The sequence below is a fragment of the Pseudophryne corroboree genome, assembly GCF_028390025.1.
Source record: "Pseudophryne corroboree isolate aPseCor3 chromosome 3 unlocalized genomic scaffold, aPseCor3.hap2 SUPER_3_unloc_9, whole genome shotgun sequence".
Taxonomy (NCBI): domain Eukaryota; kingdom Metazoa; phylum Chordata; class Amphibia; order Anura; family Myobatrachidae; genus Pseudophryne; species Pseudophryne corroboree.
This window is the reverse complement of record NW_026967585.1, coordinates 2,176,560-2,248,648: the sequence shown is the minus strand read 5'-3', so window position 1 is coordinate 2,248,648 and position 72,089 is coordinate 2,176,560. Positions and strand designations below refer to the sequence as shown.

Genomic DNA, 72,089 nt, shown 5'->3' with positions numbered 1-72,089 from the left:
TAAAAGGACACCACAGGCTGCTTCGCCTGTATAATAATAAAAATAACAGGACACCACAGGCTGCTCCCCCTGTATAATAATAAAAATAACAGGACACCACAGGCTACTTCCCCTGTATAATAATAACAGGACACCACAGGCTGCTCCCCATGTATAATAATAGGACACCACAGGCTGCTACTCCTGTATAATAAAAATAATAACAGGACACCACAGGCTGCTCCCCCTGTATAATAATAATAATAATAACAGGCTGCTCCCCCTGTATAATAATAATAATAATAACAAGACACCACAGGCTGCTCTTCCTGTATAATAATAATAGGGCACCACAGGCTGCTCTTCCTGTATAATAATAACAGTACACCACAGGCTGCTCCTCCTGTGTAATAATAATAACAGGACACCACAGGCTGCTCCCCCTGTATAGTAAGACGCCATTACCTGATCTGCACGGACACTGGGACGCTGTAGCAGTCGATGAAAACTCACTTCCTGTATGTGGAACGCACAGTACGGAAGTAAGTTGGAACGCACAGGCAGGAAGTAGGGCATGATTGGCAAAGGCGGCTTCCTAGATACTGGCCCCTCCCCTATTACACCCCGCCCACACTCCCGCCCTTTGTACTGACTTTTACAATACATGTCCTCAGTGCAGGAGGCCGGCGGCCATTTTCTTGTAGACCAGTCCGGCGGCAGCAATAGGTTCCCTGGCCGTGTAGTGACGTCAGGAGCGGCGGCCATTTTCCCCTGGTCTGAGCTCCGCCTTCCTTCTATCATTCCCACAAGGCAGCAGGAGCAGAGAGCAGCCATTGCTGTGTCTGGCAGCAGGTAATGATATTATTATTATTATTCTATAGGCTGAGCAGCTCTTGTGTCAGGTTCTGTACTACAGGGGGAGCAGCCTCTGGTGCCTTGTTATAGTGCAGCTGGAGCAGCCTCTGGTGCTGCATTATCCCTGTACAGGTGACTGACACTCTAGTGTCCTATTACTGTAATACAGGTGGCGCAGACCCCGCCGTTACCGTAATCCAGGTGGAGCAAACCCCGCCGTTACCGTAATACAGGTGGAGCAAACCCCGCCGTTACAATCATACAGGTGGCGCAGACCCCGCCGTTACCGTAATACAGGTGGCGCAGACCCCGCCGTTACCGTAATACAGGTGGCGCAGACCCCGCCGTTACCGTAATACAAGGGGCGCAGACCCCGCCTTTACCGTAATACAGGTGGCGCAGACCCTGCCGTTACCGTAATACAGGTGGCGCAGACCCCGCCGTTACAGTAATACAGGTGGCGCAGACCCCGCCGTTACCGTGATACAGGTAGCGCAGACCCCGCCATTACCGTAACACAGGTGGCGCAGACCCTGCCGTTACCGTAATTCTATACACGTGACATTACAGGTGTTGTGTCCTTTGTCATTGTGCTGTACAGGGGGAGCGGCCTGTGTTGTCATAGTATACAGGAGGAGCAGCCTGTGTTGTCATAGTATACAGGGGTAGCATCCTGTGCTGTCATAGTATACAGGTGGAGCAGCCTGTGTTGTCATGATATACATGGGTAGCATCCTGTGCTGTCATAATAGACATGAGGATCAGCCTGTGGTATCCTGTTATTATTATTATACAGGAGGTGCAGCATGTGGTGTCCTGTTATTATTATACAGAGGGAGCAGCCTGTGGTGTCCTATTATTAATTATTATTTCTCTGACGTCCTAGTGGATGCTGGGAACTCCGTAAGGACCATGGGGAATAGCGGCTCCGCAGGAGACTGGGCACAACTAAAGAAAGCTTTAGGACTACCTGGTGTGCACTGGCTCCTCCCTCTATGACCCTCCTCCAGACCTCAGTTAGAATTTTGTGCCCGGCCGAGCTGGATGCACACTAGGGGCTCTCCTGAGCTCTTAGAAAAGAAAGTAATAGTTAGGTTTTTTATTTTCAGTGAGATCTGCTGGCAACAGACTCACTGCTGCGAGGGACTGAGGGGAGAGAAGCGAACCTACCTGCTTGCAGCTAGCTTGGGCTTCTTAGGCTACTGGACACCATTAGCTCCAGAGGGATCGAACACATGCCCAGCCTCGGTCGTCCGGTCCCGGAGCCGCGCCGCCGTCCCCCTTGCAGAGCCAGAAGCAAGAAGACGTTCCTGGAAATCGGCGGCAGAAGACTTCGGTCTTCATTAAGGTAACGCACAGCACTGCAGCTGTGCGCCATTGCTCCCCATGCACACCACATACTCCGGTCACTGATGGGTGCAGGGCGCTGGGGGGGCGCCCTGGGCTGCAATAAGAATACCTTACTTGGCAAATTACCACATAATATAGTCATTAAGAATATATGTGTGTAAAATCCCCTGCCATAACTGTATAAAAAAAGCAGGAGAAGTCAGCCGAAAAAGGGGCGGGGCTATCTCCCTCAGCACACTGGCGCCATTTTCCCTCACAGCTCCGCTGGAAGGATCGCTCCCCAGGCTCTCCCCTGCAGTTCCAGACTCCACAGGGTAAAAAAGAGAGGGGGGGCACTAAATTTAGGCGCAATCTGTATTATATAAGCAGCTATAGGGGAAAAATCACTGTGTAGTGTGTATCACTGTTGTATATAGCTCTCTGGTGTGTGCTGGCATACTCTCACTCTGTCTCCCCAAAGGGCTTTGTGGGGTCCTGTCCTCAGTCAGAGCATTCCCTGTGTGTGTGCGGTGTGTCGGTACGGCTGTGTCGACATGTTTGATGAGGAGGCTTATGTGGAGGTGGAGCAGGTGCCGATAAATGTGATGTCACCCCCTGCGGGGCCGACACCTGAATGGATGGTCATGTGGAAGGAATTACGTGATAGTGTCGACTCCTTACATAAAAGGTTTGACGACATAGCAGATGTGGGACAGCCGGCTTCTCAGCGTGTGCCTGCCCAGGCGTCTCAAAAGCCATCAGGGGCTCTAAAACGCCCGCTACCTCAGATGGCAGACACAGATGTCGACACGGATACTGACTCCAGTGTCGACGACGATGAGACTAGCGTACATTCTAATAGAGCCACCCGTTATATGATTGCGGCAATGAAAAATGTGTTGCACATTTCTGATATTACCCCAGGTACCACAAAAAAGGGTATTATGTTTGGGGAGAAAAAACTACCGGTGGTTTTTCCCACATCTGATGAATTAAATGAGGTGTGTGAAGAAGCGTGGGCTTCCCCTGATAAGAAACTGGTAATTTCTAAAAAGTTACTAATGGCGTACCCTTTCCCGCCAGAGGACAGGTTACGGTGGGAGACATCCCCTAGGGTGGATAAGGCGCTCACACGTCTATCAAAGAAGGTGGCACTGCCGTCTCCGGACACGGCCGCCCTCAAGGAACCTGCTGATAGGAAGCAGGAGGCTATCCTGAAGTCTGTATATACACACTCAGGCATTATACTGAGACTAGCTATTGCTTCAGCATGGATGTGCAGTGCTGCAGCTGCGTGGTCAGATTCCCTGTCAGAAAATATTGATACCTTAGACAGGGACACTATATTGCTAACTATAGAGTATATAAAAGACGCTGTCTTATACATGAGAGATGCACAGAGGTATATTTGCCGGCTGGCATCTAGAATTAGTGCAATGTCCATTTCTGCCAGGAGGGGTTTATGGACTCGGCAGTGGACAGGGGATGCAGATTCTAAAAGGCACATGGAAGTTTTGCCTTACAAGGGTGAGGAGTTGTTTGGGGATGGTCTCTCGGACCTAGTTTCCACAGCAACAGCTGGGAAATCAGCATTTTTACCCCATGTCCCTTCACAGCAAAAGAAAGCACCGTATTATCAGGTACAGTCCTTTCGGCCCCAGAAAGGCAAGCGGGTTAAAGGCGCGTCCTTTCTGCCCAGAGGTAGAGAGAAAAAGCTGCAAAATACTGCCAGTTCCCAGGAACAAAAGTCCTCCCCCGCTTCCTCCAAGTCCACAGCATGACGCTGGGGCTTCACTGGCGGAGCCAGGTGCGGTGGGGGCCCATCTCGACTACTTCAGCGATCAGTGGGCTTGCTCACGGGTGGATCCCTGGATACTGCAAGTGGTGTCTCAGGGATACAAGCTGAAATTCGAGACGTCTCCCCCTCGCCGTTTCCTAAAATCTGCCTTGCCAACAACTCCCTTGGACAGGGAGGCAATGATAGAGGCAATTCACAAGCTGTATTCGCAGCAGGTGATAGTCAAGGTACCCCTCCTTCAACAAGGAAGGGGTTACTATTCCACAATGTTTGTGGTACCGAAACCGGACGGTTCGGTGAGACCCATTTTAAATTTGAAATCCTTGAACATGTATATAAAGAAATTCAAGTTCAAGATGGAATCGCTCAGGGCGGTTATTTCATGCCTGGAGGAAAGGGATTACATGGTATCACTGGACATCAAGGATGCTTACCTGCATGTCCCCATTTACCCTCCTCACCAGGAGTACCTCAGATTTGTGGTACAGGACTGTCATTACCAATTCCAGACGTTGCCGTTTGGTCTGTCCACGGCACCAAGGGTATTTACCAAGGTAATGGCCGAAATGATGATACTCCTGCGAAAAAAGGGAGTTATAATTATCCCGTACTTGGACGATCTCCTTATAAAGGCGAGGTCCAGGGAGCAGTTGTTGATCGGAGTAGCACTAGCTCGGGAAGTGCTGCAACAGCACGGCTGGATCCTGAATATTCCAAAGTTGCAGCTGGTTCCTGCAACGCGTCTATTGTTCCTGGGGATGGTTCTGGACACAGAACAGAAAAAGGTGTTTCTCCCAGAGGAGAAGGCCAGGGAGTTGTCATCTCTAGTCAGAGACCTCCTAAAACCAAAACAGGTGTCGGTGCACCACTGCACGCGAGTCCTGGGAAAGATGGTAGCTTCTTACGAAGCAATTCCATTCGGAAGGTTCCATGCACGGATCTTTCAGTGGGATCTGCTGGACAAGTGGTCCGGATCGCATCTTCAGATGCATCGGATGATAACCCTGTCTGCAAGGACCAGGGTGTCTCTACTGTGGTGGCTGCAGAGTGCTAATCTTCTGGAGGGCTGCAGATTCGGCATACAGGACTGGGTCCTGGTAACCACGGACGCCAGCCTTCGAGGCTGGAGAGCAGTCACACAGGGAAGAAATTTCCAGGGACTATGGTCAAGCCAAGAGATGTCCCTACACATAAATATTCTGGAACTAAGGGCCATTTACAATGCCCTAAGTCAGGCAAGACCCCTGATTCAAAGTCAGCCGGTACTGATTCAGTCAGACAACATCACGGCGGTCGCCTATGTAAACCGACAGGGCGGCACGAGAAGCAGGATGGCGATGGCAGAAGCCACAAGGATTCTCCGATGGGCGGAAAATCACGTGTTAGCACTGTCAGCAGTGTTCATTCCAGGAGTGGACAACTGGGAAGCAGACTTCCTCAGCAGGCACGACCTCCACCCGGGAGAGTGGAGACTTCATCCATAAGTCTTCCGGCTAATTACAAACCGTTGGGAAAGGCCACAGGTGGACATGATGGCGTCCCGCCTCAACAAAAAGCTAGAAAACTATTGCGCCAGGTCAAGGGACCCTCAGGCGATAGCAGTGGACGCTCTAGTGACACCGTGGGTGTACCGATCGGTTTATGTGTTCCCTCCTCTTCCTCTCAATCCAAGGGTACTGAGGATAATAAGAAGGAGAAGAGTAAGAACTATACTCATTGTTCCGGATTGGCCAAGAAAAGCTTGGTAACCAAAACTTCAAGAAATGATCTCAGAGGACCCATGGCCTCTACCGCTCAGACAAGACCTGCTGCAGCAGGGACCCTGTCTGTTCCAAGACTTACCGCGGCTGCGTTTGACGGCATGGCGGTTGAACACCGGATCCTGAAGGAAAAGGGCATTCCGGACGAAGTCATTCCTACGCTGATCAAAGCCAGGAAGGATGTGACTGCAAAACATTATCACCGCATATGGCGGAAATATGTTGCTTGGTGTGAGGCCAGGAAGGCCCCAACGGAGGAATTTCAACTGGGTCGATTCCTGCACTTCCTACAGTCAGTGGTGACTATGGACCTCAAATTGTGGTCCATTAAGGTCCAGATTTCGGCTCTGTCGATTTTCTTCCAAAAAGAACTGGCTTCACTGCCTGAAGTTCAGACTTTTGTTAAGGCAGTGCTGCATATCCAGCCCCCTTTTGTGCCTCCAGTGGCACCTTGGGATCTCAACGTGGTGTTGGATTTCCTTAAGTCGCATTGGTTTGAGCCACTTAAAACGGTGGAGCTAAAATATCTCACGTGGAAGTGGTCATGCTGTTGGCCCTGGCTTCGGCCAGGCGGGTGTCAGAGTTGGCGGCTTTGTCATGTAAAAGCCCTTATCTGATTTTTCATATGGATAGGGCGGAATTGAGGACTCGTCCCCAATTTCTTCCTAAGGTGGTTTCAGCGTTTCATCTGAACCAACCTATTGTGGTGCCTGCGGGTACTCGGGACTTGGAGGACTCCACGTTGCTAGATGTAGTCAGGGCCCTGAAAATTTATGTTTCCAGGACGGCTGGAGTCAGGAAAACTGACTCGCTATTTATCCTGTACGCACCCAACAAGCTGGGTGCTCCTGCTTCTAAGCAGACTATTGCTCGCTGGATCTGTAGCACGATTCAGCTTGCACATTCTGCGGCTGGACTGCTGTATCCTAAATCAGTGAAAGCCCATTCCACGAGGAAGGTGGGCTCTTCTTGGGCGGCTGCCCGAGGGGTCTCGGCTTTGCAACTTTGCCGAGCAGCTACTTGGTCGGGGTCAAATACGTTTGCAAGATTCTACAAGTTTGACACCCTGGCTGAGGAGGACCTAGAGTTCGCTCATTCGGTGCTGCAGAGTCATCCGCACTCTCCCGCCCGTTTGGGAGCTTTGGTATAATCCCCATGGTCCTTACGGAAGTCCCAGCATCCACTTAGGACGTTAGAGAAAATAAGATTTTACTCACCGGTAAATCTATTTCTCGTAGTCCGTAGTGGATGCTGGGCGCCCATCCCAAGTGCGGATTGTCTGCAATACTTGTATATAGTTATTGTTAAACTAAAGGGTTATTGTTGAGAGCCATCTGTTGAGAGGATCCGTTGTATTTCATACTGTTAACTGGATATAGTATCACGAGTTGTATGGTGTGATTGGTGTGGCTGGTATGAGTCTTACCCGGGATTCAAAATCCTTCCTTATTGTGTCAACTCTTCCGGGCACAGTATCCTAACTGAGGTCTGGAGGAGGGTCGTAGTGGGAGGAGCCAGTGCACACCAGGTAGTCCTAAAGCTTTCTTAATTGTGCCCAGTCTCCTGCGGAGCCGCTATTCCCCATGGTCCTTACGGAAGTCCCAGCATCCACTACGGACTACGAGAAATAGATTTACCGGTGAGTAAAATCTTATTATTTTCACTGAGTTGTGCGGACGTTGTCTCACTGTATTATTGTCTGTCTGTCTGCATGACAATATGAGAAACAGCAGCTTGTCTGTGATAACTGTGAGAATGCCTGATTTGCAGTCAGAGTTGTCCGCTGCATGAAAAGACCATGAGGCGGCTAAGTCTGATTCACGGTTAATACCGTGTGAGCAGCCAATGTGGGCTCAGGATGTTTCTAGAATTTTGCTGGGTTACAAAGTCCATGTATAGTTCAATTTCTAAGAATGGTCATCGTTTGTCTCATAATCACATTCTGATGGTTCAATGCCACATCTGGTATCTCAGCATTGGGTCAGGAGTCAGATAGTGAGGTCACTAATAGCCCGAGCTATGATGATCTCATTAGAGCGGTACGCCAGCTGCTAGGTTGTACTGAAACATATGAGGTTTTATTGCTAGCAGACTATGGGCGACTGTGTGTTTTTCTTATTCATATCTCTTAATAAGCAGTTAATAGAAGCATGGCTAAATCCAGTTAAACACTTTTCTGGGACAACACAATTTCTGTCTAAATATCTTTTCCCACAGGATATGACAACTAAATCGCCATCGGTGGAGTCTTCAGTTTCTAAACATTCACTAAAATTGACTATTCCAGTCCCAGGTGCAGCTACGCTTAAAGACCCCTCGGAGAGTAAGCTGGAGGCCATGCTAAAGTCCATGTATACAGCAACAGGGGTGATGCTTACACCTGTTTGAGTTGGAGTTTGGGTTAACAAGGCTGTAGTTGCATGGGTGAAACAGCTCAGGTTAGGCCTACAACAGGGTTTTTCCTCAGACCAGCTTATGGCCCTCATTCCGAGTCGTTCGCTCGGTATTTTTAATCGCATCGCAGTGAAATTCCGCTTAGTGCGCATGCGCAATATTCGCACTGCGACTGTGCCAAGTATCTTTGCTATGAAGATAGTATTTTTACTCACGGCTTTTTCATCGCTCCGGCGATCGTAATGTGATTGACAGGAAATGGGTGTTACTGGGCGGAAACAGGCCATTTTATGGGAGTGTGGCTGAAAACGCTACCGTTTCCGGAAAAAACGCAGGAGTGGCCGGAGAAACGGGGGAGTGGTTGGGCGAACGCTGGGTGTGTTTGTGACGTCAAACCAGGAACGACAAGCACTGAACTGATCGCACAGGCAGAGTAAGTCTGGAGCTACTCAGAAACTGCTAAGTAGTTTGTGAGCGCAATATTGCGAATACATCGGTCGCAATTTTAAGATGCTAAGATACACTCCCAGTAGGCGGCGGCTTAGCGTGTGTAACTCTGCTAAATTCGCCTTGCGACCGATCAACTCGGAATGAGGGCCTATATTTCTTACCGATCACGTTTGTGAATTGGTTGAGTATTTAGGTACGGCTTTGTTGAATGTCGGACAAGTTTGTTCACTGCTTGCAGCCCGAGAGACGCTGTGGTTTCATTCTTGAGAGGCCGAAGCAGAGTCAAAATGAGGAATAGGGGCGTTGCCTTCTACTGATGTGATTTGGTCCTGAATTGGATGAATGGAATTCTCAGTCAACGGGGAAGGGAAGGGGGGGGGGGGGGGGCGAATCTGTTTTCCTGCCATTGCCTGCACCAGTTCCTAAAAGGAAATATGCTGGACCAGTGTTCAAATCTTTTAGACCTCAGTCCTTTCGAGGCTGGGCTAGAGGAACAACCATGCAGAGGGACGTGGTTTTCAACAAACCACTAACCGTTGTCAGGATACAAAGGCCGCTGACAAGCCAGTGGCATGACGGGCTTCCAGCCCATCTCGGCTCTTCAGTTGTGGGAGCACGCCTTCAGAAGTTTCACTTTGCGTGGTTTCAGACATCACAGATGGGTGGATCCGCAATTTTGTTTTCAAAGGTTTCAATGAGTTTGATTGTCTACCACCGCTGCGGTTTTTCAAGACGGGTCTGCCTGTTTCAGCAGACAAGTGAGCAGGTCTGCAGACCGCTATTCAGTCTCTCGTACATTCAGCAGTTTTAGTTCAGGTTCCAGTACACCAACAAGGTCAAGGGTTTTATTCCAATCTTTTCGTAGTACCAAAGCCGGATGGCTCGGTCACACAGATATGGAACCTAAAGGGTATCAATCGGTACGTCACTTATTACACATTCAAGATGGAATCCCTACGGCCAGTGATTGCAGGTTTAGACCCACAGCAATTCATGATTTTGCGGGATCTCAAGGATGCGTACTTACACATTCCAATTTGGCCACCACTTCAGGCGTACTTAAATTTGCAGCACAACAAGCGCCTCGGGTATTCACAAAGGTGATGTCTGTGATGATAGTTCATCTCAGATCCCTGGGAGTGATAATCGTTCCGTACTTAGATGACCTTCTCATTAAGGCTTCGTCTCAACAAATACTTCTTAAACATGCCTTACTGTTGTACAGTGTACTACTTCAGTACGGTTGGAGTGTCAACTTTAAAAAAAAAAAATCAAGTTGTGTCCCGTGTCAAAGAATTAAATTTTAGGAATTATTCTGATTACGGTGGATCAACGCATTTACCTGCCACAACAGAAAATACATGCTATTCATCATCTAGTACTGCTAGTGCTCAAACCACGGACAGTCTCGTGCATTTGTGCATTTGACTGTTAAGACAGATGGGGGCATCTTTCAAAACACTCCAGTTCGGAAGATTTCACTCAGGTCCCCGTCAGCTGGATCTTCTCGCATAGTGATCCGGCTCTCATCTACAAATACATCAGATGGTGCGCTTGTCTCCAGGGCCAGAGTATCAATACTCTTGTAGCTCCACATACACAATCTCACTGCGGGAAAAAGGTTCAGAGTCTGGAATTGGATAATTCTGATGACGGACGCAAGCCTCAGAGGTTGGGGAGCAGTGGTCCAACATTGTCAGTTTCAGGGTCTATGTTCAGACCGAGAAAGATTACTGTCAATGTCCTGGATCTCAGGGCAATTTACAACGCTCTGCGTCAGGCAGTTCACTTGCTCCTGTCTCAGACTGTTCAGGTTCAGTCGGACAACGCGACGGAAGTCGCATACATCAACAAACCAGGAGGGACTCAAAGTCGCATGGTCATGCAAGAAATTGCTCGAATCCTCAATTGGGCCAAACATCACCACGTGATATTGTTGGCGGTCTTCATTCCGGGAGTGCACAACTGGGAAGCAGATTATCTCAGTCATCAAGATTTTCCTCCAGGAGAATGGGCCTTACATCCAGAAATGTTCCAGATGTTAGTCCAGCGGTGGAGTTACCCAAAGATGTATCTAATGGCTTCTCGCCATAATCATCAGACACTTACGTGTCCCGAACAAGAGATCCAAAGACAGTGGCATTGGATGCTCTCACCATAGCGTGGCCGTACAGCCTCGTGTATCTTTCTCTATCGTCCTAGTGGATGCTGGGGTTCCTGAAAGGACCATGGGGAATAGCGGCTCCGCAGGAGACAGGGCACAAAAAGTAAAGCTTTTCCAGATCAGGTGGTGTGCACTGGCTCCTCCCCCTATGACCCTCCTCCAGACTCCAGTTAGATTTTTGTGCCCGGCCGAGAAGGGTGCAATTCTAGGTGGCTCTCATAAAGAGCTGCTTAGAGAAAGTTTAGCTTAGGTTTTTTATTTTACAGTGATTCCTGCTGGCAACAGGATCACTGCAACGAGGGACAGAGGGGAGAAGAAGTGAACTCACCTGCGTGCAGGATGGATTGGCTTCTTGGCTACTGGACATCAGCTCCAGAGGGACGATCACAGGTACAGCCTGGATGGTCACCGGAGCCGCGCCGCCGGCCCCCTTGCAGATGCTGAAGTAAGAAGAGGTCCAGAATCGGCGGCTGAAGACTCCTGCAGTCTTCTAAAGGTAGCGCACAGCACTGCAGCTGTGCGCCATTTTCCTCTCAGCACACTTCACACGCAGTCACTGAGGGTGCAGGGCGCTGGGGGGGGGCGCCCTGGGAGGCAAATGTAACCTATATAAAGGCTAAAAATACCTCACATATAGCCCCCAGAGGCTATATGGAGATATTTAACCCCTGCCTGGATTCACAAAATAGCGGGAGACGAGCCCGCCGAAAAAGGGGCGGGGCCTATCTCCTCAGCACACGGCGCCATTTCCTCTCACAGCTCCGCTGGTCAGGACGGCTCCCAGGTCTCTCCCCTGCACTGCACTACAGAAACAGGGTAAAACAGAGAGGGGGGGCAAATTTAATGGCAATATTTTGATATATATAAAGCAGCTATAAGGGAGCACTTATTATAAGGCTATCCCTGTCATATATAGCGCTTTTTTGGTGTGTGCTGGCAGACTCTCCCTCTGTCTCCCCAAAGGGCTAGTGGGTCCTGTCTTCGTGTAGAGCATTCCCTGTGTGTCTGCTGTGTGTCGGTACGTGTGTGTCGACATGTATGAGGACGATATTGGTGTGGAGGCGGAGCAATTGCCAAATATGGGGATGTCACCTCCTAGGGGGTCGACACCAGAATGGATGCCTTTATTTGTGGAATTACGGGATAGCGTCAACTCGCTTAAGCAGTCGTTTGACGACATGAGGCGGCCGGACAATCAATTAGTGCCTGTCCAGGCGCCTCAAACACCGTCAGGGGCTGTGAAACGCCCTTTGCCTCAGTCGGTCGACACAGACCCAGACACAGGCACTGATTCCAGTGGTGACGGTGACGAATCAACCGTATTTTCCAGTAGGGCCACACGTTATATGATTTTGGCAATGAAGGAGGCGTTACATTTAGCTGATACTACAGGTACCACTAAACAGGGTATTATGTGGGGTGTGAAAAAACTACCTATAGTTTTTCCTGAATCAGAAGAATTAAATGACGTGTGTGATGAAGCGTGGGTTGCCCCTGATAAAAAGCTGATAATTTCAAAGAAATTATTGGCATTATACCCTTTTCCGCCAGAGGTTAGGGAGCGCTGGGAAACACCTCCTAGGGTGGACAAGGCGCTAACACGCTTATCTAAACAAGTGGCGTTACCCTCTCCTGAGATGGCCGCACTTAAAGATCCATCAGATAGGAGGATGGAAAATATCCAAAAAAGTATATACACACATGCAGGTGTTATACTACGACCAGCTATAGCGACTGCCTGGATGTGCAGTGCTGGGGTAGTTTGGTCAGAGTCCCTGATTGAAAATATTGATACCCTGGACAGGGACAATATTTTACTGTCGTTAGAACAAATAAAGGATGCATTTCTTTATATGCGTGATGCACAGAGGGATATCTGCACACTGGCATCACGGGTAAGTGCTATGTCCATTTCGGCCAGAAGAGCTTTATGGACGCGACAGTGGACAGACGATGCGGATTCAAAACGGCATATGGAAGTTTTGCCGTATAAAGGGGAGGAGTTATTTGGAGTCGGTCTATCAGATTTGGTGGCCACGGCTACAGCCGGGAAATCCACCTTTCTACCTCAAGTCACTCCCCAACAGAAAAAGGCACCGACTTTTCAACCGCAGCCCTTTCGTTCCTTTAAAAATAAGAGAGCAAAGGGCTATTCATATCTGCCACGAGGCAGAGGTCGAGGGAAGAGACAGCAACAGGCAGCTCCTTCCCAGGAACAGAAGCCCTCCCCGGCTTCTACAAAAGCCTCAGCATGACGCTGGGGCTTCTCAAGCGGACTCGGGGACGGTGGGCGGTCGTCTCAAAAATTACAGCGCGCAGTGGGCTCACTCGCAGGTAGATCCCTGGATCCTGCAGATAATATCTCAGGGGTACAGGTTGGAATTAGAGACAGATCCACCTCGCCGTTTCCTGAAGTCTGCTTTACCAACGTCCCCCTCCGAAAGGGAGACGGTTTTGGAAGCCATTCACAAGCTGTACTCTCAGCAGGTGATAGTCAAGGTACCTCTTCTACAACAAGGGAAGGGGTATTATTCCACTCTATTTGTGGTACCGAAGCCGGATGGCTCGGTAAGGCCTATTCTAAATCTGAAGTCCTTGAACCTGTACATAAAGAAGTTCAAGTTCAAGATGGAGTCACTCAGAGCAGTGATAGCGAACCTGGAAGAAGGGGACTTTATGGTATCCTTGGACATCAAGGATGCGTATCTCCACGTTCCAATTTACCCCTCACACCAGGGGTACCTCAGGTTCGTTGTACAAAACTGTCACTATCAGTTTCAGACGCTGCCGTTTGGTTTGTCCACGGCACCTCGGGTCTTTACAAAGGTAATGGCCGAGATGATGATTCTTCTTCGAAGAAAAGGCGTATTAATTATCCCATACTTGGACGATCTCCTAATAAGGGCAAGGTCCAGAGAACAGCTAGAGATGGGATTAGCACTATCTCAAGAGGTGCTAAAGCAACACGGATGGATTCTGAATATTCCAAAATCCCAATTAATGCCGACAACTCGTCTGCTGTTCCTAGGGATGATTCTGGACACGGTTCAGAAAAAGGTTTTTCTTCCCGAGGAAAAAGCCAAGGAGTTATCCGACCTGGTCAGGAACCTCCTAAAACCAGGAAAGGTGTCTGTGCATCAATGCACAAGAGTCCTGGGAAAAATGGTGGCTTCTTACGAAGCAATTCCATTCGGCAGATTCCATGCAAGAATTTTCCAAAGGGATCTGTTGGACAAATGGTCAGGGTCGCATCTTCAGATGCACCTGCGGATAACCCTGTCTCCAAGGACAAGGGTATCTCTTCTGTGGTGGTTGCAGAGGGCTCATCTATTGGAGGGCCGCAGATTCGGCATACAGGATTGGATCCTGGTGACCACGGACGCCAGCCTGAGAGGCTGGGGAGCAGTCACACAAGGAAGAAACTTCCAGGGAGTGTGGTCGAGCCTGGAAAAGTCTCTTCACATAAACATTCTGGAACTAAGAGCAATCTACAATGCTCTAAGCCAGGCGGAACCTCTGCTTCAAGGAAGACCGGTGTTGATCCAGTCGGACAACATCACGGCAGTCGCCCATGTAAACAGACAGGGCGGCACAAGAAGCAGGAGTGCAATGGCAGAAGCTGCCAGGATCCTTCGCTGGGCGGAGAATCACGTGATAGCACTGTCAGCAGTGTTCATCCCGGGCGTGGACAACTGGGAAGCAGACTTCCTCAGCAGACACGATCTTCACCCGGGAGAGTGGGGACTTCATCCAGAAGTTTTCCACATGCTAATAAACCGTTGGGAAAGACCAATGGTGGACATGATGGCGTCTCGCCTCAACAAAAAACTGGACAGGTATTGCGCCAGGTCAAGAGATCCGCAGGCAATAGCTGTGGACGCGCTGGTAACACCTTGGGTGTACCAGTCGGTGTATGTGTTTCCTCCTCTGCCTCTCATACCAAAGGTATTGAGAATCATACGGCAAAGCGGAGTAAGAACGATACTAGTGGCTCCGGATTGGCCAAGAAGGTCTTGGTACCCGGAACTTCAAGAGATGGTCACGGACGATCCGTGGCCTCTACCTCTGAGAAGGGACCTGCTTCAACAGGGTCCCTGCCTCTTTCAAGACTTACCGCGGCTGCGTTTGACGGCATGGCGGTTGAACGCCAGATCCTAAAAGGAAAAGGCATTCCAGAAGAAGTCATTCCTACCTTGATTAAGGCAAGAAAGGAAGTCACCGCGAAGCATTATCACCGCATTTGGCGGAAATATGTTGCGTGGTGCGAGGATCGGAGTGCTCCGACGGAGGAATTTCAACTGGGTCGTTTCCTACATTTCCTGCAATCAGGATTGTCTATGGGTCTCAAATTGGGATCTATTAAGGTTCAAATTTCGGCCCTGTCAATATTCTTCCAAAAAGAATTGGCCTCAGTCCCTGAGGTCCAGACTTTTGTCAAAGGAGTACTGCATATACAGCCTCCTGTGGTGCCTCCGGTGGCACCGTGGGATCTAAATGTAGTTTTAGATTTCCTCAAATCCCATTGGTTTGAACCACTAAAAAATGTGGATTTGAAATATCTCACATGGAAAGTGACTATGTTACTGGCCCTGGCTTCCGCCAGGAGAGTATCTGAACTGGCGGCTTTATCTTATAAAAGCCCTTATTTAATTTTCCATTCGGATAGGGCAGAGCTGCGGACGCGTCCGCATTTTCTCCCTAAGGTGGTATCAGCGTTTCACCTGAACCAGCCTATTGTAGTGCCTGCGGCTACAAGCGACTTGGAGGACTCCAAGTTGTTGGACGTTGTCAGAGCTTTAAAAATATACATTTCAAGGACGGCTGGAGTCCGAAAATCTGACTCGCTGTTTATACTGTATGCACCCAACAAGTTGGGTGCGCCTGCTTCTAAGCAGTCGATTGCTCGTTGGATTTGTAACACAATTCAACTTGCACATTCTGTGGCAGGCCTGCCACAGCCTAAATCTGTTAAGGCCCATTCCACAAGGAAGGTGGGCTCATCTTGGGCGGCTGCCCGAGGGGTCTCGGCATTACAACTCTGCCGAGCAGCTACGTGGTCAGGGGAGAACATGTTTGTAAAATTCTACAAATTTGATACCCTGGCAAAAGAGGACCTGGAGTTCTCTCATTCGGTGCTGCAGAGTCATCCGCACTCTCCCGCCCGTTTGGGAGCTTTGGTATAATCCCCATGGTCCTTTCAGGAACCCCAGCATCCACTAGGACGATAGAGAAAATAAGAATTTACTTACCGATAATTCTATTTCTCGGAGTCCGTAGTGGATGCTGGGCGCCCATCCCAAGTGCGGATTATCTGCAATACTTGTACATAGTTATTGTTAACTAATTCGGGTTATTGTTTAGGGAGCCATCTTTCAGAGGCTCCTCTGTTATCATACTGTTAACTGGGTTTAGATCACAAGTTGTACGGTGTGATTGGTGTGGCTGGTATGAGTCTTACCCGGGATTCAAAATCCTCCCTTATTGTGTACGCTCGTCCGGGCACAGTACCTAACTGGAGTCTGGAGGAGGGTCATAGGGGGAGGAGCCAGTGCACACCACCTGATCTGGAAAAGCTTTACTTTTTGTGCCCTGTCTCCTGCGGAGCCGCTATTCCCCATGGTCCTTTCAGGAACCCCAGCATCCACTACGGACTCCGAGAAATAGAATTATCGGTAAGTAAATTCTTATTATTTCCGTTTCCGCTGCTTCCTCGGTTGCTAAAGCAGATCAAATGAGAGACCACGACTGTCATACTAGTGGCGCCTCGTTGGCCTCGGAGAGTGTGGTTCTCGGATCTTCATGGTCTACTCGCAGATGATCCCTGGCTGATTCCGCTACGTCCAGACCTACTACAGCAGGGGTCGTTCCTTTACCCCGATTTTAGCGTGGCTGTGTTTTACGGGGTGGCTGTTGAGACCACTCTCAAGACGAGAGGGCATTCCACAGTTTGTTATACCAACCATGTTACGTGCTTGGAAGGCAGTTTCAGCAGCTCATTATCACAGGATTTGGCGAGCGGTTGGTTTGAAGCTAGGATGTTTCCGACATATTCTTTCAAGTTATCCCGTCTTTTGCTCTTTTTACAGACGGGGTTAGATGGAGGTCTACGTTTAGCGACACTAACGGTGCAGGTCTCTGCCTTGTCAGTTTTCTTTCAAAGGCGTTTGGCTCTTTTGCCAACAGTTCACAATTTCCTGCAAGGTGTCCTCAGAGTACAACCTCCCCTCATACCACCTACGGCTCCATGGACGTAAATCTAATTTTGCATGTTTTTGCAGTCACGTTTTGAACCCTTGCAACACGTGGATGTTAAGTTTATAACTTGGAAAACCGTGTTTCTCCTAGCCTTAGCTTCGGCAAGGTGTGTTGCACAATTGGGTGCCTTGTCATACAAGCCACTGTATCTTGTATTTCATACTGAAAGAGCGGAACATTGGACAAATCCTGCTTTTCTACCGCTGGTAGTATCTTCTTTCACATCAATCAACCAATCGTAGTTCGTGTTTTTCAGACGATTCAGGTACTCTGGCTACTTTGGATGTGGTACGCGCACTCCGTGTTTATGTATCCTGAACATCAACAGTACACAAAATGGATACTTTGTTCTCTATGTTGAAGTCAAGATAGGTTGGCCAGCTTCCAAACAGACCTTGGCCAGATAGATTAACCTGACCATTCATCAGGTGTACTTTCATGCTAGTCTAACACCGACTGCATCTGTTTCAGCACATTCCATGTGTTCTGTGGGAACGTCATGGGCAGCAGGTCGTGGAGCTTCTACGACGCAACCTTGCCGTGCAGTTACATGGCCATCAGTGCACACGTTTGTGCGCTTTTACAAGTTTGATAATTCTATGGCATCAGCTTCTAGCTTTGACCATCTAGTGTTACGGTGCCTACCAGATCTCCCACCCAAGGGGGAAACTTTTGTACGTCCCAAGAGTACTCCAGTGACCCCTAGTGGATGAAAAAGAAAACAGGATTTTGGTACCAGATAAATCCTTTTCTTTGCACCCACAGGAGGTACTGGACGCCCACCCAGAGCAGTTTCTCCTGGCTGGTGGTAAGTTCGATAGTTCTTATGGTAACACAATTTCACTGACTTATTCAAATGTAAGGTGATTGTTATCTATTGTTGTGTCACCTTTGTCCGTTATGTTATAATGTTATATGTAATTCTCCGTTGTTCATCCTCTCTGTCGCTCCTATTCGGCTCAGCAAAAAAACACTAAGGCATCTTGGGAGTATGGTAGGGGAAGGAGGGTTACACATTTACATTTTTAAATGTACCTATCCCTGCTATCACACCGTCCATATCCCAAGAGTACTCCAGTGCTCCCTGTGGATTCAAAGAAAAGGATTTATCTGGTAAGTACCAAAATCCTATTATCTATAGTAATAATACAGGGACATGACTGTGGAGGTGAGGGGATCTGGGCGCATTTACAGTGATATTTATGTCTCCCCCATTTCACAGAGGTGTGAAGAAGACATCTGGTGAGTGTGAGACACCCAGCAGCCATCCTCGTGTGTCAGGAGGACCGAGCAGGTCCCAGAGCCCCATCACGGTGCCTCCACCTCACTCACTGATACATGAGACACAGTGACCAGAAGATCCAGGAACTCACCAACAAGATCATTCCACTGCTGACTGGAGAGGTGACTGCTGGGAATGGGACATTATACAGTAACACCAGGGGATGTGTCTGGGTGATGACTGGAGAGGTGACTGCTGGGAATGGGACATTATACAGTGACACCAGGAGATGTGTCTGGGTGATGACTGGAGAGGTGACTGCTGGGAATGGGACATTATACAGTGACACCAGGAGATGTGTCTGGGTGATGACTGGAGAGGTGACTGCTGGGAATGAGACATTATACAGTAACACCAGGGAAAATGTCTAGGTGATGACTGGAGAGGTGACTGCTGGGAATGGGACATTATACAGTAACACCAGGGGATGTGTCTGGTGATGACTGGAGAGGTGACTGCTGGGAATGGGACATTATAAAGTAACACCAGGGGATGTGTCCAGGTGATGACTGAAGCGGTGACTGCTGGGAATGAGACATTATAAAGTAACACCAGGGAATGTGTCTGGGTGATGACTGGAGAGGTGACTGCTGGGAATGGGACATTATACAGTAACACCAGAGGACATGCCTGGGGGTTGACTGGAGAGGTGACTGCTGGGAATGGGACATTATACAGTAACACCAGTGGACGTGTCTGGTTGATGACTGGAGAGGTGACTGCTGGGAATGGGGCATTATACAGTAACACCATGCGTGTCTGGATGATGACTGGAGTGGTGGCTGCTGGGAATGGGACATTATACATTAACACCAGGGGACATGTCCAGGTGATGACTGGAGAGGTAACTGCTGGGAATGAGACATTATACAGTAACGCCAGTGGACGTATCTGGGTTATGACTGGAGAAGTGACTGTTGGGAATGGGACATTATACAGTAACACCAGTGAACGTGTCTGGGTGATGACTGGAGAGGTGACTGCTGGGAATGGGACGTTACACAGTAACACCAGGGGAAGTGTCCAGGTTATGACTGTAGAGGTGACTGCTGGGAATGGGGCATTATACAGTAACACCAGGGGACGTGTCTGGGTAGTGACTGCTGGGAATGGGACATTATACAGTAACGCTAGGGGAAGTGTCTGGGTGATGACTGGAGAAGTGACTGTTGGGAATGTGACATTATACAGTAACACCAGGGGAAGTGTCTGTGTGATGACTGGAGAGGTGACTGCTGGGAATGGGACATTATACAGTAACACCAGGGGACGTGACTGGGTGATGACTGGAGAGGTGACTGCTGGGAATGGGAGATTATACAGTAACACCAGGGGACGTGTCTGGGTGATGACTGGAGAGGTGATTGCTGGGAATGGGACATTATACAGTAACGCCAGGGGACGTGTCTGGGTGATGACTGGAGAGGTGACTGCTGGGAATGGGGTATTATACAGTAACACCAGGGGACGTGTCTGGGTGATGACTGGAGAGGTGACTGCTGGGAATGGGCCATCATACAGTAACACCAGGGGATGTGTTTGGGTGATGACTGGATAGGTGACTGCTGGGAATGGGACATTATACAGTAACGCCAGGGGACGTGTCTGGGTGATGACTGGAGATGTGACTGCTGGGAATGGGACATTATACAGTAACACCAGGGGACGTGTCTGGGTGATGACTGGAGAGGTGACTGCTGGGAATGGGACATTATACAGTAACCCCAGGGGACGTGTCTGGGTGATGACTGGAGAGGTGACTGCTGGGAATGAGACATTATACAGTAACACCAGGGGATGTGTCTGGGTGATGACTGGAGAGGTGACTGCTGGGAATGGGGCATTATACAGTAACACCAGGGGACGGTTCTGGGTGATGACTGGAGAGGTGACTACTGGGAATGGGACATTATACAGTAACACCAGGGGATGTGTCTGGGTGATGACTGGAGAGGTGACTGCTGGGAATGGGACATTATACAGTAACACCAGGGGACGTGTCTTGGTGATGACTGGAGAGGTGACTGCTGGGAATGGGGCATTATACAGTAACACCGGGGGATGTGTCTGGGTGATGACTGGAGAGGTGACTGCTGGGAATGGGCCATCATACAGTAACACCAGGGGATGTGTTTGCGTGATGACTGGATAGGTGACTGCTGGGAATGGGACATTATACAGTAACGCCAGGGGACGTGTCTGGGTGATGACTGGAGATGTGACTGCTGGGAATGGGACATTATACAGTAACACCAGGGGACGTGTCTGGGTGATGACTGGAGAGGTGACTGCTGGGAATGGGGCATTATACAGTAACCCCAGGGTACTTGTCTGGGTGATGACTGGAGAGGTGACTGCTGGGAATGAGACATTATACAGTAACACCAGGGGATGTGTCTGGGTGATGACTGGAGAGGTGACTGCTGGGAATGGGGCATTATACAGTAACACCAGAGGACGGTTCTGGGTGATGACTGGAGAGGTGACTACTGGGAATGGGACATTATACAGTAACACCAGGGGACGTGTCTGGGTGATGACTGGAGAGGTGACTGCTGGGAATGGGGCATTATACAGTAACACCGGGGGATGTGTCTGGGTGATGACTGGAGAGGTGACTGCTGGTATTGGGACATTATACAGTAACACCAGGGGATGTGTTTGGGTGATGACTGGAGAGGTGACTGCTGGGAATGGGACATTATACAGTAACACCAGGGGATGTGTCTGGGTGATGACTGGAGAGGTGACTGCTGGGAATGGGACATTATACAGTAACACCAGGAGACGTGTCTGGGTGATGACTGGAGAGGTGACTGCTGGGAATGTGACATTATACAGTAACACCAGGGGATGTGTCTGGGTGATGACTGGAGAGGTGACTGCTGGGAATGGGGCATTATACAGAAACACCAGGGGATGTGTCTGGGTGATGACTGGAGAGATGACTGCTGGGAATGGGACATTATACAGTAACACCAGGGGGCGTGTCTGGGTGATGAATGGAGAGGTGACTGCTGGGTATGGGACGTTATACAGTAACACCAGGGGATGTGTCTGGGTGATGACTGTATCACTGTCTGTGTCAGATTCCTATAAGGTGTCAGGATGTCACTGTCTATGTCTCCATGCAGGAGTGGGAGTATATAGAGGAACACGGGGGTCTGTACAAGTACGTGATGATGGAGAATCACCGGCCCCTCACATCACTGGGTAAGAGGAGACTGTCATGTATTGTACAGGGGAGAGCAGGTATGGGGCCCCTATATACACACATCATCTGATAATCACATATATACACTGTACTCAGTTACTGTGTGTCTCCTACAGATGGACCCAGTAACAGAGATACCCCAGAGAGATGTCCCCGTCCTCTGTATTCCCAGGGTTGTACAGAGGAGAATCACAGGATCCCACAGGAGGATCGGGTAGGTGGGATTTAGGGTCTCCCCAATATACCAAAGTGACTGTCACTATATGATCTGTAGAGAAGCTGTGTGTCTTATACACTGATATTATACTGTTTCACCTCAGTCTAATCTGACTGTATGCAAATGTCATTATAGTGTTTCTTGTTTGTTTTTTAGTTACAACGTCTGTTTGATATTAAAACAGAAGATATAGAGGGAGAAGAAGAGACGTATGTGACTGATATGAAGGCAGAAGATATAGAGGGAGAAGAAGAGACGTATGTGACTGATATAAAGGCAGAAGATATAGAGGGAGAAGAAGAGACGTATGTGACTGATATAAAGGCAGAAGATATAGAAGGAGAAGAAGAGACGTATGTGACTGATATAAAGGCAGAAGATATAGAAGGAGAAGAAGAGACGTATGTGACTGATATAAAGGCAGAAGATATAGAAGGAGAAGAAGAGACGTATGTGACTGATATAAAGGCAGAAGATATAGAGGGAGAAGAAGAGACGTATGTGACTGATATAAAGGCAGAAGATATAGAGGGAGAAGAAGAGACGTATGTGACTGATATAAAGGCAGAAGATATAGAGGGAGAAGAAGAGACGTATGTGACTGATATAAAGGCAGAAGATATAGAGGGAGAAGAAGAGACGTATGTGACTGATATAAAGGCAGAAGATATAGAGGGAGAAGAAGAGACGTATGTGACTGATATGAAGGCAGAAGATATAGAAGAAGAAGAGACGTATGTGACTGATATAAAGGCAGAAGATATAGAGGGAGAAGAAGAGATGTATGTGACTGATATAAAGGCAGAAGATATAGAGGGAGAAGAAGAGACGTATGTGACTGATATAAAGGCAGAAGATATAGAGGGAGAAGATGAGACGTATGTGACTGATATAAAGGCAGAAGATATAGAGGGAGGAGAAGAGACGTATGTGACTGATATAAAGGCAGAAGATATAGAGGGAGAAGAAGAGACGTATGTGACTGATATAAAGGCAGAAGATATAGATGGAGAAGAAGAGACGTATGTGACTGATATGAAGGTAGAAGATATAGAGGGAGAAGGAGAGACGTATGTGATGGGTGATCAGCAGTGTAAAGAGGAGGAGATCCCTACAGATATCAGCAAAGGTGAGTAATAAACTTATTACAGAAGTCACATATTCTCCTTGCTCAGTCACTACAACAATCTCTTATCCTACACCCTCCTCTGTCAGTACAAACTAATGAGGAATATATATTTTCCCAGTGAGGGAGTCAGGAGCCATCAGCCCCTATTATACTCCTGCTCTCTCCCTCACATCTTGTCACTGTGTGTTACCAGCCCAGAGATCTGACCAGTCTCCTCCCCACACCCTCTGGTGTATCTCATACATCAGTAGACATCAGCCCCTATTATACTCCTGCTCTCCCCCTCACATCATGTCACTGTGTATTACCAGCCCAGAGATCTGACCAGTCTCCTCCCCACACTCTCTGGTGTATCTTATACATCAGGAGCCATTAGCCCCTATTATACTCCTGCTCTCCCCTCACATTCAGAATCCTGCACATTCCGTGTTTATTACCTGTCCCCTGGCACTTGAATGATGCCCTTCTCTCTAAAAGAAATCGGAGGCTGTTTGGCATTGGGGGCATAGAGAGAAGTGAGGGGGACATATTTATAATGAATTTTCCCAACTAGAATCTAATATCTACCATTGCAATCCACCCACTTGTTTTCCAGGTGATAGGGGCAGGATCTATGGGAAAGGATGGCTACACCACAGGAGATATAGCATGCTGGGTAGTTATTGGTAAACTGAGGGGGAGAGTGCAATGGAACATGTGATTCCTGAATGGCTACCACCGCCGCCTTCTGGTCAGCGAAATATGTTAATGCAAGACGTCTCTTACGGGGAGAATTAAGACCTTTTACATTAAGACTTAAAAACGTCACCGTGATAGAGAGAGATCAGATCATGGTATGAAACATCTAGGATCATCTGTGTAAAGTCCAATAGAGTCTGTAGGGCGTGTGCATACTTCAAACTATCAACATAAGAAATAAAATAGGGAACAAATATGGGAGACAAACAGAAATAGCGTCCATAAAGGAGGTAGAGCTTCTGTCACTAGGGTACCGTGACAGAAAGGTAGAAAAAGGTGGCGGTCGGGCCTAAAAGGGAAACCCACCGACTACCCCAAGTAGCCATACGAGAGGCAAAATCTAGTCATCATAGTAACAATTGTACAAAGAAATCTCAAATCTCAATGTAACCAATGTAACCAAAGGAGGTAAAGTCCAAGAACATGGCCTGATATCCAATTTAGGTTCTACCAACACAGTTATAAGGGCAACAGGATGTTAGACGAATCAGTCATGCTTTACCTGAACACCCAAACATTCTAGAAAGGTATTATGAAACGTAACAGTGGAAAGAATATCAGACCATATAGCAATTATATAGCACAGGAAATAAAGATACAAATATACGTTTTATACCCATAACAAGAGCAAATAAATCTGGCCCAAAAATAGATCCATGCCCAGTAACTTAGTCCCAGTTGGCACATGTTATAGTAGGAAACAAACTCTGAGTGTCTCTAACAGTCTTACTCCTTTATCATATTACTTAAAGACGGAAGACAACTCCTCCGGGATTGGTTTAGATAAAGTGTCATGAAGGACTGTCAACAGGAGTGTCCCACTTTTTCAGAATAGCAGGGCCATCCTCGGGTGAAGGTATCACTGTGAAGGCGCCGTTTCACATTACAATAAGCTTAGTAGGAATCCCCATTTGTATTGCCCATTTCTCCAGCAGGGTCCACAGGTTATTCACGGGATAACAGTGGGATATGATGAAGCGACAGCGGATTTGCACCAGTCGATCAAAGTTTTTACGGCCACCCAGGATGCAACGGGCCCATCCGTATATCCCCGCCTCCTGGCTCAGGCAAATCAGTTTTTTGTTTGGTGCGTCAGGAGCCGGACCATGGTCAGAGGGCTGCTGATTCTTATCTGCCCTAAGCTTTCTTAATTTATTTTTATAGTCTTAGTATTTTTTGAGTGATCTTTCGAAACAGCGTCTTATACGTACCTTAGAAAGAGTCGCTCCAACAACTTTCTACTGAGTCGTGACAATGCTTACCCACGAGTACAGTGCTGTTTCGGCGGGCGTCTGTGTTGGATATACTAGCAGGTCCAGCAGATGTTACCAGGCTGTGGCCGGAGCACGGGGAGAAGGTAAGACATCGGTTCCGCTTAGAAGGGGAATACGGACACAGCCGCACTGTTTTGGGAGGAGACTACTAAACAGTAGCTAGCGCGCCGCCACCATGGGTGCTCCAGCGCTAGGCCTTAGGGGTCAGAGGGTCCAGGATTAGTATGAGGCCGTGATCCCTAGGGTTGATGTCAGCAGGGGGAGTTAGACGCTCTCCTGGTCGCCCCTCCCCCCGGTTCATGACCAGTTTCCTCTGAGTCTCTCGCCATGAACTGTTTCCCGCTTCCATCTCAGACGCTGTACACGTAGGTGGCTGTGTGACTGGTGAATCTGTGTTCACTGAGCGTCTGCGTTCACTATAGGTTAATGGAGCGGCAGTGTCTGGATCCAGTTAGCGTTCGCTAACGTATTGATCGGTCCTGGAAGTGAGGTGAGTCTCCCTGTATCCCACTCTGCTGAGTAAGGGTTATACAGCACTAAGTCTCTATCTACCTTTCTCTTACTTCCTAGAGGATGCAGGGGTCCATATTAGTACCATGGAGTATAGACGGGTCCACTAGGAGCTATTGGCACTTTAAGAGTTTAATAGTGTGGGCTGGCTCCTCCCTCTATGCCCCTCCTACCAGACTCAGTTTAGAAAATGTGCCCGGAGGAGCCGGTCACAGCTAGGGGAGCTCTACAGAGTTCTCTTGGGAAAAGTTTATTTTCTTTATTTCAGAGTTTATTTTTGTCTAACGTCCTAGTGGATGCTGGGGACTCCGTAAGGACCATGGGGAATAGACGGGCTCCGCAGGAGACAGGGCACTCTAAAAAAAGAATTAGGACTACTGGTTTGCACTGGCTCCTCCCTCTATGCCCCTCCTCCAGACCTCAGTTAGAATCTGTGCCCGGACAAGATGGGTGAGCTGTCCTGAGCTTGCTAAAAAGAAAGTATTTTGTTAGGTTTTTAATTTTCAGAGAGCTTCTGCTGGCAACAGACTCTCTGCTACGTGGGACTGAGTGGAGAGAAGCAAACCTACTAACTGCGGCTAGGTTGCGCTTCTTAGGCTACTGGACACCATTAGCTCCAGAGGGATCGAACACAGGTACCTAACCTTGGTCGTCCGTTCCCACAGCCGCACCGCCGTCCCCCTCGCAGAGCCAGAAGCAAGAAACCGGCGTGGAAAGAAGCAAAAGCGGCGGCAGAAGACTCCTGTCTTCACATGAGGTAGCGCACAGCACTGCAGCTGTGCGCCATTGCTCCCACATTACACCCACACACTCCGGTCACTGTAGGGTGCATGGCGCAGGGGGGGGCGCCCTGGGCAGCAATAAGGTACCTCTTGGCAAAGTGGGCATATATACAGTTGGACACTGTATATATGCATGAGTCGCCGCCATTATTTTACTCAAAATCGCGGGACAGAAGCCCGCCGCTGAGGGGGCGGGGCTTCTTCCTCAGCACTCACCAGCGCCATTTTCTCTCCACAGCTCCACTGAGAGGAAGCTCCCCAGGCTCTCCCTTGCAGAATCACGGTAGAAAGAGGGTAAAAAGAGAGGGGGGGCACATAAATTTAGGCACAAAATCATTATATGCAGCAGCTACTGGGTAAACATTAAGTTACTGTGTGATTCCTGGGTCATATAGCGCTGGGGTGTGTGCTGGCATACTCTCTCTCTGTCTCTCCAAAGGGCCTTGCGGGGGACCTGTCTTCAAAAAGAGCATCCCCTGTGTGTGTGCAGTGTCAGTACGCGTGTGTCGACATGTTTGACGAGGAAGGCTATGTGGAAGCAGAGCGGGAAGAAATGAATGTGGTGTCTCCGCCGACGGCGCCGACACCTGATTGGATAGATATGTGGAAGGTGTTAAATGATAATGTAAACTCCTTGCATAAAAGGTTGGATAAAGCTGAAGCCTTGGGACAGTCACGGTCTCAGCCCATGTCTGATCTTACAGCGCAGAGACCGTCAGGGTCTCAGAAGCGCCCACTATCCCAAATTGTTGACACAGATATCGACACGGATTCTGACTCCAGTGTCGATGATGAGGAGGCAAAACTGCAGCCAAAGATGGCTAAAGCCATCCGTTATATGATTATAGCAATGAAGGATGTGTTGCACATCACAGAGGAGAACCCAGTCCCTGACAAGAGGGTACATATGTATGGGGAAAAAAGGCAGGTGGTGACCTTTCCCCCTTCACATGAGTTAAATGAGTTATGTGAAAAAGCTTGGGAATCTCCAGATAAGAAACTGCAGATTTCCAAACGGATGCTTATGGCGTATCCTTTCCCGCCAACGGACAGGTTACGCTGGAAATCCGCCCGAGGGTAGACAAAGCCTTGACACGCTTATCTAAGAAGGTGGCCCTGCCGTCACAGGATACGGCGGCCCTAAAAGATCCTGCGGATAGAAAGCAGGTAGGTATCCTGAAGTCCATTTATACACATTCTGGTACCCTGCTAAGGCCGGCAATTGCGTCAGCATGGATGTGTAGTGCGGTAGCAGCTTGGGCAGATACGTTATCTGAGGAACTTGATACCTTGGACAAGGATACTATATTACTAACCCTGGGGCATATAAAAGACACTGTCCTATATATGAGGGATGCCCAGAGGGACATTTGTCTGCTGGGCTCTAGAATAAATGCAATGTCGATTTCTGCCAGAAGGTGCCTGTGGACTCGACAATGGACAGGTGATGCCGACTCAAAAAGGCACATGGAGGTTTTACCTTATAAGGGTGTGGAATTGTTTGGCGAGGGTCTTTCAGACCTAGTGGCCACAGCTACGGCTGGGAAGTCAAATTTTTTGCCATATATTCCCTCACAACCTAAGAAAGCACCGTATTACCAAATGCAGTCCTTTCGTTCACAAAAGGGTAAGAAAGTCCGAGGGGCGTCCTTTCTTGCCAGAGGCAGGGGTAGAGGAAAGAAGCTGCACAATACAGCTAGTTCACAGGAACAGAAGTCCTCCCCAGCTTCCACTAAATCCACCGCATGACGCTGGGGCTCCACAGGTGGAGCCAGGATCGGTGGGGGGCGCGTCTCCGAAATTTCAGCCACCAGTGGGTTCGCTCACAGGTAGATCCCTGGGCTATACAGATTGTATCTCAGGGGTACAGGCTGGAATTCGAAGTGATGCCCCCTCACCGTTACCTAAAATCGGCCCTGCCAACTTCCCCCATAGAGAGGGAAATAGTGTTAGAGGCGATTCACAAATTGTATCTCCAGCAGGTGGTGGTGGTCCTTCAACGGGGGAGGGGGTACTATTCCACGAAGTTTGTGGTACCGAAACCGGACGGTTCGGTCAGACCCATTTTGAATTTAAAATCCCTGAACATTTACCTGAAAAAGTTCAAGTTCAAGATGGAATCGCTCAGAGCGGTCATTGCAAGTCTGGAAGAGGGGGATTTTATGGTGTCGCTGGACATAAAGGATGCTTACCTGCATGTCCCCATTTATCCACCTTATCAGGAGTACCTCAGGTTTGTGGTACAGGATTGTCATTACCAATTCCAGACGTTGCCGTTTGGTCTCTCCACGGCACCAAGAATATTTACCAAGGGCTCCTGCGAAAGCAGGGAATCACAATTATCCCATACTTGGACGATCTCCTCATAAAGGCGAGGTCCAGGGAGCAGTTGCTGATCAGCGTAGCACGCTCCTGGGCGGTGTTACAACAGCACAGCTGGGTTCTGAATATACTGAAGTTGCAGTTGATGCCCGTCCTGGGCATGATTCTGGACACAGACCAGAAGAGGGTGTATCTCCTGATGGAGAAGGCTCAGGAGCTCATGACATTGGTCAGAGGCCTATTGAAACCAAGACAGGTGTCAGTGCATCACTGCACGTGGGTCCTGGGAAAGATGTTGGCATCATACGAAGCCATTCCCTTCGGCAGGTTTCATGCGAGGACCTTTCGATGAGATCTGTTGGACAAGTGGTCCGGATCACATCTATAGATGCATCGGCTGATCACCCTATCCCCCAGGGCCAGGGTGTCTCTTCTGTGGTGGCTGCAGAGTGCTCACCTTCTCGAGGGCCGAAGATTCAGCATTCAGGACTGGGTCCTGGTGACCACGGATGCAAGCCTCCAAGGGTGGGGGGCAGTCACACAGGGAAGAAATTTCCAAGGTCTGTGGTAAAGTCAGGAGACTTGCCTTCACATCAATATCCTGGAACTAAGGGCCATATACAATGCCCTAAGTCAGGCGGAGACCCTGCTTCGCGACAAACCGGTGCTGATTCAATCAGATAACATCACGGCAGTGGCTCATGTAAACCGCCAAGGCGGCACAAGGAGCAGGGTGGCGATGGCGGAAGCCACCAGAATTCTTGGTTGGGCGAAGAATCACGTAAAAGCAGTGTCAGCAGTGTTCATTCCGGGAGTGGACAACTGGGAAGCAGACTTCCTCAGCAGGCACGACCTCCCACGGGAGAGTGGGGACTTCATCAAGAAGTCTTCACACAGATTACAAATCGTTGGGAACTGCCACAGGTGGACATGATGGCATCTCGCCTCAACAAAAAGCTACAAATGTATTGCGCCAGGTCAAGAGACCCTCAGGCGATAGCTGTGGACGCACTAGTGACACCGTGGGTGTTCCAGTCGGTTTATGTGTTTCCTCCTCTTCCTCTCATACCCTAGGTGCTGAGAATCGTAAGAAAAAGAGGAGTGAGAACAATACTAATTGTTCCGGATTGGCCAAGAAGGGCTTGGTATCCGGAACTGCAAGAAATGCTCACAGAGGACCCATGGCCTCTGCCTCTCAGACAGGATCTGTTGCAACAGGGGCCCTGTCTGTTCCAAGACTTACCGCGGCTGCGTTTGACTGCATGGCGGTTGAACGCCGGATCCTAGCAGAAAAAGGGATTCCGGATGAGGTTATTCCTACGCTAATAAAGGCTAGGAAGGACGTGACGGCTAAACATTATCACCGTATATGGCGAAAATATGTTGCTTGGTGTGAGGCCAGGAATGCTCCTACAGAGGAATTCCAGCTGGGCCGTTTCCTTCACTTCCTACAGTCGGGAGTGTCTTTGGGCTTAAAATTTGGATCCATTAAGGTCCAGATTTCGGCCCTATCCATTTTCTTTCAAAAGGAACTGGCTTCTCTTCCTGAAGTTCAGACTTTTGTAAAGGGAGTGCTGCATATTCAGCCCCCGTTTGTGCCTCCAGTGGCACCTTAGGATCTTAACGTGGTGTTGAGTTTCCTGAAATCACACTGGTTTGAACCACTCAAAACCGTGGAGTTAAAATATCTCACGTGGAAGGTGGTCATGCTGTTAGCCTTGGCTTCAGCTAGGCGTGTGTCGGAATTGGCGGCTTTGTCACATAAAAGCCCCTATCTGGTTTTTCATATGGACAGGGCAGAATTGCGGACTTGTCAGCAATTTCTGCCAAAGGTAGTGTCATCCTTTCATATGAACCAACCTATTGTGGTGCCTGTAGCTACCCGTGACTTGGAGGATTCCGAGTTACTAGATGTAGTTAGGGCTTTGAAGGTTTATTTGGCCAGAACGGCTGGAGTCAGGAAAACTGAGTCGCTGTTTATCCTATATGCATCCAACAAGCTGGGTGCTCCTGCTTCAAAGCAAACTATTGCTCGCTGGATCTGTAACACGATTCAGCAGGCTCATTCTGCGGCTGGATTGCCGCATCCTAAATCAGTAAAGGCCCACTCCACAAGGAAGGTGGGCTCTTCTTGGGCGGCGGCCCGAGAGGTCTCGGCATTACAGCTTTGCCGAGCAGCTACTTGGTCAGGTTCAAACACCTTTGCAAGGTTCTACAAGTTTGATACCCTGGCTGAGGAGGACCTTGAGTTTGCTCATTCGGTGCTGCAGAGTCATCCGCACTCTCCCGCCCGTTTGGGAGCTTTGGTATAATCCCCATGGTCCTTACGGAGTCCCCAGCATCCACTAGGACGTTAGAGAAAATAAGATTTTACTCACCGGTAAATCTATTTCTCGTAGTCCGTAGTGGATGCTGGGCGCCCGTCCCAAGTGCGGACTGCTTCTGCAACACTTGTATATAGTTATTGCTAATATAAGGGTTATGTTATGGTTGCATCAGGGTTGTCTGATGTTCTGTTGTTGTTCATGCTGTTAACTGGGTTTGATTATCACAAGTTATACGGTGTGATTGGTGTGGCTGGTATGTGTCTTACCCTGGATTCCAAAATCCTTTCCTTCCGGGCACAGTTTCCTTAACTGAGGTCTGGAGGAGGGGCATAGAGGGAGGAGCCAGTGCACACCAATAGTCCTAATTCTTTTTTTAGAGTGCCCTGTCTCCTGCGGAGCCTGTCTATTCCCCATGGTCCTTACGGAGTCCCCAGCATCCACTACGGACTACGAGAAACAGATTTACCGGTGAGTAAAATCTTATTTTTTACAGGGAGGCTGCTGGCAACAGCCTCCCTGCAGCGTGGGACTGAGGGGGGGGGGGCAGTGTCTGCTTTGCGGGGTCTTGAGCCACTGCCCCCGCTGACTGTACGTTGCGCTCCAGACGGGTCTGATCGCGCCCCGCCACAGGGGAACGCTCGCCCCGGCAGCCAGCCGCCACCCCCTCAGGGAGCTGAAGTGTGGCGAGTGAGTCACTGTCTCCCCTTGCAAAAGGAGGGACAGTGTGAGGAAGGCAGCATAGAGGGTAGGAGCACGAAGGCTCAGCGGTACTGCGGTGCGGCGCTGGGGGGGGCCCTTGGGCAGCTCCGGACCCTAATCTGACCACAAGCAGCCTATCGGGGGTCTGTGGATCCAGGCCAGCATAAATCCCTCCGGCCAATTGATAATGCCAAGAGACTCAGTACGCAATTGGCGTACAGGGTGCCGTAATAGTACGCACCTAGCGTAGCAGACGCTGGATCATAAGCGCGACGCACGAGCGACACGTACGCTCGCGGGTTTACGCTTGGTATCGAGCACGCTATAGGCGGCCGACTACCGTAATGCTATACTAATAGCGTAGCAGACGCTGTGCCCACGAGATGAACACAAGCGGCGCAGACGCTCACGGAATGATACTCAGTAAACCTTATTAACCACACATTGAAAGGATATGCTTATATGGTAAACTTTAGTACTGTAATAATATAATGATATAACGCTACTTAACCTTGTTAATATAAAAGCTGCCTGAGCGATTGAGACGCTCAGAGTACCCTTAGCAATATAATAAACACACAATACCTTGTTAGGTTCCAAAACCTTTAAGAGAGAGAGAGAGACGTTCAATGCAAAGAATATACAGTACAGCTTATACACTACAAAACTAACATTAATACCTAAACAGAATAACTATACGTAAATATACAATAGCGACACAATCGCAAACAATAACATACAATGAGAAAGAGTAAATGGCTAACACAGAAGGAGAATGAAATGGCCACAGAGAACTTACACACGTGGGGAACGATCGCAAGCGCAGTCCTGGATACCAGCTCTCTAGTTAGTCAATGATGAAAACCTTTGTGGAGAGAAGACTGAGCTGGCCCAGGCTGGCTGTCCTTATATACACAACATACAGTAACAATACAATGGTCCCTACAATCTAATTGTTCATTGGACACAGGAATCTGTCTTCACATTATAACAAAAGGTCATAGGTTGGTTCGAACAGGTGGGCTGTGACTATTTCAAACTGCTCAGGTGGGAGGGAATCTCAGGTTTCCCGCCGCATGGATAATGAACTGCAAATACAGTAAATGTCCATAAACTTCTTATAAACATAACTATACGCAGGAGCGATTAATCTCTTTCTAACCAACACCGGAATGTTACTAATAATATACTCTTCCGTTGGATACTAAACACCACTGCTCAAAACCTGTCTGACCCTTCGTATCATGTAAAGAGGGATCTCTCTGTCCATGAACCAGTTACACTAAACAAACTTACAGATATTATTAAGGGGACCATAACCTATAAAATATACTATTTGGATTAACTATGTAGTGATCGAGTCGCCCGCCAGACTCTACCGTAAATGCGCATACCACGCTCCTGAGCGCGCACACAACTGCGAATATGCGCACGCACGGGAGGGAAGGTGCACATGCATCATAATACAAGGCATCATAGGTCGCTATATTTTTCGACTTTGACAGTCCACCCTTTGGCAGTCACCAATAACTGCCACTTCCTTAACAATTCAAACAGAAAAATATATGTCATCATGGAATACCTTTTTATGATTGGGTAGTGGGAGGAGAGGAGAAGGTGGGAAAGGTATGACCTAGTTAGATAGTAAAAGCATGTGTGTATGAAATCCATGTCTGAAGGGTCATGTATCATCGTGCCGTACGTGTTCTAAATCAAGCTTAGAGGTATTGCGAAGTATACATTTGAATCCTTCTTATCCCGTATTAAGGGTCTGTGGATGGGCTGTCAGACTCTACCGAGCTCTTTTTGGCTTTTGGTTGCAACAAATGGGGGAGCACATTTAGTTGATGATACATGAATGGGGGGAATATGTGAGTGCTGTTATCTGTGTCTATATTCCCTATCGACTATGTGTGTCATTACCTGAAGGTTGTCGAGGTGAAGATAAGAAACAACGTTATAAATGTAGTCATACAATTATGTGAGTTTAGTATGCATTCGCCGATTGGAGTCTTGTCTGATGTCTTGTCTGGATCGTCGGATCTTTACTGTAGCTTTACGGATAATGGCAATCGAAAGCTTCTTCAAGTGTCCATAAAATTATAGTTTCTAAAGTATTGGGTTTTCGTAGAAAGTTAAAGTCACTAGGGATATTGGGTATTGGTGACATAGTTCATCAATGGTCTGTATAAAAGAGGTTGTCAAATTCTTCTTCCAAGCGGATGTCTTTGTACCTTGGAGGAAAACAAAGGAGAAACGGGTGAAAGAAACGGACCATGGAATCACTTTTTATCACAACATTGTCTCAATCGTTGGGTCATAAATTAAACCAATTGGGATTACAGTGTCCTCGCTCCTCAGACTCATCACCCTAGTACTCCGTTTACACTTCGTTAAAGTCTGAACGCATCTAACTATCAAACCAATCAATATGATGACACCAAGGATACACAAAAGAAATTTCCCTACATCCGTTATAACTCCTTGGGCCCATTCTCCTAAACCAGAGAACCAATTTCGTGTGTTCAACCATGACACCCAACCGGTCAGCTCATTACCCACAGCAGCTAGTGTGAGATTGTGTCTCCTTCGGAACTCCCACTTTAATTGTAAAATGTCGTCCATCTTTTGGTCTATGACCTCGACCGGGTCCTCAGTGCTGTTTGTAATGTACGTGCAGCACTTTACACCGTACTGAGTTGCTAGGGTGATACAATATCCACCTGTTACTGCCGTGAGATAATTGAGAATCATCCTATGCTGAACCAGCTCGGTTTTGTATGCCTGTAGCTCTCTCCCAGTATACCTGAAGGTGTCGTCGTACATTTCGGTGATATTATCTATCAAATTCGCGAGTGCGTTTATGTATTTGAAATTTATCACTCCCCTGGCGGTACGAGTGATGTCTAACGCGAGGAGAAATTGAATCCCGGTGGACTCATGGATCAGATCAGAGGCATGATGCTCTGTCCTCTCTATCAGGTGCCTTTTAACGACGTGCTCGTAATGATTGTGAGTATAAGGAGCTTGGGCACCGCGGTGAATATCTTTCATTTTGTTATGAGATACAGTCATTACTTCTGGCAGTACTTTTCCAATATAACATAACCCCTCTGAGTTTGGGGCAAGCCACTTATACGCCTTTCTCCCGCATATGAAATATGCATCATCGGGGAGAACATATGGGACGAAGTATGTCATAACCATGTTACAAACTTTCCATGTGAAATCTCCTAACCCTAATTCTCCCATCTGTCTAGTACACATATCCGGTTGTATGATATGTGCACAGTATCCTGGTGATACTTCTCCAACTCGCATGGTCCTACTTCCTAGGGTGTACCTATATCGGAAATATTTTCCACTGTCGGCTATATGGCGTATAAGCTATGTGTCTGTGGGCATTCTATCGGCTCTATGTGAAAATGTCATGGTTTGATTACTCCATGACACTTCCCAATTTCCCGGCTTTCGGGGATTGAAAAAGTTAAAGCACACTAAGGACCTATCCACATGATATTGGTGGAGCTTCAAACTAGGAGGACTAGAGATATTAAACCTCTTGTCCACCGGCCTCCCACCACTTAACTCAAGTACCTCTCCTACAGTTAAAGGGAATGGTACTAGTCCTGGTTTGCTATGACCTTGAGAGCACACCCAACAGTCTGTCTGATTTAACACTTTACCCACTAATGAGTGATAGTCACCCAATGGATGCCGGTCCATGTTGATATTAAAACTGGACTGACATTTCTTGATGCACCCATCCTCAACTATGTTATCACAATGCCTACAGATGCAATTTTCTTCAGCTAACAATCCTTCACAATTCCTTCTATTGTCAATGCTACCAGATCGTTTTCTGATACTCGCCTTTACTCTGTGATTATGTTGTTCTTGGAAATCTACGCCTCCGTCTCTGTCACCAGAACCCATTCCAGATCCTTTCTCGACCTCCATGGTACTCTCACCGAAACAGACTGCTCTGGTCAACATCATGGTCAACAGGAAAATCCGGATTGCAGTCCCTTGGGGCAAGTCCATCTTATAGGAGGAAAAGGAGAAAAATGAGAAGGGGGAAGGAGAAAATGAAGGAGATGGGATGGGAAGTGGAGAAAAATAATAAAAAGGGAAAAGGGAATCTAGCTCGACAACTGCCTCCGATCTTATTATTCTCAGCGCTCAGGTGCCGTCTCAATCTTCCTGAAACAGACACTCTAGTGATACAACTTCCTCTACCGTCTTTTCTTTATCACGAGACCTCTCTGGATCAGAAACCTTCTTACAATGGGACGAATGGACCCAAGTCTCCCTCTCGGCAACCTTCAATGCTGTTGTGCTGGTCAATAAGACTTGATATGGTCCTTCCCATCTGTCAATAAGGCAACCTGAGCGTAGAAAATTCCGTATCATTACATAATCCCCAGGTTCAATGTCATGACAATTACTGTCTGGCAGATCAGGAATCACCAACTTTAAATTATCATTCTGATTCCTTAACTGTTTACTCATCTTAACCAAGTACTTTACGGTTACTTCATTGTTACACTTCAAATCATCCTGGGGGTTAATCATAACATGAGGTTGTCGACCAAACAGAATTTCAAAGGGGGACAGATTAAGAGGGGACCTGGGAGTGGTTCTGATGCTGTATAGTACGAGGGGCAAAGCTTCTGGCCATGACAATCCTGTTTCTACCATCACTTTGCTCAATTTATTTTTAATAGTGCTGTTTACTCTTTCCACTTTCGCACTCGCCTGGGGGCGGTACGGAGTGTGCAGCTTACTATTAATTCCCATTAACTTACACTTTGCTTGAAAGACATCACCTGTGAAATGGGTACCCCTATCGCTTTCAATTATTCTAGGGATACCGTACCTGCACACAAATTCCTGCACAATTTTCATTGCAGTAAACACAGCGGTATTTGTGGCCGCGGGAAATGCTTCAACCCAATTTGAGAACACGTCAATACAGACCAATACATACTTTACATTTCTACAAGGTGGCAATTGTATGAAATCAATTTGTATTACCTGAAAAGGGCCATCTGTCGGAGGGATATGGGATGGCTCTGTTGGTATTGCCTTTCCGACATTCTTCCTCAAGCAGGTGAGACATGTCATCGCTCTTTTACCCGCATGGGAAGAAAATCCTGGGGCACACCAATAAGCTCTTACCAACTTACACATTCCTTCTTTGCCTAGATGAGTCAGCCCATGTGCCGCTTCCGCTAGACTTGGAAGGTATGCTCTGGGTGCCACTGGCTTACCCTGTTCATCTGTCCAGAGTCCTGAGGACTCCTGGCCATATCCTTTTGACCTCCAAACTGCCTTTTCCTGTGGGGAACACAAATTTTGCATTTCACACAATTTCTGTGTGTTGACAGTATTGAATACCATCAGTTGTGTGATGTCTGTCTGTATGTGGGGACCAGCTGCTAATTTAGCAGCTTCGTCTGCTCGGCTGTTACCAAGTGATACCGGATCTTGGCTATATGTGTGAGCTTTACACTTGATAACAGCCACTCTGTTGGGTTCCTGTATCGCTGTTAGAAGTCTTTTGATGTGGGCTGCATGCGCTACGGGTGTGCCAGCTGCCGTCATGAAATTTCTGAGGCGCCATAGGGCCCCGAAATCATGGACTACTCCGAAGGCGTACCTAGAATCTTTGTAGATATTGGCTGACTTGCCTTTAGCCAATTCGCATGCTCTGGTTAGGGCAACCAGCTCAGCAACTTGTGCTGAGTGTGGTGGGCCTAGGGGTTCCGCTTCTATGGTACCTTGGTCATCTACGACTGCGTATCCAGTACACAAGTCTCCCGAGTCCGTCTGTCTGTGACAACTACCGTCAGTGTAGAAAGTAAAATCTACATCTTTTAGTGGGTTGTCACTGATGTCAGGCCTTGCCGTGAAATTTTGGGTCAAATATTCCATACAATCATGCGTGTCATTTCCTATGCTAAATCCTCCTTCACCATCACTCTCATCCTCCACCCTTTGTGGCTGTCCAGGCACACCTGGGAGATATGTTGCAGGATTTAGTGCGCTGCATCTCTTTATAGTAATGTTTACCGGGGCCATTAATGCCAATTCCCATCTTGTAAACTGCGCTGATGAGACGTGTCTGGTTTGGGCAGAATTCAGTAAGGCTGACACTGCATGTGGTGTATGAATTGTGAGGTTGTGTCCAAGCACTACATCTTCGCTTTTACTTACTAGCAATGCTATCGCTGCAACACTTCAAGCATGTGGGGAGGGATCGCGCTACCGTGTCTAGCTGAGCGCTATAGTAGGCTACCGGCCTGCTGGCATCACCATGCTTCTGGGTTAAGACACCTGCCGCGCAACCAGCACTTTCCGTTCCGTACAGCTCAAAAGGTTTCCCATAATCTGGCATACCTAATGCCGGTGCCTGCGTTAGGCACTGTTTAAGTCTCTCAAATGCCATCTCAGACTCGTCTGTGTGCGAAATCCGATCAGGTTTGTTTGATGAGACCATATCCTGCAAAGGTAGGGCTAGTATGGAAAAACCTGGGATCCAGTTACGGCAATACCCACACATTCCTAAAAACGTTCTAATCTGTTGCTGGGTTTGTGGCAGGGTCATGTCACGAATTGCTTGAATTCTATCAGCGGTAAGGTGTCTCAGTCCTTGTGTCAGGCAGTGTCCCAAATATTTTACCTTGGTCTGACATAATTGTAACTTATCTTTGGAAACCTCGTGTCCGGTATCTGAAAGATGAAACAGAAGCTGTTTCGTATCTCTCAAGGACGATTCGAGTGAATCAGAACACAGCAGCAGGTCATCTACATACTGTATTAATACTGATCCGCTCTCAGGTTGAAAAGACTGTAAACAATCATGCAAGGCTTGCGAGAAAATACTTGGACTGTCAATGAAACCTTGTGGTCAACGAGTCCAGGTGTACTGAACTCCTCTGTATGTGAATGCGAATAAGTATTGACTGTCAGGGTGCAGAGGTACCGAGAAGAAGGCAGAGCAGAGGTCAATCACAGTGAAAAATTTGGCAATGGGAGGGATTTGCATAAGGATGACAGCTGGATTTAGCACTACGGGGAATTAACTCTCAACTATTTTGTTGATCCCTCTTAGATCCTGCACTAGTCTGTAACTCCCCCCACTCTTTTTAACAGGAAAGATGGGACTATTGGCAGTGCTGGACGTCCTTACCAGAATGCCCTGTTGTAGCAAGCACTCTATTACAGGGTAAACTCCTAACTCCACCTCTGGCTTCAGAGGGTATTGTGGGATTTTTGGAGCTAGCCTACCATCTTTTACTTGCACAACTACTGGGGCTACGTTTGCCATTAATCCAGTGTCTTGTCCATCCTTGGTCCAAAGTGACTCCGGTATCTGGGAAGTCATTTCCTCTACCTTGGACGGACACCTATATACAATAACAGTGTGTGACATTAGTTTTGATGGGGAGTCTAGCATATCCTGCACTTCCTGAGCGTGGTTCTCAGGTATGTCTAAAAACACACATTCAGGAGTACAATATATGACACATCCCATTTTGCACAGTAAATCTCTCCCAAGGAGATTAGTCGGAGCCGATGCAGCTAGCAAAAAGGAATGCTTGGTATGCAAGGGCCCTATCGTAATCTCTGCTGGTTTGCTTACAGGATAGTGCTGTACTACTCCTGTTACTCCCATGGCTGGAATTGTTTTACCAGGGTTCTCATGCCCACTGTTGAATTTATCACTGACTTGGCCGCCCCCGTATCTACAAGGAAATTTAGAGATTTACCAGCTACATCAATTGTGACCTCGGGTTCACTTCCAAGGCTCGCAATTAATTTCTCTGGCTGCAGATTACAGGTGTGGCCCCACCCCTATTGGGTGTGGTGACCTCCCTGCATCGCGCTGGCAGCTATTACCTGTGAAGGGGGTAAATGGGAACTATCAGAGACTTGCCAGTCTCTTCTTGGGGGATACCTTCTTGTTTCCCCTGTGTGTGGCTCATAACTCCGTCTCTGCGGTCCTTGATCCCAATTGCGTGTGTCATGTCGTTGTCTAGGGGTTTGGTATGATTTTTGTGTAGTTCTTAATCTACAATCTCGTGCAAAGTGTCCCTCTTTATGACAGGAATAACAGGTTACAACATTTGACTTACCCACAGGGGTCTGAGACCTATGCTGAGGTGGCCTGGTGGTAAGAGCCAGTATACGTACGGCCATCAGCTTATCACTCTGCGACTCCCTGTGTCTGGTGATATTCCGATCATGCCCAACAGCAGCCTCTCCCAACGCAGCCACTGACATACCTCTCCAATCTGGTCTAGTGGTCTGTATCCTATTCCTCAAAATTTATTTTAGACCATCCATTAATACAGAAACTGCTACTTCCCTATGGTGTACATCTGTCTTGATGTCTTCTATACCAGTGTACCTAGCCATTTCCTGCAGTGCCCGATGGAAATATTCTGAAGCGGTTTCCCCTTCTTTTTGTTTGATGGAGAAAATTTTGTTCCATTTAACTACAGCAGGGAAATACACTCCTAACTGTAGATTGATTCTTTTTACATTATCCTGATTATAGTCATCCGTAAGGGGTACCTCTTAATTTAGTTTACAGTCAGCTATAAATTTCACTGAATCGACATTGGGGGGTAAACATGCCCTCAGAACTGTCCGCCAATCTTTGTTATTGGGCTCTGCGGAATTACCTAGCTCTCTAATGTACTTCTGGCATGCAACTAGGTCTTTCCTAGGATCAGGGAATTCAGACTCATTGATCTTAATTCTGTTCGGGAAAAGGGACAGTGCATGGCGATATTCCTTACAGGAGTGGCTCCCGTAGCTTCAGTTCTCCCGTTTGGGACCGCAATTACCCTGACAGGATCAAGCTCAATGACATCATTCTGAGTAGATTCTACAACATGTGGTGTGATAGTTTCTGCATAATGTACAGTGCCGTACTTACCTGTTGCCGCGACCTCACCTATCCCTCCACTAGGGGTTTTTGTTGCTGCTCTTAATGGGCCGTACCAACTGTAGTCTCTCTTATAGTGGCTGCTAGGGAAAGTGCTGATATTGTGGTGGGCTCATCCTCTTGGTCGCAATCCTGGGGAAAGTTTAAAACAGGGTACAGCTTGCACGGGTTAGCATTAACATCAATGATTTTAGTTACATTATTCTTAACCTCTATACATTATTAAGTGCATGTTTATCATACACCAGTGTGCCATTCTCTGTAGCCAATTTATCTCCTGTTATGTATGGTGGTGGGGGTGCGGTGGCTATCAGTTTCTTGATAGGGTTAGATCCAGCCGCTTGAGCCAATCCTCTTTGTATTTCACCCTCCTGTTGCCATAATTGTAAATAATCATAATGTCTGATCCGCCTCTTTGAGGACTTAATTAGACATATCCTTCTCCTTAGATTTTGTAACACCTCGGGGCTAAAACTGCCTACCCGTGGGAACTTTTCCCCGTCATGCAAAGTCATTCTTTCCTATTCATCGCACAAAACCTCTGTGTGTAAACCGTATTTTTCACACATAATGTACCTTGCCGACCCTATTGGCCGGTTTACTAAATCAACCTGAACTTGGGTTGATCGCCCCCTACCTGAACAACTGGCCCCCATCTGTTGCTTTCACTTACCTCCGACCTTAAATCAGGGTCTTTAGCGAACCCTTACAAAAACCAAGATGTCCGGGGTAGGCCGACGGTGAAGGTTTTACCGAGTGCCGTTCACCCACTCTTCGCCCACGCTGGCCAATAATCACAATCACTGTCCCAGAGCTGCATACCCAACCTAGGGCCCCTGTAAACCTTTACTTACTGGGGCGTGTGGGAGTATGCTACCCTCCCCAGCAAGTATCAGTTGTTGGAGTGTTCCTGAGTGATCAGCCAACCTCCCTTAAAATAAAAAAATTACACAAATCACGTTAGAATGTACAAATAGCGTTTATGACCACTGGCGTACGCAAATGGTACTGGGTCAAGTTACAAACTAATGCACACAATTACATGCAGTACAATCGTACTGCACACAAGCAACTTATCTTATGTGCGGAACGACCAACGGAATCGAAAATTGCGGCTGCGAATTCCTTCAGCAAGAGCTTGTTGGCCTATATGGGTTTTGCACCAACCCCCTGGGTTGTGCCTCTTTACTTTACATAGTTTGCTGTACCTAGACCTACTGGTCTGTCTCTCTGGACCTCCTGGTCTGTGTCTACAGTAGACTTTCTACTATTCTCTAATGCTCTAATTATAAGACTAACAAGGGATGCCTCCCAAGCCACCACGCGCTATCACTTTCACGGGTGTACCTTTACGAGAACTCGATTTCCTGTGGTTCCAACCAAAAAGAGAAACTTATATATATATGCACACACTCTTTCACCTCATATACTCTTTACTTTAGTTTCTGTACAGAAGTTCCTTTCATTCAGTATCGCAGTCTAGTCCCAGAGGAGTTGCAACTAGAGAAGGTTCCTTTTAGATTAAAATTTAGGATACTGAGATTAACTTGCGCTATTATCGCGTTGCTTCCGTATCGCCTACTAAAACAATACTATCGTGTGATTTGTATTACGTGGGCGTATCCGTACGCTTCGTTGCGTAATATACGCTCCGTGCGTCGGCCCTTGCGTCGCGTACGCTTGTCCTGCCCCTTGTTAGAGACACGTGTACGCAGGCCAGATATGTCCACAGTAACACAACTAACACGTTTATATCAATGCAAATGATCTTTAACTGTAATCATTTACCGAGCACCACACAGATCTCCCTTGTATCTTTAGGCAAAGCTGTGTGCGTGTTTTTACAAGTATTCCCTTAAGTATTAGTATTACTTTTAACTACCAATAGCAACAAATCTTTCTCAGCACATTATCAATGATAAATGGCAACCAGGAGAGTGAGATGTGAAAGTATACAAATGAAAAAGAAATGCAGGTGTGTGCGTGCGTGCGTGCGTGTGTGCGTACGCAATGTATATCAAACAGAAATAAACAGTTTTAAAAGACAATAACGTACTGTTCTTACCTTCCGGTTCCGGGTTCCCTCAGCACTCCTACTAAGCGAAGCAGACGCTTATCTGATCAGCACTACCGTATCCACAACCACCAACAGGGATACGAAGGGATACTACCTTCCCGCCCTTTGCTGACAGATAAAGTCTGCTTAGTTTCGCTAGAGCGGATATGTGGAGGACGGCCGAGCCCCCAATTGATAATGCCAAATATTTATCTTATAACGTACACTATATATTGGTAAGAGACTCAGTACGCAATTGGCGTACAGGGTGCCGTAATGGTACGCACCTAGCGTAGCAGACGCTGGATCGTGAGCGCGACGCACGAGCGACACGTACGCTCGCGGGTTCACGATTGGTATCGAGCACGCTATAGGCGGCCGACTACCGTAATGCTATACTAATAGCGTAGCAGACGCTGTGCCCACGAGATGAACACAAGCGGCGCAGACGCTCACGGAATGATACTCAGTAAACCTTATTAACCACACATTGAAAGGATATGCTTATATGGTAAACCTTAGTACTGTAATAATATAATGATATAACGCTACTTAACCTTGTTAATATAAAAGCTGCCTGAGCGATTGAGACGCTCAGAGTACCCTTAGCAATATAATAAACACACAATACCTTGTTAGGTTCCAAAATCTTTAAGAGAGAGAGAGAGACGTTCAATGCAAAGAATATACAGTACAGCTTATACACTACAAAACTAACATTAATACCTAAACAGAATAACTATACGTAAATGTACAATAGCGACACAATCGCAAACAATAACATACAATGAGAAAGAGTAAATGGCTAACACAGAAGGAGAATGAAATGGCCACAGAGAACTTACACACGTGGGGAATGATCGCAAGCGCAGTCCTGGATACCAGCTCTCTAGTTAGTCAATGATGAAAACCTTTGTGGAGAGAAGACTGAGCTGGCCCAGGCTGGCTGTCCTTATATACACAACATACAGTAACAATACAATGGTCCCTACAATCTAATTGTTCATTTGACACAGGAATCTGTCTTCACATTATAACAAAAGGTCATAGGTTGGTTCGAACAGGTGGGCTGTGACTATTTCAAACTGCTCAGGTGGGAGGGAATCTCAGGTTTCCCGCCGCATGGATAATGAACTGCAAATACAATAAATGTCCATAAACTTCTTATAAACATAACTATACGCAGGAGCGATTAATCTCTTTCTAACCAACACCGGAATGTTACTAATAATATACTCTTCCGTTGGATACTAAACACCACTGCTCAAAACCTGTCTGACCCTTCGTATCATGTAAAGAGGGATCTCTCTGTCCATGAACCAGTTACACTAAACAAATTTACAGATATTATTAAGGGGACCATAACCTATAAAATATACTATTTGGATTAACTATGTAGTGATCGAGTCGCCCGCCAGACGCACACAAACTCTACCGTAAATGCGCATACCACGCGCCTGAGCGCGCACACAACTGTGAATATGCGCACGCACGGGAGGGAAGGTGCACGTGCAGCGGGCAAGCGCATGGGGTTAATACAAGGCATCATAGGTCGCTATATTTTTCGACTTTGACACAGTATAATCTTCATTGAGCGGGAAGACAGCGCCATTGAGGGGGCGGAGCTTCTCCTCAGAATGGACCCAGCAGCATTCAGCGCCATTTTCCATCCTGCAGCTCACTGCCAGTGGATGCCAGGTCTCTCCTGAACGACTCCAGCTATCTGTGCAGAACCAGGGGGTTGTAGAAGGGGGGGGAGACTTTGTTAAGGCTGTGTGATGGGGGAGAAGGAGGAGGGAGGTGGAGGAGGGAGCCGCAGCAGTGCTGTGTAATTGGTAGAGGCGCTGCTGCTGCTGCTGTCTCTCTGCTTCACCATAGGCTGCCCTCCGCCATTGTGAATGCTGGGAAGTGCATCCCAGCATTCACAGCAGCGGATCTAGAGTGTCTTAAGACATCTTTAGCCATTACAGCTGGGTTGTGCAAGAAGAAGCAGATGATGATGTAGTGGTCTCAGAAAGACCACCTGAATTCGAGGTACCAAAGAGATGGACAGGTGGGGCTGATGTACCTTTTAGCCTTTTTTGGAGGCATGGTAAGCCGGCTACAAAGAGACTGACCTCTCAGAGATAGGAACATACAAAGATCTGTAAATATAAGGAGCAGTAGTATGCTGTCAGGAGGTTACATCAAGATGACTCCGTTCAAAATGACATTCTTAGTCGGGGTGATGGGGGTATCCGAGCCAAAGTTTCACATAAACATGATGTAATACAACTCAAATAACACAGTGATGACCGAGAAATTCCACTAGAGGTCAGCGTGATCACAGACGTGAAGTACTCAGCACAGAGAAACACAAATGGCAAAATATATTCAGTGAATAAATCCACAAAATAATATACTGTGAGGTTGTAATCAGGGTGTAATGAGCTGTACTCAGACGATACTTGATACTGGGCTCTGCATGTAGACTGAGAGGAAGTAGATGATAGTGGTACCATATAAATAGAAGGTAGTTTCACCTCCAGGCAACTGCTTCAATTTAGTGTAGTGACCCCGATCCAGCTGTCAGGACACATTAATATTAAACCTTATTGAAAGAAGGCAAAGCATGCGATGGCCGGGCACCAGGATCCAAAATGGCAGCCACCTCACTTCCTAATATCACTGCCGGGCTCCGGTGACTGTGGGCAGCCCGTTCTGTCCCCAGCAGTTGTGAGAGAGCATTTGCTCCCTCCTGAGGCAAAAGCGACTCCAAGTCAGGTGTCCGGAGTGTGCAGGAAAGACTGGGCACACTTAGCCCCAGAATTTGAACAGTGCCCAGAGTGAGCGGAGCGAGCGGCTTTAGGGCAGGAGGAGTGGGGGACTTAATAGATTGGGTCTTGGTGCAAGCGGCGGCTGAGAGCTATCAGGTAGGTAAGAAGCCACTTAGTGAGGAGAACTCCAGAAAGCACATCTGGATGGACCACGCTCCTCTTATTTATTATTTTATATACTAACATGGGTGACAGGTGTGGTACATCCCTGCAAAGGCAGATCCAATCTCTTTCTCATCAGACTCTGCTGTCTTCCCTGCACTCTCACTCAGATGTTCACTGCTGCCAGTAGCACACGTATGAGAAGCAGAAGTATGGCGGCAGCAGTATAGATTCTGATATGTAATTCTCTGTATCATAATTGTACAAATTGCATCCACAGGTTATCCCACTTTTTATGGCGTGGAATCCCCCGTGCATGCGATCGGGTGCCAGCAATTGCCGAAAGAGTGGAGATTCTTAACTTAAACACCAATAAGTACTACTGCTACTCCTAGTTATAAGGATAATTGCATTCCTTACCTAATTAGCCAGAAAAAAACACTTTGCAAGGGGAAAACCCCTGCAAAAAACCAGGAGCGCTGTGCCTATCGGTTATCCCAAACAGAATTAATATATCACACTATACACTTAATCCTTGAAATGTAAAAAAAAATTGTTTTTATTTCTATTATAAACATATATATGTAACGAATGCTGCAGCATATATTAAAAATAATAATAAAATTGATATCACATATTCCATATACAATTCAATTCCCTAAATACAATAAATCAAGCTGGTGATCTTCTCCTTCACAGTACTTCACAATATTATCAGTCCTCAGAAATTATTCAACTCTACTGTATCATTCAAACCATATGGAATCAGGGTCTTAAAACTAAAAATCCAGAACGCCTCTTTCCTACAAAATCGTCTGAACCTATCTCCCCCCCTATTTGTCTCTGCAACTTGTTCAATTGCAGTGATCCTGATATTTTCGATTTTTCCTTTTTCACACTCTAGGATATGACGGTACAAATAGGTATTCCCCAACTTCTTCCCTATATTCCATTTATGCTCCATAAACCTAACGTGGAATGTCCTACTGGTACGCCCCACGTATTGCAACCCACAAGCACACTATAGTATATAGACTTGAGACGATATATAGGTTCAGACAATTGTGTAGGAAAGAGGCATTTTGGATTTTTAGTTTTAAGACCCTGATTCCATATGGTTTGAATGATACAGTAGAGTTGAATAATTGAGGACTGATAATATTGTGAAGGATTTATAAACTGCTTCCTTGTGTAGCCGAAAGATTGGAGATGAAAATTATGTACTGTAATGCTTAATTAATTATTTTTCGTGTTTTGATGACATATGTATGTAGATGTGTATGGGCACATTGTATATAGATGTGCAGACTTTATTATGCGCATGTATGGATGTGCATATGTATATATACATATATATATTTTTTATTATTAAGTATATGAAATAAAACATTTTTAATATATGAACTAATTTTAGATTTAAATGTAGTATGGTATATGGCGCTGCACACTTATGTATGAGTGGCACTGCATTCATTTACTATTCATTCATTAGTTTTTTAGTATGGACATGTGAGGCTTCCTTATAGTAAAATATGAGTATGTCCGTCGAGGGTGTACAAATATGGCCGCCGAGAGCGGACAAAGATGGCTACTAGAACCACTTCTGAGATTAGAATAATATGTCTACTGAAGGTGGATAAAGATGGCCACCGGGACGGACAAAAGAGGCTGTGATTGGAGCGTGGAAACGAGGCTTGGTCATAATTGTTAAAATGGCCGCAGTATGAGATAAAAGGGAGGAATCCAGAATGAGGCTTGAAACGCACGAGTCAGTGCGCATGCGCTAAACCGCGCGGGAACTTGAAAATTGGAGTGCTATATAAACGGAGCATTTACAACACGGTCATATGGACTGAGGAAGCCGCTGAGGGAGCGTTAAGGCGGAGAAACGTGTTTCCAGGGACCGTGTGAGAGACGATCACCTGCTTGATTGGTATTGTGCTGTGGATAAGATCCATCCAGTGTGTATGCAATACGGGCTGATACCAGCAGAGGGAGCCTGAACACTGAGACAATACATCAGGACACTTGAAAGAAATTCACTCTACCTGTAATTATAGGTATACTATCAACAGAGGGAGCCTGATGATCAGTATAAAGCACTTTAATACCTTAGAGGTGAAATGATTTCAACAATATGTGAAAATCACTAACTCTATATTTATTATATTTATTTTCTCTTCTTTAAGAAAAATGTGTGCACACATATAACTCAGCATTCTGAGTAGTTCGGGACTTTATTGTCAAATTCAATGACCAAGCCTCTAGATACATAATTCATACAAATTCTGGAAGCAGCCATATATGTGAGAATTAAGCTAATAAAACCCACAAAACCCATTGAGAAATATATGTATGTGGGATTGGACATTCTTGATGGACTAATGCTTATTTGAAAGGAACAACACTAAGTATTTAGGGAATTGAATTGTATATGGAAAATGTGATATCAATTTTATTAATTTTTTAATATATGCTGCAGCATTCGTTACATATATATGTTTATAATAGAAATAAAAACAATTTATTTTTTTTAAATTTCAAGGATTAAGTGTATAGTGTGATATATTAATTCTGTTTGGGATAACTGATAGGCACAGCGCTCCTGGTTTTTGCAGGGGTTTTCCCCTTGCAAAGTGTTTTTTTCTCTGTATGATACTTACCGTACACACATCATCCTTATTACTATTGAGAGAATAGAGGTAAGACACTGATGATGGGGGTGTAAGAGTGGATTATAACCTAGCAGGTGATGATGATGATGATTGCAGTGTATTATATGGTGTATTGCATGTAAGGTACCTTGTTCCACACCTACTCTGCTGTAGCAATATACCTTATATAAGGGTGAGTAACACATGTACAGGCTTACCAGCGTATGAGCACACACATAAAGGAATACTACCTTACCAATGCTTCCAGGAGTAACAATAGGAGACATTTCTCTGATCCATCAGCTCATATGACTGATGTTATTGTTCATCTAGAATCTCCAATTCATACGATATGTTCCCCATCCATTGTTTTACATTGGTGCTGACATAGGACTTGGCGAGTGACTACATCTCTATTTATACTTCATGGTTAGTTACCAGTACAAGAGAGAGATATATCTAAGTCTTATTATAATATTACATTTGTTATTGTGAGTGTTCTCAGGAGGGTGGACACAATGATCGTCTGAGACACAATATTATAAAGCCTTCATTAGAAGTTATGTTTTATTATACACACACATTTACAATTAAGTGTCCCAGAGAGTCGTCTTCTCCTATTGTTTACAAGATTAATATTGTTACAGAAAATGTCACATTTCCATAATGTATTTTATTTCCAGCAGATGGACACACAAGCAGGAATATCTCAGAAGGACATCTAATGTTATCCCCGCATTGTGACATAAAAGATAATGACAGTAGACAGGATTCTCCGGGAGATAACCCCATTACCCCAATTATACATCCAGCTCTATCAGCTGATCCCTCTGATCCTGGGAAATGTTCTCCTGATCACTCTGATATTGGTGCATCTGTTACAGCTCTGAGAGTAGATACAGTGTTTCCATGTTCTATAGATGCCAAATGTTTTACACAGAACACAAAGCTTATTACCCATCAGACAGGTAAGGTAGGTGAGAGGCCACTGATATGTTCAGAGTGTGGGAAATGTTTTACATACAAATCAGATCTTGTTAGACATCAGAGAAGTCACACAGGTGAGAAGCCATTTCCATGTTCTGAGTGTGGGAAATGTTTTGCACGCAAATCAGATCTTGTTATACATTACAGAAGTCACACAGGTGAGAAGCCATTTTCTTGCTCTAAGTGCGAGAAATGTTTTATCCAGAAATCAAAACTTGTTATACATCAGAGAAGTCACACAGGTGAGAAGCCATTTTCTTGCTCTGAGTGTGGGAAATGTTTTATCCAGAAATCACAACTTGTTATACATCAGAGAAGTCACACAGGTGAGAGGCCATTTCCATGTTCTGAGTGTGGGAAATATTTTGCACAGAAATCACAACTTGCTAGACATCACAAAAGTCACACAGGTGAGAGGCCATTTTCTTGCTCTGAGTGCGGGAAAAGCTTTGCCCGCAAATCACATCTTGTTACACATCAGCAAAGTCACACAAGTGAGAAGCCATTTCCATGGTCTGAGAAATAAATCCGCTCTTGTTGCATGCAATGGACATCACTCAGGTGAGGAACCATTTTAGTCTTCTGGAGTATAGTAATTGCCATGCGTTGTTCTTTAAGGTTCTTATCTCCTATGAGTTTTGCAATATACATGCTACCACTGACCATCAGACGTCATGTCCTCATCTACCCTACCACTGCTATGCAGATGACCTGTCTCTTGCTCCGGGTACTGAGAACCCAGTACTAAATGGTTGTGTAGCTGAGCTCCAGGTGTGGGTGATGCCAGTTGGCTGGGACTCAGTCCTGGTGAGGTTATGATAGAAGCTCACTAACAAAGGACAGGGCTACAGCTCAGCTTTGTTACCAACCAGACTTACACTTGTGGGTTCCGAGTTACAAAATGCTGATCCTTTGCAGAATCTTGGTGTCCTGGATGGTAGAGTGACACTTCGACACCGGGTATCAGCCACAATCAGATCCTCATCTGAGGAACATAGCCAGACTCCAGCACTTATTTCCCTCAGAAGATCTACCTACAGTCATACATGCACTTGTATCATCACGCGTAGACTACTGCAATGTCCTCTACCTGGGTCTCCCAGCAAAATAATTGCACCGTTTGTAGCTTGTACAGAATGCAGCAGCCAGGCTGTTACCTAACCAGCCCATTCCTGCCACATAACACCCATTCTCTGCTCCCTTCACCGGCTGCTTGTAAGATGGTGACTCTAGGCCTAATTCAGGTTGGATTGCAGTGTGCGATCCAAAAGGAATTATTGAGAAAAAGTTGCGGACGCAAGCGCAGCACCCATCTTGCGCATGCGCCTGCATTCTCTACGTGGGGGCTGCAGACAATGCGATTACTTCTTGTTAATCAGGCAGAGGCGGTCACGGGGTGGGGGCAATGCTCCATTTCCAGGGAGAAGATAGAGCATTGCAAGTGTGGTGCGGCGAGAAAGGTAAGCGGACAAACAGACGTGATCACGGTGGCATCACACGCAGTCATCGCAATCGAGAAGAACGAGGTGGGGATCCTGTGGGTGCAGCTAAGCTGGCAGGATGCTTCACTAATTTCTAAGACGAAGCAGAAATTGTGAAGCGATCGCAATTTCTGCTTCATCAAGTGGGGAGGGGCTGGTCAGCTTACTGGGCTGCCTCGCCCTTCGTTGGGTGGCCCCCAGCACGCTAGAAAAAGGATTGCTAATTAGCAGCATCTGCCTCCTTACTGACTTACTGTAGGCCCCTATTACATAATCTTACTGACTCTCCCAGCCCTACATGACCAGGATCCATGTACTAGAAGCAGCTTCTGCCTCCTTACTGCCCTGGTTACTTCCATCTGTTGATGAAGGACTATTCATAGTACCATAAATCCCCAAGCAGTTCTTGGATGTCAGGGAGACAGGTGGGTGGCAGTGGGGAGAGTCAGGGCCGTGGCAGTAGTGGAAGAAGACGGCTAGGGGCAGTGGGGGGAGACAGGGCGGTGGCAGTAGTGGGGGAAAGAGGTTGGGGGGACAGGGTGGTGGCAGTAGGGGGGAGACAGGGTGGTGGCAGAAGTGGGGGGAGGCGGGCGGGTGGCCGCAGTACAGTACCAGGGGATGCTGGAGGCAGTAAAGAAGTGAATGGGTCCCGCACAGAATCAGTTGATAATTAGACTTAATGATGATTCTGCTTCCTTATTTCTAATTAATCCCTTGTATGTGTTACTGTTATTTGCTGTGTCAGCCTTTATGTGTGTTCTGTGTAATAATCCTGAAAGTAGTGCTGCTACCGATCTCATATCATTTGTAGTAACTTGGAAAAGATGAGATATGAGGTGCACTCTGGAAGCTTATAGGGGGTTAATCAGAGATGAACACAGATGAGACATCACGCAGCCCCCCGGAAAATGGTCCTAGCCCACCCGTGTTCACCCCTCAGGGATGCGGCTGCAATGTGTGTGTCTGCGGCCACTGCGCACGTGAATTTTGTCACCACCAGCAAACTGCTGCGGGCCGCTATTGCGGCTGGGTCTGAATGACCCCCGTAGGGTTTTGGCTCTCCTGATATGCATCTGTTTTACTTACCTGCAATACTATAATGTAACTTGAATTGTTTCTGTGCTTTAAAGGATATTTTATCCATGTTGTGCAGAGTAAAGTATTTTTGAAGTTTAAAATATAGAGAAAAATCTGTGTATTAAAGATATGAAATAAAGTTGTTTAAAAACAAAAGATTTCCTTTGAGTCTTTCTCTGACGTCCTAGTGGATGCTGGGAACTCCGTAAGGACCATGGGGAATAGCGGCTCCGCAGGAGACTGGGCACAACTAAAAGAAAGCTTTTAGACTACCTGGTGTGCACTGGCTCCTCCCACTATGACCCTCCTCCAGACCTCAGTTAGATCTTTGTGCCCGGCCGAGCTGGATGCACACTAGGGGCTCTCCTGAGCTCCTAGAAAGAAAGTATATTTTAGGTTTTTTATTTTACAGTGAGACCTGCTGGCAACAGGCTCACTGCACCAAGGGACTAAGGGGAGAAGAAGCGAACCTACCTGCTTGCAGCTAGCTTGGGCTTCTTAGGCTACTGGACACCATTAGCTCCAGAGGAATCGACCGCATGGAACTGGCCTTGGTGTTCGTTCCCGGAGCCGCGCCACCGTCCCCCTTACAGAGCCAGAAGCAAGAAGAGGTCCGGAAAATCGGCGGCAGAAGACTTCTGTCTTCACCAAGGTAGCGCACAGCACTGCAGCTGTGCGCCATTGCTCCTCATACACACTTCACACTCCGGTCACTGAGGGCGCTGGGGGGGGGCCTGAGAAGCAATAAAAACACCTTGGCTGGCAAAACAATCACAATATATAGCCCCAGAGGCTATATGTGTGATAAATACCCCTGCCAGAATCCATAAAAAAGCGGGAGAAAAGTCAGCGAAAAAGGGGCGGAGCTATCTCCCTCAGCACACTGGCGCCATTTTCTCTTCACAGTGCAGCTGGAAGACAGCTCCCCAGGCTCTCCCCTGTAGTTTTCAGGCTCAAAGGGTTAAAAAGAGAGGGGGGGGGCACTAAATTTAGGCACAATATTGTATATATAAGCAGCTATTGGGGAAAATTCACTCAGTTATAGTGTTAATCCCCACATTATATAGCGCTCTGGTGTGTGCTGGCATACTCTCTCTCTGTCTCCCCAAAGGGCTTTGTGGGGTCCTGTTCTCAGTCAGAGCATTCCCTGTGTGTGTGCGGTGTGTCGGTACGGCTGTGTCGACATGGTTGATGAGGAGACTTATGTGGTGACGGAGCAGATGCCGATAAATGTGATGTCGCCCCCTGTGGGGCCGACACCAGAGTGGATGGATAGGTGGAAGGTATTAACCGACAGTGTCAACTCCTTACATAAAAGGCTGGATGACGTAACAGCTGTGGGACAGGCGGCTTCTCAGCCCGCGCCTGCCCAGGCGTCTCAAAGGCCATCATGGGCTCAAAAACGCCCGCTCCCTCAGATGGCAGACACAGATGTCGACACGGAGTCTGACTCCAGTGTCGACAAGGTTGAGACATATACACAATCCACTAGGAACATCCGTTACTTGATCCCGGCAATAAAAAATGTGTTACACATTTCTGACATTAACCCAAGTACCTCTAAAAATGGGTTTTATGTTTGGGGAGAAAAAGCAGGCAGTGTTTTGTTCCCCCATCAGATGAGTGAATGAAGTGTGTGAAAAAGCGTGGGTTCCCCCGATAAGAAACTGGTAATTTCTAAAAAGTTACTGATGGCGTACCCTTTCCCGCCAGAGGATAAGTTACGCTGGGAGATATCCCCTATGGTGGATAAGGCGCTCACACGGTTGTCAAAAAAGGTGGCACTGCCGTCTTAGGATACGGCCACTTTGAAGGTACCTGTTGATAAAAAGCAGGAGGCTATCCTGAAGTCTGTATTTACACACTCAGGTACTAGACTGAGACCTGCAGATCGTGCTGCTGCAGCGTGGTCGGTGACCCTGTCAAACATACTAGTTTGCTAACATAAGAACATATTAAAGACGTTGTCTTATATATAAGGGATGCACAGAGGGATATTTTGCCGGCTGGCATCCAAAATTAATGTAATGTCCATTCTGTCAGGAGGGTATTAGAGACCTGTCACTGGACAGGTGATGCTGACTTTAAAAGGCGCATAGAGATTCTGCCTTATAAGGGTGAGGAATTATTTGGGGATGGTCTCTGGGACCTCGTATCCACAGCAACAGCTGGGAAGAAATTTTTTTACCTTAAGTTTCCTCACAGACTAAGAAAGCACTGTATTATCAGGTGCAGTCCTTTCGGCTTCAGAAAAGCAAGCGGGTCAAAGGTGCTTCCTTTCTGCACAGAGACATGGGAAGAGGGAACAAGCTGCACCAGTCAGCCAGTTCCCAGAATCAAAATTCTTCTCCCACTTCCTCAGAGTCCACCGCATGACGCAGGGGCTCCACAGGCGTAGCCAGGTACGGTGGGGGGCCGCCTCAAAAATTTCAGCCATCAGTGGGCTCGCTCACAGGTGGATCCCTGTTTCCTTCAAGTAGTATTTCAGGGGTACAAGCTGGAATTCGAGATGTCTCCCCCCCCGCCGTTTCCTCAAATCTGCCTTGCCGACAACTCCCTCAGGCAGGGAGGCTGTGCTAGAGGCAATTCACAAACTGTATTCCCAGTAGGTGATAGTCAAGGTGCCCCTACTTCAACAAGGACGGTGTTACTATTCCACACTGTTTAGGGTACCGAAACCGGACAGTTCGGTGTGACCCATTTTATATTTAAAATCCTTGAACACATACATAAAAAAATTCAAGTTCAAGATGGAATCGCTCAGGGCGGTTATTGCAAGCCTGGACGAGGGGGATTACATGGTATCCCTGGACATCAAGGATGCTTACCTGCATGTCCCCATTTACCATCCTCACCAGGAGTACCTCAGATTTGTGGTACAGGATTGCCATTACCAAGTCCAGACACTGCCGTTTGGACTGTATATGGCACCGAGGGTGTTTACCAAGGTAATGGCCTAATGATGATACTCCTTCGAAAAAAGGGAGTTTTAATTATCCCATTCTTGGACAATCTCCTTATAAAGGCGAGGTCCAAGGAGCAGTTGTTAGTCGGGGTAGCACTATCTCGGAAAGTGCTACAACAGCACGGTTGGATTCTAAACATTCCAAAGTCACAGCCGGTTCCTACGACACGTCTACTGTTCCTGGGGTTGGTTCTGGACGCAGACCAGAAAAAAGTGTTTCTCCCGGAGAAGAAAGCCAAGGAGCTGTCATCTCTAGTCAGAGACCTCCTGAAGCCGAAACAGGTATCGGTGCATCATTGCACGCGAGTCCTGGGAAAAATGGTAGCTTCCTACGAAGCAATCCCATTCGGCAGGTTCCATGCAGGAACTTTTCAGTGGGACCTCTTGGACAAGTGGTCCGGATCGCATCTTCAGATGCATCGGCTGATAACCCTGTCTCCAAGGACCAGGGTATCTCTACTGTGGTGGCTGCAGAGTGCCCATCTTCAAGAGGGCCGCAGGTTCAGCATACAGGACTGGGTCCTGGTGACCATGGATGCCAGCCTTTGAGGCTGGGGGGCAGTCACACAGGGAAGAAACTTCCAGGGACTTTGGTCAAGTCAGGAGACTTCCCTACACATAAATATTCTGGAACTGAGGGCCATTTACAATGCCCTGAGTCAGGCAAGGCCTCTGCTTCAAAACCAGCCGGTACTGATCCAATCAGACAACATCACGGCACTCGCCCATGTAAACCGACAGGGCGGCACAAGAAGCAGGATGGCGATGGCAGAAGCCACAAGGATTCTCCGATGGGCGGAAAATCACGTACTAGCACTGTCAGCAGTGTTCATTCCGGGAGTGGACAACTGGGAAGCAGACTTTCTCAGCAGGCACGACCTCCACCCGGGAGAGTGGGGACTTCATCCAGAAGTCTTCACACTGATTGTAAATCGTTGGGAACGGCCACAGGTGGACATGATGGCATCCCGCCTAAACAAAAAACTAGAGAGATATTGCGCCAGGTCAAGGGACCCTCAGGCGATAGCTGTGGACGCTCTAGTGACACCGTGGGTGTACCAGTCAGTTTATGTGTTCCCTCCTCTGCCTCTCATACCAAAGGTACTGAGAATAATAAGAAAACGAGGAGTAAGAACAATACTCGTGGTTCCGGATTGGCCAAGACGAGCGTGGTACCCGGAACTTCAAGAGATGATCTCAGAGGACCCATGGCCTCTGCCGCTCAGACAGGACCTGCTGCAGCAGGGGCCCTGTCTGTTCCAAGACTTACCGCGGCTGCGTTTGACGGCATGGCGGTTGAACGCTGGATCCTAAAGGAAAAGGGCATTCCGGAGGAAGTCATTCCTACGCTGATTAAAGCCAGGAAAGATGTAACTGCAAAACATTATCACCGCATTTGGCGGAAATATGTTGCTTGGTGTGAGGCCAGAAAGGCCCCAACAGAGGAATTTCAACTGGGTCGATTTCTGCACTTCCTACAGGCAGGAGTGACTATGGGCCTGAAATTAGGCTCCATTAAGGTACAGATCTCGGCTCTGTCGATTTTCTTCCAGAAAGAACTAGCTTCACTACCTGAAGTTCAGACATTTGTAAAAGGAGTGCTGCATATTCAACCCCCTTCTGTGCCCCAGTGGCACCTTGGGATCTCAACGTGGTGTTGAGTTTCCTAAAATCACATTGGTTTGAGCCACTAAAAACCGTGGATCTAAAATATCTCACGTGGAAAGTGGTCATGTTATTGGCCTTGGCTTCGGCCAGGCGTGTATCAGAATTGGCGGCTTTGTCATGTAACAGCCCTTATCTGATTTTCCATATGGATAGGGCAGAATTGAGGACTCGTCCCCAGTTTCTCCCGAAGGTGGTATCAGCTTTTCACTTGAACCAACCTATTGTAGTGCCTGCGGCTACTAGGGACTTGGAGGATTCCAAGTTACTGGACGTAGTCAGGGCCTTGAAAATTTATGTTTCCAGGACGGCTGGAGTCAGGAAAACTGACTCGCTATTTATCCTGTATGCACCCAACAAGATGGGTGCTCCTGCTTCTAAGCAGACTATTGCTTGCTGGATTTGTAGCACAATTCAGCTGGCGCATTCTGCGACTGGACTGCCGCATCCTAAATCTGTAAAAGCCCATTCCACAAGGAAGGTGGGCTCATCTTGGGCGGCTGCCCGAGGGGTCTCGGCTTTACAACTTTGCCGAGCTGCTACTTGGTCAGGGTCAAACACGTTTGCAAAATTACTACAAATTTGATACCCTGGCCGAGGAGGACCTTGAGTTCTCTCATTCGGTGCTGCAGAGTCATCCGCACTCTCCCGCCCGTTTGGGAGCTTTGGTATAATCCCCATGGTCCTTTCGGAGTTCCCAGCATCCACTAGGACGTCAGAGAAAATAAGATTTTACTCACCGGTAAATCTATTTCTCGTAGTCCGTAGTGGATGCTGGGCGCCCGTCCCAAGTGCGGACTTTTCTGCAATACTTGTACATAGTTATTGTTAACTAAAGGGTTATTGTTATGAGCCATCTGTTGAGAGGCTCAATGTTTTCATACTGTTAACTGGGTATAGTATCACGAGTTATATGGTGTGATTGGTGTGGCTGGTATGAGTCTTACCCGGGATTCAAAATCCTTCCTTATTGTGTCAGCTCTTCCGGTCACAGTGTCCTAACTGAGGCTTGGAGGAGGGTCATAGGGGGAGGAGCCAGTGCACACCAGATAGTCCTAAATCTTTCTTTAGTTGTGCCCAGTCTCCTGCGGAGCCGCTATTCCCCATGGTCCTTTCGAAGTTCCCAGCATCCACTACGGACTACGAGAAATAGATTTACCGGTGAGTAAATTCTTATTTTTACATTTGAGTGGGACTACAGCGCGCCTGTGAGGGGGTGTGGCTTATCCCTCACAGCTTACCAGCGCCATTTTCTCATCACAGGATGCAGAGACGCTGGCCCGGAACTCCTCTCCTGCACAAGTAACAGGGAGCAAAACGGGGGTGGGGGGGAGGGGGGGGGGCAGTAATTTGGTGCGACTACTCATTCATAATAGCAGCGCAGACAGGTCTGAGGCCGTGTGTGTGTGTGTGTGTGTGTGTGTGTGTGTGTATATTGCTCTCAGTACCGGGATAGGCGCTGGGGTGTGAGCTGGTAAACTCCCTCTGTGTGTCTCTAACAGGCTTTCCGTGGGTCTGTCCCCTGTTGTCCCCGGAGGTGGTTACAGTGAGGGTGGATAAGGCACTGGGAGTGACACTGTCGGCACCGCCGACTGCTGATTGGGTGGATATGTTGAGTACATTGAATGCAAATGTGGCGTTATTGACTAAGAGGCTGAATAAATCTGATTCTCACACCCAAACATGGAGAAAATCCATGGAAGACGCCTTGTCTCAGGTCCAGACCCCCTCAGGGTCACAAATTTGTTCATTTACCCAGATGGCGGATACTAATACCGACACGGACTCTGATTCCAGTGTCGACTATAGTGAGGCCAGTTTAAATCCGAAACTGGTTAAGAGTATTCAGTACATGATTGTGGCAATAAAAGACGTATTACATATTACAGAAGTGCCTACTGTTCCTGATACTAGGGTCTGTTTGTATAAGGGAAAGAAGCCTGAGGTGACGTTTCCTCCCTCTCATGAACTGAACGCTCTTTGTGAAAAAGCTTGGGAATCTCCTGACAAAAGGTGGCAGATTCCCAAGAGAATTCTAATGGCATAACCTTTCCGCTCTGACAACAGGGAAAAGTGGGAGTCATCTCCCAATGTGGACAAGGCTCTATCACGACTGTCCAAGAAGGTGGCACTTCCGTCTCCTGACACTGCTGCCCTTAAGGACCCTGCGGATCGTAAGCAGGAAACAACCTTAAAATTCATTTATGTCACTACGGGTGCGTTGCTCAGACCTGCCGCGGCGTCGGCATGGGTGAGTAGTGCTATTGGTAAGTGGGCAGATAATTTGGCATCTGACATGGATAACCTGGATAGGGATAACATTCTTTTGACTCTCGGTTATATCAGGGATGCTGCAGCTTACTTAAAGGAAGCTGTGAGGGATATTGGCCTTTTGGGATCACGGGCCAATGCCATGGCGGTCTCAGCCAGGAGAGCGCTGTGGATTCATCAATGGAATGCTGATGCAGACTCTTAGAAAGCTATGGAAGCTCTCCCATATAAAGGTAGTGTCTTGTTTGGTGACGGCCTCGCTGACCTGGTGTCTACAGCTACAGCGGGTAAGTCATCCTTTCTTCCTTATGTCCCTGCACAACAGAAAAAGGCGCTGCATTATCAGATGCAGTCCTTTCGGCCCAATAAATACAAAAAAGGGAGAGGGTCGTCCTTCCTTGCCTCTAAGGGTAGAGGAAGGGGAAAAAGGACCCCTGCTGCTTGACAGAAGCAGGAGCAGAAGTCCTCCCTGCTTCTGCCAAGTCCACCGCATGACGCTGGGGCTCCTCTATGGGAGTCCGCACCGGTGGGGGAGTGTCTCCGACTCTTCAGTCAGGTCTGGTTTTACTCGGGCCTGGATCCTTGGGTGTTAGACATAGTGTCCTAAGGATACAAACTGGAGTTTCAGGAGGTGTCCCTGATTTCTCTAACGTCCTAGTGGATGCTGGGGACTCCGTAAGGACCATGGGGAATAGACGGGCTCCGCAGGAGACTGGGCACTCTATAGAAAGATTTAGGACTATCTGGTGTGCACTGGCTCCTCCCACTATGACCCTCCTCCAAGCCTCAGTTAGATTTCTGTGCCCGGCCGAGCTGGATGCACACTAGGGGCTCTCCTGAGCTCCTAGAAAGAAAGTATATTTTAGGTTTTTTTATTTTCAGTGAGACCTTCTGGCAACAGACTCACTGCAACGAGGGACTAAGGGGAGAAGAAGCGAACCTACCCAAGTGGAGGTAGCTTGGGCTTCTTAGGCTACTGGACACCATTAGCTCCAGAGGGATCGAACACAGGACCCGACCTCGTCGTCCGTTCCCGGAGCTGCGCCGCCGTCCCCCTTACAGAGCCAGAAGCAAGAAGTGGTCCAGAAAATCGGCGGCTGAAGACTTCTGTCTTCTCCAAGGTAGCGCACAGCACTGCAGCTGTGCGCCATTGCTCCTCATGCACACCTCACACTGCGGTCACTGATGGGTGCAGGGCGCTGGGGGGGAGGGCCCTGAGCAGCAATACTAACACCTTGGCTGGCAAACTGGCACCATATATATCCCCAGAGGCTATATAGGTGCTTATTAACCCCTGCCAAAACTTTTACATTAGCGGGAGAAAGCCCGCCGAAAAAGGGGCGGGGCCATCTCCCTCAGCACACTGGCGCCATTTTTCCCTCACAGCTCCGCTGGAAGGAAGCTCCCTGGCTCTCCCCTGCAGTCCTGCACTACAGAAAAGGGTAAAAAAGAGAGGGGGGGGGCACAAATTAGGCGCAGTATAACTATTTTATGCAGCTATAAAGGGAAAACACACTTCTATAGGTGATATCCCTGTGATATATAGCGCTCTGGTGTGTGCTGGCATACTCTCCCTCTGTCTCCCCAAAGGGCTTTGTGGGGTCCTGTCCTCTTTAAGAGCATTCCCTGTGTGTCTGCTGTGTGTCGGTACTGCTGTGTCGACATGTATGAGGAGGAAAATGATGTGGAGGCGGAGCAAATGCCTGTGAATGTGATGTCACCCCCTGCGGGGTCGACACCTGTGTGGCTGGACTTATGGAAGGAATTGCGTGAAAGTGTCAACTCCTTACATAAAAGGTTTGACGACATAGGACAGCCGGCTACACAGCTTGTGCCTGTTCCAGCGTCTCAAATGTCATCAGGGGCTTTAAAACGCCCGCTACCTCAGGTGACAGATACAGACGTCGACACGGATACCGACTCCAGTGTCGACGATGATGAGACTAGTGTACCCTCCAATAGATCCACCCGTTACATGATTGAGGCAATGAAAAATGTTTTGAACATTTCTGATAATACCCCAAGTACCACAAAAAAGGGTATTATGTTTGGTGAGAAAAAACTACCTGTAGTTTCTCTGACGTCCTAGTGGATGCTGGGGACTCCGTAAGGACCATGGGGAATAGCGGCTCCGCAGGAGACTGGGCACAAATAGAAAGCTTTAGAACTACCTGGTGTGCACTGGCTCCTCCACCTATGACCCTCCTCCAGACCTCAGTTAGATCTTTGTGCCCGGCCGAGCTGGATGCAAACTAGGGGGCTCTCCTGAGCTTCCTAGAAAGAAAGTTAGAATTAGGTTTTTTATTTCCAGTGAGACCTGCTGGCAACAGGCTCACTGCTACGAGGGACTAAGGGGAGAAGAAGCGAACCTGCCTGCTTGCAGCCAGCTTGGGCTTCTTAGGCTACTGGACACCATTAGCTCCAGAGGGATCGAACACAGGCCCAGCCTCGGAGTCCGGTCCCGGAGCCGTGCCGCCGTCCCCCTTACAGAGCCAGAAGCAAGAAGTGGTCCAGAAAATCGGCGGCAGAAGACATCAGTCTTCACCAAGGTAGCGCACAGCACTGCAGCTGTGCGCCATTGCTCCTCATGCACACCTCACACTGCGGTCACTGACGGGTGCAGGGTGCTGGGGGGGGGGCACCCTGAGCAGAAATATTAACACCTTGGCTGGCAAATATACATCACATATAGTCCCCAGGGCTATATGGATGTAAATTAACCCCTGCCAGATTTACTATAAAAGCGGGAGAAAAGTCTGCCGAAAAGGGGGCGGGGCTATCTCCCTCAGCACACTGGCGCCATTTTCCCTCACAGCTCCGCTGGAAGGACTTCTCCCTGACTCTCCCCTGCAGTCCTGCACTACAGAAAAGGGTAAAAAAGAGAGGGGGGGCACTAATTAGGCGCAGTATTAAATATAATAGCAGCTATAGGGGAAAACACTCTTTATAGTGATATCCCTGTGTATATATAGCGCTCTGGTGTGTGCTGGCATACTCTCCCTCTGTCTCTCCAAAGGGCTAGGTGGGGTCCTGTCCTCTATCAGAGCATTCCCTGTGTGTGTGCTGTGTGTCGGTACGGCTGTGTCGACATGTATGAAGAGGAAAATGATGTGGAGGCGGAGCAAATGCCTGTAAATGTGATGTCACCCCCTGCGGGGTCGACACCTGAGTGGATGGACTTATGGAAGGAATTACGTGAAAGTGTCAACTCTTTACACAAGAAGTTTGACGACATAGGACAGCCGGCTACTCAGCTTGTGCCTGTCCAGGCGTCTCAAAGGCCATCAGGGGCTCTAAAACGCCCGCTACCTCAGATGGCAGATACAGACGTTGACACGGATACCGACTCCAGTGTCGACGATGAGGAGACAAATGTAACTTCCAATAGGGCCACACGTTACATGATTGAGGCAATGAAAAATGTTTTACACATTACTGACATTACCCCTGCTACCACTAAAAAGGGTATTATGTTTGGTGAGAAAAAACTGCCTGTAGTTTTTCCTGCATCTGAGGAATTAAATGAAGTGTGTGATGAAGCGTGGACTTCTCCCGATAAGAAACTGATAATTTCTAAACGGTTATTGGCAGCGTACCCTTTCCCGCCAGAGGATAGGGCACGTTGGGAAACACCCCCTAGGGTTGATAAAACGCTCACACACTTGTCCAAGAAGGTGGCACTACCGTCTCCGGATACGGCCGCCCTTAAGGAACCTGCTGACAGACAGCAGGAGACTATCCTAAAATGTATATACACACACACTGGTGTTATACTGCGACCAGCGATCGCCTCAGCCTGGATGTGCAGTGCTGGGGCGGCATGGTCAGACTCCCTGACAGAAAATATTGATACCCTTGATAGGGACAGTATATTATTGACTTTAGAGCATATAAAAGATGCACTCTTATACATGCGTGATGCACAGAGGGATATTTGCCGGCTGGCATCAAGAGTAAGTGCTATGTCCATTTCCGCCAGGAGAGGGTTATGGACTCGGCAGTGGTCAGGTGATGCCGATTCTAAAAGGCATATGGAAGTATTGCCTTATAAAGGGGAGGAGTTATTTGGGGCAGGTCTGTCGGACCTGGTTTCCACGGCAACAGCTGGGAAATCCACGTTTTTACCCCAGGTTACCTCACAACAAAAGAAGGCACCGTATTATCATACACAGTCCTTTCGGCCCCATAAGGGCAAGCGGGCGAGAGGCGCGTCCTTTCTGCCACGTGGCAGAGGTAGAGGAAAAAAGCTGCAGCATACAGCCAGTTCCCAGGAACAGAAGTTTTCCCCCCGCCTCCGCCAAGTCCTCAGCATGACGCTGGGGCTCTACAGGCGGACTCAGGGACGGTCGGGGCCCGTCTCAAGAATTTCAGCACACAGTGGGCTCGCTCACAGGTAGATCCCTGGATCCTTCAGGTAGTATCTCAGGGGTACAGGCTGGAATTCGAGACGTCTCCCCCCCCGCCGTTTCCTAAAATCTGCCTTACCGACAACTCCCTCCGACAGGGAGGCGGTGTTAGAGGCTATTCACAAACTGTATTCCCAGCAGGTGATAACCAAGGTACCCCTCCTGCAACAAGGAAAGGGGTATTATTCCACAATGTTTGTGGTACCGAAACCGGACGGTTCGGTGAGACCCATTTTAAATCTGAAGTCCTTGAACACTTACATAAAGAAGTTCAAATTCAAGATGGAATCACTGAGAGCGGTTATCTCGAGCCTGGAGGAAGGGGATTATATGGTGTCACTGGACATCAAGGATGCTTACCTACATGTCCCCATTTACCCTTCTCACCAAGGGTACCTCAGGTTTGTGGTACAGGACTGTCACTATCAGTTCCAGACGCTGCCGTTTGGGTTATCCACGGCACCGAGGGTCTTTACCAAGGTAATGGCCGAAATGATGATACTCCTTCGAAGGAAGGGAGTTTTAATTATCCCGTACTTGGACGATCTCCTGATAAGGGCGAGATCCAAGGAACAGTTGTTAGTGGGGGTAGCACTATCTCAAGAAGTGCTGCAACAGCACGGTTGGATTCTCAATATTCCAAAGTCACAGCTGATCCCGACGACACGTCTTCTGTTCCTAGGGATGATCCTGGACACAGACCAGAAAAAGGTATTTCTTCCAGAGGAGAAAGCCAGGGAGTTATCCGATCTAGTCAGAAACCTCCTAAAACCAGGTCAGGTATCAGTGCATCAATGCACAAGAGTCCTGGGAAAAATGGTGGCTTCTTACGAAGCAATTCCATTCGGCAGGTTCCACGCAAGAACTTTCCAGTGGGACCTGCTGGACAAATGGTCCGGATCGCATCTTCAGATGCATCAGCGGATAACCCTGTCGCCAAGGACAAGGGTGTCTCTGCTGTGGTGGCTGCAGAGTGCTCATCTTTTAGAGGGCCGCAGATTCGGCATTCAGGACTGGGTCCTTGTGACCACGGATGCCAGCCTTCGAGGCTGGGGGGCAGTCACACAGGGAAGAAATTTCCAGGGACTGTGGTCAAACCTGGAGACTTCGCTTCACATAAATATCCTGGAGCTAAGGGCCATTTACAACGCCCTAAGCCAAGCGAGACCTCTGCTTCAGAACCAGCCGGTGCTGATCCAGTCAGACAACATCACGGCGGTCGCCCACGTAAACAGACAGGGCGGCACAAGAAGCAGGAGGGCCATGGCAGAAGCTGCAAGGATTCTCCGATGGGCGGAAAATCATGTGACAGCACTGTCAGCAGTGTTTATTCCGGGAGTGGACAACTGGGAAGCAGACTTCCTCAGCAGGCACGACCTCCACCAGGGAGAGTGGGGACTTCACCCAAAAGTCTTCCACATGATTGTAAACCGTTGGGAACAACCAAAGGTGGACATGATGGCGTCCCGCCTCAACAAAAAACTAAAAAAATATTGCGCCAGGTCAAGGGACCCTCAGGCGATAGCCGTGGACGCTCTGGTGACGCCGTGGGTGTACCAGTCGGTTTATGTGTTCCCTCCTCTGCCTCTCATACCAAAGGTACTGAGAATTATAAGACGGAGAGGAGTAAGAACTATACTCGTGGCTCCGGATTGGCCAAGAAGGGCTTGGTACCCGGAACTTCAAGAGATGCTCACAGAGGACCCATGGCCTCTACCTCTAAGACGGGACCTGCTCCAGCAGGGACCCTGTCTGTTCCAAGACTTACCGCGGCTGCGTTTGACGGCATGGCGGTTGAACGCCGGATCCTGAAGGAAAAAGGCATTCCGGAGGAAGTCATCCCTACCCTGATCAAAGCCAGGAAGGATGTTACCGCAAAGCATTATCACCGCATTTGGCGAAAATATGTTGCGTGGTGTGAGGCCAGGAAGGCCCCGACGGAGGAATTTCAACTGGGTCGATTCCTGCATTTCCTGCAAGCAGGGGTGTCTATGGGCCTCAAATTGGGATCCATTAAGGTTCAGATTTCGGCCCTGTCGATTTTCTTCCAGAAAGAACTGGCTTCAGTACCTGAAGTTCAGACGTTTGTCAAGGGTGTGCTGCATATACAGCCTCCAGTGGCACCTTGGGATCTCAATGTAGTTTTGGGGTTCCTCAAATCACATTGGTTTGAACCACTTAAAACTGTGGATTTAAAATATCTCACGTGGAAAGTGGTCATGCTGTTGGCCCTGGCTTCGGCCAGGCGTGTGTCAGAATTGGCGGCTTTATCCTGTAAAAGCCCTTATCTGATTTTTCATACGGACAGGGCAGAATTGAGGACTCGTCCTCAGTTTCTCCCTAAGGTGGTTTCAGCGTTTCACCTAAACCAACCTATTGTGGTGCCTGCGGCTACGAAGGACTTGGAGGACTCCAAGTTGCTGGACGTCGTCAGGGCCCTGAAAATATATGTTTCCAGGACGGCTGGAGTCAGGAAAACTGACTCGCTATTTATCCTGTACGCACCCAACAAGTTGGATGCTCCTGCTTCTAAGCAAACTATTGCTCGCTGGATTTGTAGTACAATTCAGCTTGCGCATTCTGTGGCAGGACTGCCACATCCAAAATCTGTAAAAGCCCACTCCACAAGGAAGGTGGGCTCATCTTGGGCGGCTGCCCGAGTGGTCTCGGCTTTACAACTTTGCCGAGCTGCAACTTGGTCAGGGTCAAATACCTTTGTAAAATTTTACAAATTTGATACCCTGGCTGAGGAGGACCTTGAGTTTTCTCATTCGGTGCTGCAGAGTCATCCGCACTCTCCCGCCCGTTTGGGAGCTTTGGTATAATCCCCATGGTCCTTACGGAGTCCCCAGCATCCACTAGGACGTCAGAGAAAATAAGAATTTACTCACCGGTAATTCTATTTCTCGTAGTCCGTAGTGGATGCTGGGCGCCCATCCCAAGTGCGGATTGTCTGCAATACTTGTACATAGTTATTGTTAACTAATCGGGTTATTGTTGTGAGCCATCTATTCAGAGGCTCCTCTGTTATCATGCTGTTAACTGGGTTTCATATCACAAGTTGTACGGTGTGATAGGTGTGGCTGGTATGAGTCTTACCCGGGATTCAAAATCCTTCCTTATTATGTCAGCTCTTCCGGGCACAGTATCCTAACTGAGGTCTGGAGGAGGGTCATAGGGGGAGGAGCCAGTGCACACCAGGTAGTTCTAAAGCTTTCTATTTGTGCCCAGTCTCCTGCGGAGCCGCTATTCCCCATGGTCCTTACGGAGTCCCCAGCATCCACTACGGACTACGAGAAATAGAATTACCGGTGAGTAAATTCTTATTTTTTCCTGCATCTGAGGAATTAAATGAGGTGTGTGAGGAAGCATGGACTTCCCCCGATAAGAAATTGATAATTTCAAAACGGTTATTGGCAGCGTACCCTTTCCCGCTAGAGGATAGGTCACGTTGGGAAACACCCCCTAGGGTAGATAAGGCGCTGACACGCTTATCAAAGAAGGTGGCACTACCGTCTCCGGATACGGCCACCCTGAAGGAACCTGCTGATAGGAAGCAGGAAGCTACCCTAAAAGCTATTTACACACACACAGGCATTATATTGCGACCAGCGATTGCATCAGCTTGGATGTGCAGTGCTGCTGCTGCGTGGTCAGATTCCCTGTCGGATAATATTGATACCATGGATAGGGACAATGTTTTGCTGACGATTGAGCATATAAAAGATGCAGTCTTATACATGCGTGATGCACAGAGGGATATTTGCCGGCTGGCATCAAGAATAAGCGCTATGTCCATTGCTGCCAGAAGGGGGTTATGGACTCGGCAATGGTCTGGCGATGCCGACTCAAAACGGCACATGGAAGTTTTGCCCTATAAGGGGGTGGAACTGTTTGGGGATGGTCTTTCGGACCTCGTGTCCACAGCTACTGCTGGGAAATCGACCTTTTTTGCCACAGGCTGCCCCACAGCAAAAGAAAGCACCGTATTATCAGGTACAGTCCTTTCGGCCCCAGAAAAGCAAGAGGGCTAGAGGCTCATCCTTTCTGCCGAGAGGCAAAGGTAGAGGAAAAAAGCTGCAACACACAGCTAGTTCCCAAAAGCAGAAGTCCTCCCCCGCGTCCGGTAAGTCCACAGCATGACGCTGGGGCTGCTCAGGCGGACCGGGGACGGTGGGGGACCGTCTCAGGAATTTCAGCGCTCAGTGGGATCTCTCACAAGTGGATCCCTGGGTTTTTCAAGTAATATCTCAGGGGTACAGGCTGGAATTCGAGACGTCTCCCCCCCCCCTCCCCCGCCGTTTCCTAAAAGCTGCCTTACCGGCAACTCCCTCTGCCAGGGAGGCGGTGTTGGTGGCTATTCAAAAACTGTATTCACAGCAGGTGATTGTCAAAGTACCCCTCCTTCAGCAAGGAAAGGGTTACTATTCCACAATGTTTGTGGTACCGAAACCGGACGGTTCGGTGAGACCCATCTTAAATCTAAAATCCTTGAACACTTATATCAAAAGGTTCAAGTTCAAGATGGAATCACTCAGGGCGGTTATTGCGAGCCTGGACGAGGGGGATTACATGTGTTGAATTCTCTTAGTGAGGTTAACTAAATTAACCATCTTGTTGCTGTTTGGGTTGTTAGGTAAAAAGAATGAATTGAAAATGGATTTATAAAAATCAATTATTATTTATTAAAAAGGCCACGCCCGTATACAGGGGAGAGGTAGCATCCTCTCCTCCTGTGTCAAATCATTTTAACAACCAGATACACGTATCAACAATGAGTTTTATATAATACACAGTAATGCCCCTTTCTTATATCCCTCCCATATGATTTCATTCATCTGGAATACAGTGTTAGGCAATAGTGTTGTGCAATATTAGGACCATTGTCAAGAATACTCAAAGATACTCGTGATCTTCAACTGTGTCCATATTAGGAATTACATCTGGACTCTATGAGCTTTTAGAAAGTGCGTAGTTGGAAACAATACTTAGCCAACAAAGTTGTTTTTCTCGTCTCTCAGTGTGTATATAAAGTTCAAGATGAATTTGCTATATCATCTAGCTAGAATCAAGATGGATTCTCTTATGCTTCTACACTATACTAATAAATATGAGAACCCTTTGCTGCTGTGATTATCGGGTGTATACATAATATACGTACTATCCCGTAGTGCACACACATAACTGTTAGGCCGTCAGCAGGTTGCCTCTGTCACAGTATTCGACACATGGTCTCCCTGGACATCAAGGATGCATACCTCCATGTCCCCATTTACCCTCCTCACCAGGAGTACCTCAGATTTGTGGTACAGGACTGTCACTATCAGTTCCAGACGCTGCCGTTTGGGTTGTCCACGGCACCGAGGGTCTTTACCAAGGTAATGGCCAAAATGATGATACTCCTTCGCAAGAAGGGAGTTTTAATTATCCCGTACTTGGACGATCTCCTAATAAAGGCGAGGTCCAAGGAACAGTTGGTAGTGGGAGTAGCGCTTTCTCGGGAAGTGCTACAACAGCACGGCTGGATTCTCAATATTCCAAAGTCACAGCTGGTCCCGACGACACGTCTTCTGTTCCTGGGAATGATTCTGGACACAGACCAGAAAAGAGTGTTTCTTCCAGTGAAAAAAGCAGAGGAGTTGTCATCTCTAGTCAGAGACATCCTAAAACCGGGACAGGTGTCGGTACATCAATGCACACGAGTCCTGGGAAAAATGGTAGCTTCGTACGAGGCGATTCCATTCGGAAGGTTCCACGCAAGGACTTTCTAGTGGGACCTGTTGGACAAATGGTCCGGGTCCCATCTCCAGATGCAACAGCGGATAACCCTGTCGGCAAGAGCCAGGGTGTCGCTGCTGTGTTGGCTGCAGAGGGCTCATCTACTAGAGGGCCGCAGATTCGGAATACAGGACTGGGTCCTGGTGACCACGGATGCCAGCCTTCGGGGCTGGGGTGCAGTCACACAGGGAAGAAATTTCCAAGGACTGTGGTCAAATCAGGAGATTTCGCTTCACATAAATATTCTGGAGCTAAGAGCCATTTACAATGCCCTAAGCCAAGCAAGACCCCTACTTCAGAACCGGCCGGTACTGATCCAATCAGACAAAATCACGGCGGTCGCCCATGTAAACAGACAGGGCGGCACAAGAAGCAGGAGGGCAATGGCAGAAGTCACAAGGATTTTCCGATGGGCAAAGAATCATGTGTTAGCACTGACAGCAGTATTCATTCCGGGAGTGGACAACTGGGAAGCAGACTTCCTCAGCAGGCATGACCTCCACCCGGGAGAATGGGGACTTCATCCAGAAGTCTTCCAGATGCTGGTAAACCGTTGGGAAAAACCACAGGTGGACATGATGGCGTCCCGCCTCAACAAAAAGCTAAAAAGATATTCCGCCAGGTCAAGGGACCCTCAGGCGATCGCTGTGGACGCTCTAGTGACACCGTGGGTGTACCAGTCGGTTTATGTGTTTCCTCCTCTACCTCTCATACCCAAAGTACTGAGAATAATAAGAAAGCGAGGAGTGAGAACTATTCTCGTGGCTCCGGATTGGCCAAGAAGAGCTTGGTACCCGGAACTTCAAGAGATGCTTGCAGAGGACCCTTGGCCTCTGCCGCTCAGACAAGACCTGCTGCAGCAGGGACCCTGTCTGTTCCAAGACTTACCGCGGCTGCGTTTGACGGCATGGCGGTTGAACGCCGGATCCTAAAGCAAAAAGGCATTCCGGAGGAAGTCATTCCTACCCTGATTAAAGCCAGGAAGGATGTCACCGCAAAACATTATCACCGCATTTGGCGGAAATATGTTGCTTGGTGTGAGGCCAAGAAGGCCCCAACGGAGGAATTTCAACTGGGTCGATTCCTGCATTTCCTGCAAGCAGGTGTGACGTTGGGCCTCAAATTGGGGTCCATTAAGGTCCAGATCTCGGCCCTGTCGATTTTCTTCCAGAAAGAACTGGCTTCACTGCCTGAAGTTCAGACTTTTGTCAAGGGAGTTCTGCATATTCAGCCTCCTTTTGTGCCCCCAGTGGCACCTTGGGATCTCAATGTGGTTTTGGAGTTCCTGAAATCACATTGGTTTGAGCCACTTAAGACTGTGGATTTAAAATATCTCACGTGGAAAGTGGTTATGTTGTTGGCTCTGGCTTCGGCCAGACGTGTGTCAGAATTGGCGGCTTTGTCCTGTTAAAGCCCCTATCTGATTTTCCATATGGATAGGGCAGAGTTGAGGACTCGTCCTCAGTTTCTCCCGAAGGTGGTATCAGCTTTTCACTTGAACCAACCTATTGTGGTGCCTGCGGCTACTAGGGACTTGGAGGATTCCAAGTTTCTGGACGTAGTCAGGGCCCTGAAAATTTATGTTTCCAGGACGGCTGGAGTCAGGAAAACTGACTCGCTGTTTATTCTATATGCACCCAACAAGCTGAGTGCACCTGCTTCTAGGCAGACTATCGCGCGCTGGATTTATAGCACTATTCAGCTGGCGCATTCTGCGGTGGGACTACCGCAGCCTAAATCTGTAAAAGCCCATTCCACAAGGAAGGTGGGCTCATCTTGGGCGGCTGCCCGAGGGGTCTCGGCCTTACAACTTTGCCGAGCTGCTACTTGGTCAGGGGCAAACACGTTTGCAAAATTTTATCAATTTGATACCCTATCTGAGGAGGACCTGGAGTTCTCTCATTCGGTGCTGCAGAGTCATCCGCACTCTCCCGCCCGTTTGGGAGCTTTGGTATAATCCCCATGGTCCTTACGGAGTCCCCAGCATCCACTAGGACGTCAGAGAAAATAAGAATTTACTCACCGGTAATTCTATTTCTCGTAGTCCGTAGTGGATGCTGGGCGCCCGTCCCTAGTGCGGACTTCTTCTGCAATACGTGTATATAGTTATTGCTTACTAAAGGGTTATTGTTATGAGCCATCCGTTGAATGAGGCTCAGTTGATGTTCATACTGTTAACTGGGTATAGTTATCACGAGTTGTACGGTGTGATTGGTGTGGCTGGTATGAGTCTTACCCTGGATTCCAAATCCTTTCCTTGTAGTGTCAGCTCTTCCGGGCACAGTTTCCCTAACTGAGGTCTGGAGGAGGGGCATAGAGGGAGGAGCCAGTGCACACCAGATAGTACCTAATCTTTCTTTAGAGTGCCCAGTCTCCTGCGGAGCCCGTCTATTCCCCATGGTCCTTACGGAGTCCCCAGCATCCACTACGGACTACGAGAAATAGAATTACCGGTGAGTAAATTCTTCTTCTTATTATTATTATTGTTATTATTATACAGGTGGAGCAGCCTGTAGTGTCCTGTTGTTGGTATTATACAACGGGAGCAGCCTGTAGTGTCCTGTTGTTGGTATTATACAACGGGAGCAGCCTGTAGTGTCCTGTTGTTATTATTATACCGGAGGAGCAGCCTGTGGTGTCCTGTTATTATTACTATACAATGGTAGCAGCCTGTGGTGTCCTGTTATTATTATTATTATTATTATTATTATTATACGGGAGGAGCAGCCTTTGGTGTACTGTTGTTGTTGTTGTTGTTGTAGTAATAATAATAATAATATTACTATTATTATTATTAATACTGGGGGAGCAGCCTGTGGTGTCCAGAAATTATTATACAGAGGGAGCAGCCTGTTGTGTCCTTTTATTATTATTATACAGGGGGAGTGGCATGTGGTGTCTTGGTATTATTATTATGCGTTGTGAGTGGTTGTGATGTCCTACAATACAGGAGGAATGGTCTGAGGTGTCCTGCTTTTAAAGACATCTGTTATTATTTTTATACTGGGGTGCAGCCTTTAGTGTCGTTATTATTATTAATTTGATTATATGTAATTGTGGGGATTGAAAATATTGCTCAAAATCTAGGATGTATAAAAGCAGAGACCATAATATCCCTGGTATGTGTAACAGATAATAATTGGAGCAGTATGAAGCAAATGTATATCAGACTCCTGGGAGTGTCACAGTGACGTCACTTATATCTATAGTAGTAATACAGGGACATGACTGGGGATGTGAGGGGATCTGGGTGCGTCACAGTGACATCACTTATATTTATAGTAATAATACAGGGACATGACTGGGGAGGTGAGGGGATCTTGGCGTGTCACTGTGAAATCACATATATATAGGAATAATATAGTAGGGACATGACTGGGAAGGTGAGGGGATC

At 47.7% G+C, this 72,089-nt stretch overlaps 1 protein-coding gene across 1 annotated transcript; it reads left to right on the top strand.

Moving 5' to 3' along the window:
• The first annotated feature begins 22,326 nt into the window (after nt 1-22,326).
• On the top strand, nt 22,327-51,007 carry LOC134984884 (oocyte zinc finger protein XlCOF6.1-like). Its single transcript, XM_063950359.1, has 2 exons — nt 22,327-22,826; nt 48,752-51,007. The coding sequence occupies exons 1-2, from the start codon at nt 22,400-22,402 to the stop codon at nt 49,576-49,578; spliced, it is 1,254 nt and encodes a 417-aa protein (XP_063806429.1). The 5' UTR covers nt 22,327-22,399; the 3' UTR covers nt 49,579-51,007.
• Nucleotides 51,008-72,089: the final 21,082 nt, after the last annotated feature.

Bases quoted from the DNA above. Each gene is read 5' to 3' on its own strand.
- LOC134984884 (XM_063950359.1), top strand. From the start codon at position 22,400: ATGAAGGCAGAAGATATAGAAGAAGAAGAGACGTATGTGACTGATATA. The intron at 22,827-48,751 runs GTGAGTAATAAA...TATTTCCAGCAG, and splicing joins CCCTACAGATATCAGCAAAG to ATGGACACACAAGCAGGAAT.